The following is a 72,089-nucleotide window of genomic DNA, read 5'->3' as shown; positions in this document are numbered from 1 at the left end:
AACAATTAGAATTAGTAAGGAATTATATATGTGGCTTGACAATATAAAACAGTTCTTGAAAAAAAAATCAAAAAAAGGAGTACATCTAAGTTAATTTAAATCATTCTACTTCATATATATCAATATGGGCCAATATTTCATAGACATATTCAGGGATGTCCGCAGGGGTGGGCGTAAGGGGCTATAGCCCCTCCCAAATTAAAGAATTTTTACTTAATTTAATTTAATATTTGAAATTTTTTTCCAAAAAATTTAATTTTCTGTGAATAACTATTAATTTTTGAAATTTTTTTTCAAAAAAAATAATATTTATAAAATATATTTTTTGAATTTTTTTGCAAAAACGTTCAATTTTTTGTCAACAGTTTTTGAAATTTGTTAAAAATAGTTCTGGTTTTTGAAATTTCTCTCCAAAAAATTTAATATTTGAAAGAAACATACAATAACTTTTATATTTGAATTTTTTTTTCCGGAAAGAATTGATTTTTTGTCAACTGCTTCGAATTGTTTTTCGAAAAAATTCCATTTGTTAGATTTTTTTTAGAAAAAATTCCAAAAAACAATCCTTCACCAAAATATAATGCAAAACAGAATGAAATAGACCAATCTGGCTTAAAGTTGGTCTGTGTTCTTCCAAGAGATGTTACTAACTAAAATATACATAACCTCAATAAGCGTCAGTAATGCCTTTTTTTGATACTTTAAAGATAAAGAATGGTAAAAAATAAAGGATATTTTTTCGATATCTAAAAAATTTATATGTGATTATATATACGGATACATTGATTTAAAAGAAAAACACTCTTTTATGTGCTAAAAATGATCACTTGTATACTTTTTAACCCCAAAATATGTTCAAATCCTAGAATAAATGCAAATTATGCCACCCTTAAAAATCTGTTTTGTAATATCTGATCTGGGCTTAGTGTCAAATTGTTATAAAAAAATGACAATATTAACAATTTTGTTGTAGTTACATCCATTGGCTCTCAACCTTCGTTTGTGAGCGCAACATAAATATATCAAGTTTAAATTTAGTTAAAAGTCGTTATTTGATTAAAGAGACTTATAGTGGCTCTGATCTTTCAAGTAAAATCTGTCAATTTCATTTTTTTTTTTAAAGTGACAATCAATAATGGCTGCTTGAAGAACAATTTGCATTGCCTCCGAATGGTTCATAAGAATTATTTGTTCATAAAAATGAATAATTATTACTCGAAGAATACAAAAACATTAAAAGTCTTGCTTTTATAATTTTACATAAGAAAAAAATATTTTTTTCCCCGTAAGAAATTATTCATTTATTATCAGTTCTGGGAATAATTATAGGAGGTAGACAGTACATTTAGTGTCCTGAGATCTGTTCATGCATTTTTGAACGTCTGAGCCCATGAACGGTCAAAATCTTCGAATGACGTTAACTTGGCGATTTATTTCTTAAAACATATTTTAACTGTTCTCAAAAAATATATTTGAAAACAAGGGAAACTAAAATTGATTTTTTGATAGGCAACTAATTTTGCTCAAAAATGATCACGTGATTGTTTTTAAGCTTAAAAAATTGAGCAAAAAGGTATAACGAATTTGTGCCTTAACATAATCTTCAGCAAAGAACGTATAAAAGAATGAAGGGGAAAAGGGTGAACAGACATATTTTGCACAGGCCAGCTTTTCTAAATCCCTTTACCAAACTTATTTCCCACAATAGCAGTTAATTACCCCTGCCAATAAATTCTTAGAGATGGAAGGGGAGCTTCAGCTGTCGATCTACAAACTAGGAGACGAACAAAAAACAATAGAATGGAAATATCATATGTGGTTCCATATTTTTGTGAACTGCTTGTGGAAAGATCATTGAATATTGTCATTGTGCATTATAAATCATTGGAACTGGAATGATACATATCGATAGAAAGTCTGATGGATATCAGGTCCAGTATCTGGATGGATCTGACACGGTGATGTCGTTAGATAGATTCAATGCAATTCACTAATATTATTATTAAGCTTTCCCTCACTCGTCTTTTTCAAATCCGAATTTCATGGACCAAATGCCATTATGATTTGTCCTGGAGTCGATAATACAATATCTCTTCGCCAATTATGTATTACGAGGACTTATTATTGACCTGGTATCATGCTACTGTTGATATTATGATGACTCATCCTAGAGTCGATACTATAAAGGACTCCGTGGAGTCCTTTAGATACCACAATAACTCCTCTTCAAATGTGTGCTACGATAACTCATTAGCCTGGCGCCCTGCGGACTCTTCTGGGACTTGAGTGAGTTTATAATAACTTATCTGATACTCTATAATACAATAACTCTTCCTCAATGATGTGCTACGATAACTTATCGTTGACCTCTTGTCACGAGGACTCCTATTTGACTTGATTTTATTACAAGTCATCCTATACTCAGCAACATCATTATTCGTCCTGGTCGATGAAGAGTTTCCTATCCTTGCTGTAGTTTTTACTCAATCTAAGAATTCATTTCCCCCCTGTTAATAAAAAATTAGGTGTTATCTGACATCTGATTCACCTTTGTTACCTATTCCCACCCTCTTGTTTTCACAAATAATAATACCAGAAGTAATATAATCATTATCAATAAATGTTCCTATGGATTTTCCGAGGTTTGTTGTTGTTAAAGCAACGCCCGCTTTGCTTTAGCTTTTTCAAAGACAAATAAACGAGAGAGAAAAAGAGAATCAAAGGTGATAAATAGTGATGGGACGATAAAAAAATCCGGATGCCGATTCTTTAATATTTTAAATAATAGTGAAAAAATTCAATTTTGGTATCAGGTGGTTGATTTTGGATTTATTTTTTTAAATTCCATTATTTTTTTAAACTGAGAAATTAGATTTGTTGGAAAAAAATTCTAAAATACATGGATATTCTCAACACATTTAATTTTTTGAAAAAAAATTCAAAATCCACAGCTATATAAAAAAAATTTTTTTAGAAAAAAATTTCCAAAATCCACAGCTAGTTACTAAAAATTAATCTTTTTCCCGAAAAGTTTCAAAATCCTCAATTGTTTTCAAAAAAATTTCAAAAATCCTTAGCTGTTTTAAAAAAAAATTTTTGTAAAAAATTTTAAATATTACATTTTTTGAAAAAAAATCAAAACAAATATATAATTTTCGAGAGAAAATTTCCAAAATATATAGTTATTCACAGAAAATAAAAATTTTACAATTAAAAATTTCAAATATTAAATTTTTAGAAATTTTTATTTGGAAAATTAAATTTTCTAGTAAAAAGCAAAAATTTCTTAATTTTAAGGGTAACTTAGACATGTAATAATATACAGTAAAATACTCGTGATAAATATTATCAGAATCACAAATTAAACATTATTTTCCGATGGCGATTTGAGAAAAGAATCCAATTTTCTTATTCCAACTTATCGTCCCATCACTAGTGATAAACATTCTTCATCATCCAATTTCACCTTTCTCAATCATGGGTGGGGCTCAATGGACAAATTGTTATGACATTTTCCATCAAGTTTGTAGGGTGAGAAAAAAAACTCCACATACATGTATGTATATATATATAAGGGGATTGATAAAGACCCTATCATAGGAAATCCGGGCCTGAGTTTTTCCAATAACGATTCTGTAGACAAACATTTATCACCATATGCATGTACTCTACACCACTATTGTATAAATTAGGTACATAGAACATTGAAACAACGCCTACATTGTTCGCTCTACACAAAAAATGTCGTCACTTATTTAAAGAAGAAAAAAAACTCAACATTATGTTGAAATGAATAATTGTACCCATAATTATTGTTAAAGGTATAAATAAACTTAAAAATATATATTATCCGCAAAATGGTGTAACATTATCGAGCATTGAGAGAAAAATTGATTATACGAGGTTCGTTTGAAAAGTCCATGCAAAGTCCGAGAAATGGCACTACTGGCGTTTATCGAAGTTTTCTCTTGGAAGAACCCATACCAAACTTTAGCCAGATTGGTTAATATATTTCTCTTTAGTATTCGTTTGAATTGAGGAAGTGGAGTGATTTGAAAAAAATGGACGGAAAAGAATTTCATGTCTTTATTAAGCATTACTTTATGAAAGGCGAAACGCCTTAAGCGACTAAAAAGAAGCTTGATAAACATTACGGGGACTCTGCACCTTTGATTAAAGCAGTTTATAAGTGGTTTAAAAAAATTTCAGAGTGGACATATGGGCACAAGTGACGCTGAACATTCTGGACGCCCTGATGAGGTTATCACTTCAGAAATCAATGATAAAATACTGATGGATGACAGAAGAGTGAAGGCACGTGAGATTGATAGTGCTGCGGGCATCTCGAGTTGGAACCCTATTTCCATTAATTTTGCAACCACAGCTGCTGAGGTGTGAGCTGGTGCATTGTCGTGATGGAAAATGAATTTTTTGTGGGACCAATCGTGGTCGTTTTTCTTGCAGCTTGGTTTTCAAAAATGTCCAATAACGATGAATGATATGGACCTGCAATAGTTTTACCCTTTTCCAGATAGTCGATGAGGATCATTCCTTGCGGATCCAAAAGGCAGACACCATGATATTTCCGGCCGATTCTTCGATTCAAGCGAATTTCAAACAGAAAGACATAGACCGATCCGACAGAAATTTTGCGTGTGTTCTTATAAGAGATGCTACTAACTAAACATAACCTCGATACGCGCCAGTAATCCTGTTTCTCGGACTTTACATGGGCTTTTCAAACGACCCTCGTATATAGATCATTTCAAAAATCTTGTATCATCTGCTAAAAATGTTCTTTTGTACACTTTTTAGCCCTAAAATATGTTTGAGTCCAAGAATAAATACAAATAATGTCATGTTATAGCTGATCCGGCCTCCATACCCTTGCGCCACCGGCTCTGCACTAAAGTATATCCATAATATATATAGGTACAAATTGGGGCAAGTCCAACTTTTCGGCTTGTTTTCAAAGTAAGAGTTTGCATAGACCTAATTATACATCTAATATACCTATGACTTGTTTCTAGACAGAACATTCAATGTCTGGTCTTTCATTTTCCCCATCCTAAGACTCTACCTAATGATTTAAGAGGGAAAAAAAAAACATTTAGCCATATCTGAGTTCATATTTCATGAGTAAAAGATATTTCTTTTTCATAAGTACATACAGATATATATAATAGGTACATAATACATTTATATATATATATAACAAGGAATATATTCCAACTCATTCAAAATAAAAAGACACACATCTCCCTAATTAGATTCAAGTTATTTAAGAAAGAAGGAAAACCTATTTGTAACTATGGATGACGTATGTAGAATTGTTTAATTTATAGGTATACATTACATAGATACATATATTTACCTGGATTAGTTACTTTGCTGTACTTCATCAATACTTAAAAATTCTCACGAATTAAAATACATATTTAATGCTACATTAACTGATTATTTATTATTGCTATTTTTTTCTTTTTCTCCGTCTACCTATGTCTATATATAAAATTGCTTAAATTTAAAGCAATAGTATTATTATTAATATAATATTCATAGTGGAGTCGCACCTCTGATTGCGAGACATTTAGTTAGTGAGTGACTGATGCATCAAATTTTAGTGTTGTATCAGTCACCACTTATTCAATCTAATCCAGTCTTAGAGTTGATCCATGGTACCGTCAGACGGTCAATCCATGATTTTTCCCTAAAAATGTCCTTGATTTATTAAGCCAAAGAAGATGTATGAGATATAATTATGACGTAATTAATCCATTTATAGAACTACATGATTAATAAAGAAAAAAGAAACACCCTTAATGACATCGAATGGTATTTGCCTTTTTAAAGACCGACTAGAGGGACTGGATAGAGTCCCAATCCTTGTTCCTCCTAGATATGAACTGATACAACACTTCCAAATGTCCGTTTTCAGTTGGAATTATAATTAGTTAATTCATAAAATGATTAGTAAAATTTATGTGACCAGTTCCAGTATCAAAATTAGTATCGGTATTTGGATACATTTTTGGATAAAAATATAAGATAAAACTGTTCTTTGGCGTGTCGTCGTATTTTTGTTGAGAGTGGTGTATGGGATTGGTTCAGAAATTTGATGACGTAATAAAAGACAATTTTCATTCTTGTTTTGTTTTATAAATCACAATTTTCGCGCTCATAATTTATGTTGTTGCGTAATTCGTGGGACAATTTGTTAAAGATGGGACTGCAAAAACCGGTTCCCATATCAATATAGTATAGTACCGTTTAAATGCGTTGTTCGAATTGTACTTTACTAAATTGGTATTCAAACCAGTATTGGCGTGTCATTACATCATCAAAAAGTTACCCTATGATGGAACTCTCCAAATATTTGAACCCTTTCATTCTTTATATAAAAAGTAGAGATGTATTGGTCCTAAATATGGGGCTAAAAATCGGTCCTGTCTCTAATATTGGTCTTTGAAAAATGTCACAAATTTTAAAGTCCCCTTTACAAGGGATAATTTCCCCTAATATTGAAGTCAAATAACTTTGTTAACCAACTGTATTAGCTGAGTAAAAGTTTAAGTATCGTTCAAAAACGTGAATATTTTGCGATTGAAGAATGCATCCCTCCAAAAAATATTAAAAGGATCTTTTGTATTAATTTTTTTTATATCTCTGAGGTTGACGTAGTATGTGCATGTATATTATCAATACTTTTATCTTTGGTCGAAATATGTCTGGAAAAGTAACAAAATATTGAAATCTATTTTGGTATTGGAACCGTAATGAAAATATTTGTATTTTGACAACAGATGTAGGAAGTATCTCAGCCTTCTAAAAAGATCAAGCTATCAGTATTCACAGAGGAAATTGTTACAAGAACCAATCTTTAGTAATAGCTTATAAGACACGTAGTCCCTAGAATTGTTTTGTAAATATATATTTGTATGAAGAAAGCTGGAAGTTATTTTTGATTTATGAGCACTTCACTCAATTTGTATATTATTTGTAATTTAAGGTAAGGCCCTGAGATTTTTTGCTCTTTAAAATTGATTTTAAAATCATTACTGCATATTATTAATAAGTATGTTTTTAAATTGTGTACAAATATATATTAATATGTTAACATTTTCTCCAGGTAATGAAATGGTGCCCATCAGATTTTGCTCAATCTTCTTTTATTCTTTCTTTCTTTAAGGTCGTGATGAAATAAATATTGTAAAAAAAATGATAATAATTGTTCCGTTGAGACACAAACATAAAGAAGAAACATCCATTAGGAACAATGCCAAAAAACAGAAACAAAATAGGACGAGACAAAATGAATTTTGTAAAGGTTAATAAAGGAAAATCTTTTGCATCATTTGTGATACTTAAAGGTTTTGTATCGTCGGCTTATTTGAATGTAACAACAGGATCATATTTTTTTTTTGGTGGTGGTGGTGGTTGGGATGGTGATGTTAGGTTTTTGGGATTTTTTTTTAATATTTAAAAAAAAAATATTTTAAATATTATTTTATTTGGAAAAAAATTTCAAATATTAAATTTTTGGGAAAAAAGTTTCAAGAATCTAAAGTTATTTACAAAAAATTAATTTTTTTCGGAAAAATATTTCACAAATACATTTTTTGGAAAAAAAAAAATCAAAATTCACAGCTGTTAACAAAAAATTAATTTTTTTTTAGAAAAATATTTCACAAATACATTTTTGGAAAAAAAAAAATCAAAATTCACAGCTGTTAACAAAAAATAATTTTTTTTTAGAAAAAATCAAATTTTTTTCAAAAATATTAAAAATCCACAGATATTCACAATTCTTTTTTGAAAATCCATAGCTATTTTCAAGAAATTATTTTTTTTGGAAAACAATTTCAAAAATCCACAGTTGCTCATTAAAAAATTAAATATTTTGAAAACAATTAAAATAATCCAATTTCAAAATAAATTTTAAAGAATAAAAATTTCAAAAATTAAATTTTTGGGAGAAATAAAATTCTTTAAATCCATAACTATTTACAGAAAGTTAATTTTTTTGGAAAAAATAATTAAACTTAACATATTAAATTTTCAATTTTCTAGTAAAAAGTAAAAATTCCTTAATACGGGGGGGGGGAGGGCTACATTCCCTACACCCAACCCCCTGCAGACGCCCCTATGTGACTACTTAAAGAAATTAGGAGAGTAACTATATAAATAGATAGGACTGTTAATCTTAAGCATTTTTACTATGCGAGTTTGTTTTTTCTTTAGCAACCTGAAAAGTGTTTTTTCTATTTTCTATATCTGTTATCATTATTCTTTGATTCTTGAAGAAAGAAAATTTAAGTATACAGTGTAAACAGGAGTTTGTGTGCTCATGACAGACGCAGAGTAACACTGAAGATTTTTTATCACAGCTGTGCTTCAGTTAGTCCACATATTGAAGCTATCATTCAAAATGGAGGGGGCATTTGAATAAAAAGTCTAGGAAATTGTAGAAATGTCCAACTTTTGCCATAAAATTGGCACAAAATACAAATATGGAGAAGTGAGAACGGCTTTTAATATGTTCTAATTTTTGAATACTCACCCTTTGTTTTTGTTCAAGAAGTGTTAGTCCCTGTTGGATTCATAGTAGAGTTGAAGATAAGAAGTTATCAAATTCAATTTTAGCCTAACTTTTGGATGAAAGATAATCCTTTTTTTTAGAAAAAAAAAAAAAAAAAATCCGGCCAAATTCCTCCCTTATTCCGAAAATTACTTTTTCACCCATGAATCTGTATTTATAAAAAATCCATTTTCAAAGTAATAAGAAGTAACTCGCAAATGTCGTGATCATTCAAGCCTTTTTATCTATAAAGCAATAGGGTTATAACATTTTAAGTTTATGTAGTACAGTTTTGTGGCACTGTTTTGCCCACACCTCATACTTTCTCTTTCATTCTTAAAATTGGAGACAGTCAGAGTGGAGAGTTGAAATTCAATTATCCAAACCTTTTAATAATAAACAAATAACTTTGCTCAATGAAGTGATGCAAAAACTATACTATTGGAGTAAGAATATACAGGGGATGGGTAAAAGAGGGACTCAGAGTTGATCCATAGACTGAGGAAGGAGGCCTGAGGAGATCACATCGTAGAAATTGTACTTTACATAATGAGATGTGATCTACTCTTTTGCCTCTTCTCTGTATACTCCGTAATAGAAGAACTCATAACTTTATCCACTGATAATGAGACCTTCCATCTACTTTCATAATCCCTTAAAGGCTAATTGAACGAAGTTCTCAAAACAATTGAGGTTCCTCTCCCCCTAATGTATTGGCAATAATAAATTCTTCACATAGTAAAGTTATTTCCTTAGTATTTTAAGGTTGAAATAATTGAATTTCTACTTTCAGCTGTTTCTGTCTTCAATTTCGAGATAGAAAGAGATATTATGAGTGTGGACAAACTTGTGCAGTGCCCCCATACAGTTTAAGGTCATATGAAAGGTCAACAGTCACATAAAAGGTGTACTTAAGATAAATATTTATATTAACGTGTCTATTATGGTGTCCAATGATTAGAGGGGCATGTTAATTGGATCTTCTGTTGTATTTGAATGACAAGGTTATAAATTAGTAATGTTTCAGTCTTCAAAGGGCTCTATAGTCATTTGAAAATGACTTTTTTTTATGTCATTCTTTATTTTTGATTAAAAGAAGTTCTTGCATCCGAAAAGATGGGCCTAAATTTAATTTGTTCATTAATCATGTGTGCTGCGTGTAGATGATATAATAAAACGTCATGACAGATAAGCTACTTTCATCTCAAACTATCTTCAGATTGTCAGTGCTACCAACGTTAATTTTCCATTTTATTTATTTACATCCCCAAAATGCTGACGATTTAGAACCATTTCCATTTCGTATCATGGTAATTGCTTTCATTATCTTAAAAAGATTCTTTTCTTCCCATGACGTTATATTCATCCCTTAGAAAAGTAGAAATGAAAGATGTCTATCACCAAAGTTCCTCTTGGCACGTGTCTCTCAATAAGCGATTCCTATACTCATTGATTGTACAATCGTAATTTTTATTTTATTTTCTAAAAAGGGTTTTAGATGTGCATGCCTATCGAACTAAACCCTTGACTACTGTAAATACAATAGGGTGTACCGTAATGACAAAAGTTGGAAATTTGGTATCGCTGTATATTTTTTATTTTGCATTTTATTCATCTAAACAAAAAACAGTTGTGAACTCTCAGTAAAAACAGTAATGAAACAAAAAAATAATTAGAAGTAATTATTCATTCATAGTTTCTTTTTCAAAGGTTATCGCAAAGAAAGGAATGTTCATAATCAATGAAAAATATCAAACTTATAGAATATCCAAATAAAAATATGTTTTAATAAAACAAATCAACCCTAGAAATTAAGGAATAATATATAAATGGTCGTATGTTTAAAAGTTTAATTCACAGTTTTCGTAGTCCAAAATTATAAATGGCATAAATAAGATGTCTTACTTGCCATAAATGAACAACAAAAGTATATTTGATAATAATATATTATACACTTGGTATCAAAATACGAGATTTCAGTAGTAAAAATGAAGAGAAACGTCATAACAAATGCGCGTTAAACACGGTACGCAAACAGAATATGTATTTATTGACACAGCTTTGAAACTAATATGTTTATGCTGTGAGACAAGTTAGAGAAAGATTGTAAAATTATCGTTTCAAAATATATGTTTCAGTTATACTACTTAATAAAATAAAAATTCTCTATCTGGATTAAAATCCATAATTTTTAAGAAACAACAACATAATTTCCTTTTTTCCCCCCACATTTTACAGATTTTCAAATCAAACGAAAAAAGGACAATGCCAAAAAACTCAACTTTTGTCATTAAGTTACAGTCTATTATACAAGCATGAAACAATAACCTGCAAAGACGCTTTTTTCCATCATATAAGTCCCAATAATAGCAAGAATAACGATAATAACATTGACGACATTTCCTTCATCCATCAATCATCTTTATACATATATACTGTACACTCAAGTAGGAGGGAAAAAGACGCACCAAAGCCAGTTCTGGGTCTCCTCATTCTTCTTCATAAGAGACTTGCAGAACGCATAGTAATTTAATTCATTAACATTGCAGACAACCAGAGTATTAAGGGGATTTTCCGTCGATGTGTTCATAATACATATGTCTGTTAGATAATATATGCAATAATGCCCTTAAAACAGACTTAACAATAGAGCATTTTTTTATTTGACGTCCGCATTGTTGATGTGGGATATTTTGAAGGATGAAACAACCAAGTTTTATAACAAGAAAAACTCTTTTTTATTCATACTAGAGTATGTATGCCCCGCATTGCCCAGGAAGAAAAGAAATCAAAATTAATTAAGAACTCTTCCACTTAATATAAAACAAAAAATAAATACTATAAATTTTATGAATTATTCTTATGTTGGTTTTATGATTCTGAGTATACTAATATATAGGCACTATTCGTTCGTGCCATAAGGAAGTAATTGCTTTATTCTGGATTGGACACTGAACTTGCAGTCTCGCAGATACTTACCTCAGCATCAAGGAAACCTTCTAATCTCCCAAAATACACCCTTGTTCTCAGGCTGTACATGGGAAGTACTGGGCCAAAATACGGTTTCAACTCTACTGCTGCCGTGATTCTAGGTACCGAGAAACACTTCTAATATTCTATAGTACACCCCAGCACAATGTTTGTGCAGGTGAGCTTCTGGGCCCAAGGCAAGTTAAATTTCTCTTCCGCCGCTTCCCTGAGCATCCAGAAACCCTCATAATATCACGGGCTGTACAAGTGAAGTGCTGGGCTAAAATACTGTTTAATCACTACCGCATTTCCAGATACCAAGGAACCCTTCTAGTATTCTATAGTACACCCCAGCCCTCAGGTTGTGCAGGTGAACGGCTGGGGCCAAGTCAAGTTAAATTTCTCTGCCATCGCATCCCTGAGCATCAAGAAACCCTCATAATATAACAAAATACACCCATGGCTCTCAGGTTTTACAGGTGAAGTGCTGGGCCAAAATACACTTTAAACTCTACCGCTGCCAAGGAACCGTTATAATATTTCATGCTACACCCCAGTCCAACGGTTGTGCAGGGGAACTTCTGGGTCTAAGTACAGTTAAATTTGTACAATGTAAATTCCCTGGCACCAAGGCACCTCCTAATATCCCTAAATACACATCGGTTCTCAGGTTATACACTTGATATGGTGGGCCAAAATACAGTTTAAACTCTACATCTCCCGTTTTTCTAAGGCCACCATAGCTTTGAAGGCCAAAAAATAATTATCAGAATCGTTTCAAGAGCCTATTAAACCTAAATGAAAAATTTCATGAAAATCCATTCATTGGTTAATCTATAACCTACTGTATATTGCTTAGTTTTAGTATATATCTGAAACTAAAATATATTAAAAATGTTACTTCATTGTTATTCAATCTTATTTCCATATTGTAGATAAAAATTAACTGTTACAATGGAAAAAATAATATATTTTCCTTTAATTATCTTACTATTTTCGTTCCTTATCGATAAAAAAATCGTACAAATTTATACATTTTATTTATAAAAATTTTAAATACAGATCACTTTGATTCTATTTAGATATCACTATATTTCATAGGCATAAAGTAGTATTCAATGCAGATGTTAAGTCTTTTATTATTCTTAAATCCATTTTCCAGAGTTTATTTAAGTGTTGTTATAAATTTATCCCTTTTAGGTAGTGAAAATCTCAACTACGAGTCTTCAAAATGGCGTCTTCTTCAACTTTAACGCAATTTAAGGCGTCAGTCAAAACTCTTCTTCAAAAATGATTAAATATTATATATATTTCTAAAAAAGAGAATCGTTTTAACAAATAAATTAGTTAATTTCTTTACTCAGAACTCTTTATAAAGTTTTATGTAAATAGGAGAAACTTTCTCAAATCATCTTATACAAAAATAATTTTATATATCATATAGAAACTTATGTGTATGTAGACAGGACTCAGTAGTGGTATAAATCAATGGAAGATGTTACACAGAAGGAACCTGTCGGAAGCCCCCTAACTCATTTCTGTCTCCCTAATTGTTTTCTCTCTTCCTTCGACACTCAATCATATTACATATTATCCTTTCATCAGAGGTAGGTAGTATGTAGGTATAAGATGATTATTTATTAATACAGCTCTTGTCATTTTTAGTTATTATACAGATGTACTCAAAGATCCCATTCTTCAGCAAGTAAAGAGTTTCCATACTCAATATAATAATATGGAAATGTATTCAACTGATAAGAATAACTGAATTCCCTTGGATTTCATTTCGCGCAATCCTTTTGTAGCAATACATATAACATAATAATATGTAACTCTGAGGGAATAAAGCCCCCCCCCCTCTATCCAGCTCAACTCAATATTATGGTGGTACGTTATATGATGATGACTCATATGTTAGACAGTCTGGGTATATAAAAAAAAGAAAGAGAGAAGGAACAGCGTGGATACGTCATCTTGAAGAAGAATATGGAGTCAGAAGAAGAGGATGCTTTCTCCTATGTTTTTGTTTTTTTTTGTTAAAAAAATCCCCTTCAATCTATGTAGTTTCAAAGGAATTTTTTAGTGAAGGATGGATGAGCAGAAACAAGAATAGGGATACGTAAGTTTAAATCCATTTCCTTATCGTCGCCATCATTGATATTTGTACGCAGGGGCGTTCGCAGGATTAAATATATTATTTATTTTTTGGAAAAGAAATTCAAAAATTAAATTTCAAACATAAAATGGTTTGAAAAAAATATTGACATAATAAATTTTTTAGAGAAAAATTTCATAAATCAATAAAGATTGATAGAAAATTAAATTTTTTGGAAGAAAAATTCAAAAATTAAATTTCAAATATAAAATGATTTGAAAAAATACTCAAATATTAAAAGTTTTAAGTGAAAAATTTCAAAAATCAATAAAGATTGATAGGAAATTAAATTTTTTGAAGAAAAATTCAAAAATTAAATTTCAAATATAAAATGATTTGAAAAAAATACTCAAATATTAAAAGTTTTTAGTGGAAAATTTCAAAAATCCATAGTGATCTATAGAGAATAAAAGTTTTTAGGGAAAAAATTTCAAATGTTACTTTTTTTGAATAAAAATATTTTACTAAACCACAGCTATTCACAAAAAATTTAATTTTAAATATTAAATTAAAAAAAATATATATACATACTAAAAAACAAACCCACAGCTATTAAGAAAAATTAAATTTTTTAGAGATAAAAAATTCAAAAATCCATAGTTGTTCACCAAAAATTTAATGTTTTGAATAAAAATTCAAATATGACATTTTTTAGAGAATCATTTCAAAAAATCCATAGCGATATTCATAGAAAATTAAATTTTTTGGAAAAAAAATTGAATAAATTAAATTAAATTTCAAACATTTAATTTTCTAGTAAAAGGACCAAATTCCTAAATTATTATTATTATTAGTTGTTGTTGTTTTTTTAGGGGGAGGGGGGGTTACAGGCCCTATACCTTACCCGGTGTGGACGATCCTTGTAGGTTATATATACATATTTATTGTGCATATCTATAAAAAATGATTAATATATTCGGCAAATAATAAATTGATTTTAAAAAAAAAAAATGGGACATCACTACTTTACAAACTCCCTCCATCTTTATAAGAAAATAAATATAAAAAGCTTACAATTCAAATGTCTATGATAACTTTTCTTCTTTGTACTCCTTCCGATTTTGGTTGGTAGGATGGAGTAGCAATTAGTCTTTGATAAGTTATAACCTTTATATAAAGGAAAAAGTAGAGGAACAATAAGTTGTTACAGGGAGGGAGAGAAGGTGCCCATTAGTTACCTTAATGCATTTTGAATCTTACATTTAACTTATCAATGAACTTTTACAGAGAGGGGTCATATGGTTCTGAGAAACATTATATGTATTCTGTCTACATAAAGAATCCTGTCGATGACATCTCTTTATTTAATATATGTATATACATTGTCAAAAGCTTAAGTCTATCTTCACTTCCAAATAAGGAACCCCTCTCATTAAAAATAAGAGATTAAATTTTTTGTTTGGGTAGGTACATTCATATATAAATATCAAGATAAAGGAACCATAAATTCATTTCATTATTTAATGAGAAATTTTCTAATGAAGTCCTAGAGCTCTTAATATCATTATTTGCATAAAAAGCCAGTCCTTTATATCATAGCTCTTCGTTACTTTGAGTTCTATCGCATTCATTACTTTTTGCGGCAAGGTAATTACTTATTTATGTACGACTACAAAGCTAACAATGTTTTCCCCCATGGAAAAGTCTTATTAACGTGGAGTTGAGGAAATTAATGATGGTAGAACACGTGTGACTAATCAGTTTGTTGATTCAGAATATTCCATCACCGTTCCTGCTGGGCAATTTGTTTGATTTGAGTAAAAATGAGTTAGAGAGAAAAAATGGTATGTTGGCGTGCCTTACAAGTTTTTTAATTATGGTTTGGGTGTCATTATGGGAGAGCAAGTTCTTGATGAGATTTTAATTGATACTCTGCAATATTTTATTTATATAATGAAATGAGAAAATAATTAGTCAAGTTAGGTAGTTACTAGTCCTAGGATTCGATCTTGAATTCCTAGACCGGTCTGAGATTAATTCGGTCCTATAAAGAAATACGGTTTGGGCCGGTCTTTCAGAAAATGTTTTGATCTTGATCACGTGGATAACTTTTTTGTACTATCCAACGTTTCCCCCAAAAAGACACAGAAAAAAGGACAAACTTAGTTGGCAGTTATTCAATTCTTCCAAGGTATGGAATTATAATTCAATGATTGTCGAAATTGTTTACAGTTTAAAAAGAGTTAATTCTTATTCAACCAATCAACGTTTAATGTACTGATTAAGAAAGAATAAGCAAAAACGTGAGATCCGTCCCAAAGGAAAAATACGCCGGGATTGGTCTTACAAATTACCGGTCTTGATCCATTGCATTTAAAATTTGGTCTATACAGGGTTTTGCAGATAAATTTAGAGTATGTTTAAGGCCCTAAGATCCATAATAAATGGTTTTGGAGCATGCTTTATTTTACAAAAATGAGCATGAGATAATTTTGAATATTTTACACACTATATGTCCTACTCTTGCTTCAAGGACAGCCTCCCGAGGGACCTGAAATCTTTAACTGACTTTGAGACCTCCGCAGCGTCTACAGAGCAGAACACTGACCTGATGGACGACTTCAAGGCCTCCACAGAGTTAAGGTAGGTTGCACAGGCCTCCCCCTCCAACTTTTTGATAATACTCACAAGGATTAAGATCAGGAGAGTTGGAGGGCCAGGCCTTGAAGTCCAAAAAATGAGACACATTGTCCTTCAGCAATTCCTGCACAATCTTGGCCTGATGGGGGGAGCAGAGCCCTGCTGGAAGTTGTACCTTTTGCCTCCAGCCACTTTTGACCATCCAGGGCTTGACCACATGTTTGAGCACGTCCAAGTAGATCTCTTTGTTCACCTTCTACTTTGACTTGAAGAAATATGGTTACATGACGTCACCATCACTGCTAATGACGCCCAGGAACATCACGGCGGCTGGATTCTTCGTTCCGAACATCATTGGGACTTCAGAAGATTCTTATTCTCATCTGAGCAGAATCGTAAATTTCATCCAGTCTTCTTCAAGGAAGACTGGATCTTCTTTCAACTAGTCTCTCTGGTGAGCTTAATTGAATATGTTAACAGGTGTCTTACCCCTAAGACCTCGTTCTTGTACCCTAAATTATCATTGATGGCCCTGGAGATGGTACTACGGTACTAGGAGCAGGTTTTGGCAAGGATGAGCATTGTTTTGCCTTGGTTAGCTTTAATTGACCTCTTCAGCCCAGCCAGGAACCTAGAGGTACTATTCTGTTGCTTTTGGAACTGGGCTTGGACCTGCTGGACATACGCGTGTTTTTGTACCTCTTGATGATGGTATAGACGGTGCTTTTCGGTGGTAAATCAGGCGTCTGATGGTGTCAGGGGCAGAGTGTTCTGCGCAATGGAGTTCGATCACAGCAGATCTTTTTTGGTGCTCCATACTCATGAAGCGTGTTTTTTTTCCGGAAAGTTATATATACACGCTACATAACCTCTCAAGGTAAAAAACCTACTTGCAGATATCACTTTTTTTTGCTATTGACGGCCATAAACTAACTCCCATTTTATATGCACGGGTCTGAACATTGACACCAAAAAATCGGTTCTAGTTTGAAAAAAATTAAATTTTGGGTTACGGTTATATATCACGGTCTGTATTGAAATATGTATTCAAAAAGGGGCGTCCACAGGTGGTGGCTGGATGGGTGTAACCTACCCCAAATTAAGGAATTTTGGCTTTTTACTATAATTTTTTGTTGTTTACTAAATTTTTGTTTGGTCTGTATGAAAATTAAATGTTTCAAAAAATTTCAATATTTGAAATTTATGTTTGAATTTTTTGGGAACAGCTGGGGATTTTTGCTTTTTTTCAAAAAATTAATCTTTTTGTCAATAACTATGAATTTTTGAAATATTTTTTCCAAAAATGTAGTATTTGAACTTTAATTTTAGAAATTTTCCTGTTAATAGATTTTTTCAAAAAATTTTAATACTTAAATTTTTTCCTTAAAAAATTTTAATTTTTGAAATTTTTTTCTAAAAATTTAATACTTGAAATATTTTTCTAACAATTTAATACTTGAAATTTTTTTCAAAAAAAAAAATCCAAAACCCAGCCAACCCCAAAATATAATCCTGCGGACTCCCCTGAAATCGGATTAAACAACATCATTTAAGATCGAACCGAGAAATAAAATTTCGGACTTGGACCAAATCTCAACATTAGTACTTATTTCTAAATGGGAAATAGATTAATGTAGTTCCATTTATTTACACACATGACATTATTATACTCCCTTATTTGTGTAAAACTTTTAAAGTTACCTACATATTAAGCTATCTACTTTTTTTTCTACTTCCTTATAATTCCATTTGATTCAATTAATTATAAGAGTTGACTGACTCTGTAGGGAATACGTAAGCAATAGTCTTTGATAAGGATCTTTATATGCAAGTATAACTATAAGGATTATTATGTTTGGTCATTTAAAAGAATATGCTTTTAAATATTTTATTTAATGGTCTTTTGTCTTATAGAGGGGGAAAAAATGGAGGTGTAACTAGAGCTTAGATACTTTAAGTCCTTGACATAAGCCGTGTTCATTCAGACACATTAATCAAATAAATGCTTTAAAATGTATGTATATACAATATACCAAACATTTTTTTCTAAAAAAAATATACAAAAAGGTCTGCATATAACTTTTTATGAGAGAGGAAGAGCCGGTGCAATTTTCATTTTGATCATTATGGTTGCAATTAGTGCTTTAAAAATAGTTTATTACTCTGTTTATAGACTATTTTCCCTCTAAATGATAATAAATATATGTACATTGTACAGGGTGAGGCCTAAAAAATTAGAAAATTTTTTGGGGACCTTTTTCACTTCTAATTATTTTCAATTTATGCCATTTTTCTGAGAAAAACTTTTGAAGTAAAAGTTGGTAATTCAACAATTTCCCACACTTTTTATTCAAAATGTCCCCTTCCATTTTGAATAATGGTTTCAATAACGGGACGAACTGAAGTACAGCCGGTCTTGGTGAAGTCGGAGAAGTAGCTGTTCCACTCTTCCTTGATCACGGCCTTTAGGGCATTGACATTTGAGTGAAGAGTATTGTTCGTCTTGAACTCCAAGGTTCACTCAATAGCGAAGCCTGAAGGACGGAGGCAGGAAGTCTGCTCGCCAGAAGGCAGCCATGTTCCTCCTCCAGAAATGTTGCACCTTTTTGGATATTTGTGCCAGGGTGCCGCCTTCAGTAAACACTTAGTTGTCGCTGGAGAACATGCTCTTCAACCATGGCAAGACATGGTACCTGAGGACCTTGTAATAGACGTCCTTTTTGACCTTCTCGTTGGCCTGGAAGAAGTAGGGAGGCATCTTGCTGCTTTCAGACGCCACGACACTAAGATGGATGTTTGCTCCTGAAGGTTCCCTCGACCTGAGTTCTTGAAGCAATCATTTCTCCAGATCGTAACAGCGTCCACTGGGAAGATCTTCTTGTCGTAGATTGACTTGTGTGCAGAGGAGATCGCGCACCCTCTGCTGTTTTGCTTGTTGCTCGGACATTTTTGATTGTGCAAAAACAAAATAAACATTAAATTGTAGCTTTTTATCAGTTCTTTCGAATGCTACCAAGTACAAAACTGTCAGAATTGTATAACTGGAGATAGATGGTCTCAAAGAGGATTCTAATTTTTGAGTCCTCACCCTGTATACCATTCATGAAGTTAAAATAAACATCTATAATATTATTAAAAATGACTCTGACAGAAATGGGTGTATTATTCAATGTCCCAGCCAACAGGATTGGGGCGTTTGTTTATTTGTCTTTTCAATTGTAGCATATTGTTTTTGTTATTAGTATCATTGTTTTTTTTTTAAATTAACAAACAAAGCAATTATTTTGTGAAATGCATTAGGCTACAACAGGAAATTCTTGGTAGATGTATTTTAACAATGAAATACATACATTATATCATACAATTCCACATTTTCGTTTGAGGCCCCTCCAAAATATGGAGGCAGTCTATTTAAGTCCAAAAATATATCACAAATTATTATATTAACCCAGGCTAACCCCGGAAGATACCCTCTCAAGGTGAGTTATTCTCCTATTTAGTTAAGATTTAGTAATCATAACATATGTACGGAGTTGTAATCGTTCTCTTCAATTTTTTTCTATATTTCCGCGTTCTTTATTCAACCATTATTTCTGTTCCGTACTGCGTTCCGTTCCACGTTCGAGTCATATGGTAGTACCATAAAAGCAGGATAAATTCTGTGGTCCTCACAACACACAATAGCAGAACTTATTATTTTTAGTGTCCCATTTACTTACATTCACAATTTCTGGAAGTTTTTGTAAGTACTACTCAACGGAACGCTAATATTTGATTTTTAACCTTCAGCGTTCCGGTCATGGTTTGATGGAGATATCGCATGAAATCAATTATAAAAAGCAAGTTTCGTATCATCAAGTTTAAAAATTAAACTTTAATAATATTTAGGTAAATGAATTAAAAATTATAATGTATTTCCGGTTGACAATACAAATATAGATTAATTAATCTATAATAACTTCTGAAAATTGACTAAAGTTTTTTTTTAAAGGGATATTAGCGTTTTAAGTAATGCTACTAACAAACACCAAGAAACTTACTGCATAATTATTCAACACTAGGTTCTGGTGTCTTCTTATAAGGCAGGAAAGATTATTCTATTTTGGTAGTGAAGGTGATGTATGCTGGACATAGGGGACTCCAAGATAGAGACGTTGTAGTTTTATAAATTCATCTATGTCAGCTCGAGGATATTCATCTATTGTATTACACTCAAGTGAATAGACCACCCATTTCTTCAGTTATTCTAGGTTTCTATTTGTCCTAGAAGCCACTGTATTATAATCAATTTCTTTGTATAGCTTTTTTTTTAAAGTTTGTTTTCATTCAAATCCCGTGGTATCATAATTCCGGATATTCTTCTGCCTTTCTAACCAATTTTTCCATAGATCCTAAAAAACCTAGCGATCTTTTATCAATGTAATACGTTGATCTTGACATCCCTCTATATGATATTTGATTTTTGGAAATTTTTAATATTTTTTTTTTGAAAATTAAAATATTTTGGAAATAAATTAGAAAAACTAAATGGCAAGTATTAAATTTTTTTATAAAAAATTTCAAAACTTCAAAACTATTCCCAAAAATTAAATTTTTGTGAAAAATATCTCGAAAATCCAAAGTTTTTCTCAAAAAGTTGAATTTCTAGGAAAAAAATTCAAAATCCAGAGCTGGTCACGAAAAATTTCAAATATTAAACTTTTGGGAAAAAAATTTACGAAAAATTCACAGTTTTTTATCAAAAAATTTCATAAATTTTCAGTTTTTATCAAAAAATTTATAAATTTCCAGTTTTTATTAAAAGATTTCTGAAATTTCCAGTTTTTATCTAAAAATTTTTTTTGAAAAAAGTTTTTAAATTTTTAAAAAAAAAAATTTGAAATGAAAAATTTCAGTTTTTAATAAAAGATTTCTGAGATTTCCAGTTTTTAACTAAAAATTTCAAAAAATTAAATTTTTTGAAAAAAATTTGAAATGTTAAATTTTCTAGCAAAAAGATATAAATCCTTAATTTGGGGGGCTACAGCCCCTTCAAAAATTCCAAGTTGTTATCAAAAAAATTAAAAAAAAAAAATTAAAATATTAAATTTTCTATCAAAAAAAAAAAATGTTTAACTTGGGGGAGGGGGCCTACAGTGCCTCCAACACCCAATCCCCCTGTGGACGACCTGAAAAATTTCTCCTGTAATTGGTCTTTCAGCACGAAAATGATCAAAACATACGGCCAAAGAAACAAAGGAGTGACTCAAGAAGAAGCACATTAAGATCATGGTATAGCCTAGCCAGTCTCCAGACCTCAATCACATGATCAATCATTATCAGTGGACAAACTTACAAAATCGAAAAGGTATCAAATGTTGTTTTCCTACACTCTTGATCCCGAATTCAAATATCTGTAAATCATTGAAAATATTAATTATTCATCTGTGGTATATCAAGTAGTACCACCGTCAAGTTTTAGGACACCTTTATTGTTGTACAAATAAATTATAGAAGCTTTACAGTTATAATAAAATAATTTGTTGTTGAGCTTCAGTGATTCTATATCATTTTTATGTTTATATCAAACTATGTGGTTACTTTTTAAATATGATAAAGTGAGCAATCACCATGTAATTTGTAAGCACGTATTGTTCAAATGTCTACGAATCTATGATGGATTTAAAATAGGGGTGTTCAGCCCTTTCTGGCAATATTTATCCCATAACATGACAAAACAAACATTCCCATATATGATATGAAATCCTTAATTACTTTAATGTAACTATGGTGAACAGTTATACTTGTTATGTGGCGGAATTAATTCGCACCTTTAATGCAGTTTGGTGTGGGTCAGTCTTATTTAAATTTCATTCTAGAGCGATTTTATAGATAAATTGTTTATTACCTCATTAGACATGACATGGGCCTCCGTAGGAATATATATATGTATATATTATTATTATTATTTTTTTTTTTTTTGGGGGGGTAGATTTAAAAAAAAAAATCCAAAAACTGAAAATTTTTGAAAAAATTTCAAAAGTCTTCACCTGTTTACTAGCAATTTGTAAAATTACATTTTATGGAAAGGCAATTTGAAAATTTAAATTTTTTGTAAAGAAAATTTGAAAAATTAAATTTTTAAGCAAAAAATTCCCAAAAGAAATTTGAACTATTAAAATTTAAAAAAAATTAATTTCAAGTAATGAATTCTTATAAAAAATTTAATGTTTTGGAAAAAAATTTCAAAAATTCAATTTTTTGAAAAAATATTCATTTATTGAAGTTTTATGAATTTTTTTTTTTTAAAAATCAGTAAATATTCAAAGAAAATTGAATATTTTGAAAAATTTTTTTAAATATTCAAGTCATAGGAATTTTTTTGTTCAAAAATCCAAAAAATCAAGAATTAAATTTGTTGCAAATTTGGATATTTGGAGGTGGGGGATACAGCGCCTACAGCCCATCCCTTTAGTTGCTCCTGCATGGGATCGAACAAAAATATTTTCATATCCAATAATAATTTATATCAACATATTATTGATATTCACCCTATGGAGGTGCCGTAAATTGTACTTGAAGTATCCAAAAAAGATTGTAACAATAAAGGAATTTTAAATTGATAGATTTTCTTTGAAAGAAATGCTCTCGGGGATAATATAAGTCTCTTAAATTAAATAAAAATTCTAGGGTATAACATCAATTTTGAGGATATCCATTAAGCTACAAATTTGAAGAGAAATTTTGTAGTTAACTTAAAAATTATGTCTATGAATTATTGGCCTGTATGTATTTATAAAGTAAAATAGAAAATTGGGATTTTCACCTTTTCTTGATTTTTTTTATTCACCGTTCTTTTATATGTACAAAGCAATTACGTAATTCCATGATATACCTCATTCTATACAGAGCTTGTGTAATTTAATACGGCCACATGGTAAAAAAACTCCCGCCTTTTTAGTCTTTAAATTTTTTCATGATAAAATAATCAATATTTTTCATTGAATACATTTTATAATTCGGTTCATTTCCACGTCTTTTAAGGAAAAAAAGGCCTCTCAGTTTGAGTTAATGATTGAAAACTCAAATAAAATATATTAATATATATTTTGGGATGTTAATTACTTTTCCATTAATAATAATCTTTTTTATGCCAGGACCTGAGGTTTTTTGTCTGGCCAAATTTTCAAGTCTTCTATTTGAATCACTCTCATCCATAACTTTGCAATTCATTTTTCTTCAAGATTCTTTACTTGTTGACGTACCAAAATTATGAAATAAAACAAATACTTATAAAAATATTTAAAGTCAAAAATTCCCTTTTGTAATGAGTTTTTTTGGGTATGAGTAAATTTTTGCTGTTTTTTTAAGTTTTTAAGCAGAAAAGGCATTGGCAAACGATTATTCGTATTCAAGCTAATTTATTTGACCTGTAAAAAATGCTTCAAATACTACATTAAGTCAAGTAAAGAACCATCAAACCATTTTTATTGTTGAATTATACTTAACTCAGATATTTTTGAATACTCTTTAATTATTTTTCTACACAAAATATGTCAAGATTTATAACTCAAAACAAGATCCATTAAGTTATTTGTCATAAATATCTATGTATCCATCATGTTTTCCCTTGAGTTAGTGAATAAGATGAAATACTTACTTTAAGAATGAAATGATAACAAAAAGACGATGCATAAATCAGACCCTTCAATTATAACAAAATTTAATTAACTATGCAATTATGGTCATGCATACGTAGTATAATTGTACAGGGTGGACACTAAGAATATACAAACTAAGTCAATTCAAAATTCTGTGGTTGTAAGTAACAGATTTTAAACATTTCGATACGTCATATCATCTACGAAATATTTGCTGTGAGCAAACATCATTATTTTTTAACTGAGCTAAGAATGGCATCAAGGCAGGACACAAGACTCAAGGTCATAGATTTAATTCGTGCGGGTCATACTAAAAAAAATCCAAAAATTTATAGCTAAAAAAAGATTCAAAAGTGCAATTTCTAGTATTAAATTTTTTGAAAAAAAATTCAAATCTTTTATTTTTTCGAAAAAAATTCCAGGAGTTATTTTTTTAATTTCCACCCGGTATGTTGATATATAGGATCGTATCTTGTTGTAGGTGTGTATGTATACCTAATAAAAAGTTGCAGTCTATGTCAGTTAAATGCATGCACCCTCTGTTCAGTTGTTTTGTTAGTACATGACATATTGTTATGTAAAGAGGAACGAACAAAAAATATGTACATTTTAAGTATAAAGTGTGTAAAGTGATAAATCTTTTACGTACTATGGGTGTGTGACTTATATGTGAGTGTTCCATTCTTTTTATTTCTAAGAAATTTGAATAAGTAAATTTTTCATATAAAGAAAAATCATTAGAAAATGCAAATTATTTTTTGTCAAAATGTATTTTGTAATGTACTTAAAATGCTGTATACACGCTAGAGATTCGTCCTACATACATATACTATATAAACATGCATATATTATTCAAAGGAAAGTTTATAGATGCAGTTAGAAGAGACATGGCACCCTTGCTTATACATAAGTTATAGCTAGAGTTGTATAAAATATGACCTTAGTGAGTATGAGTTTTTTTTCTTCTAGCTTCTATCTGAAAAGTGTTTTTTTTTTAAATTTCCAAGGCTGTTATAATTATTCTTTAATTCTTGAAGACAGAACTTCTAAGTATAAAGTAATAACCAGTACGTGAGTTAGTGAGAGATGGAGTGTAATATTAAGGGTTTACTCTGGATTTATGAGTGTAACAGGACTCCGAGTGGAATTGACAATCTACATACACCAGAGAAATTTACATCTATATCACTGTTACAACATGACAAGAAAAACTGTACCGCGAACTAGTCGAGAAACTCCAGGAACGACTTTTAACTTACCTATGCAGTCGATATGGTTCCACTCATCAACCAGACTAAGTTCCCAGCCTCCGCGATGGATGGGAACCCTTTTCCGCCTCGGATACAAGGTCAGGACCACACAGCAACAGTTCAAGGAGGTTTTTTCGGATTTCTGGAAATAAAATTTGTCGAAATAAATCAAAAGTAAGGCCTGTATCGTACCCTATCCTAGCGTGGACGTGCCTAAGACCTCCTCCGAGGACAAGGTATGCCTCCTCCCCCCCTATGCCAATGCCACACAATAGATCTCCCAAGTGTTCGTCTTTGCTTATCAATCCTTTAAATCATATTTTAAAAAGTAAAAACAAAAATACACTTTTATTTTTTTGTAAGAAAAATCACATTTTTAGCGTTCAGCGATTTAAAAAAATCACGCTCCGTTATGCATTCCGTTCATTGAACGCACGTTCCCTGGAACGCCGTTCAATTTTGTATTCCATTCACTAGCCTGTATAAAATCGTACACTTTTTATCTGTACAATTAATATTTATATTGTTATTTTGCAAATAAGAAAAGAATATATCGAATTTTACTTAATTGTTGTGAAGAAAAAAAACAAGTTAAATGCAAAATGGGATCAATATGTATACTTTTAGGTATTGTCTTTCATGCTCTATTTCTTGAAAATTGAATTTTATATGTTGACTTCATAAATATTGGACTACGCAAATTGAAATAAAAGTTTATTCAATCCCATTTGTTAGTATGGAAATATATTGTCACCCTTGGTGAAATTTGATACGTCAATAAGTTAGTTTGTTAGCATGGCCAGTCCAATTTTGGTGTCTTATCAAGTGAGTATAATAATCATGTCTTGGTTAATGATGGGGGCTCTTTATAGTTTTCAGGGACGTCCATAGAATTATATATATATATATATATCCAAAGAATTCTAGAATTAAAAAAATAATTTTTTGGAAAAAAAATCCATAAATATTCTCAAAAAATTTCAAGTATTCAATTTTTGGGAGAAAAAATTCAAAATCTACAGTTTTTCACAAATAAATTATAGATAATTTGTTCTTTAATTTCAAATATTACAAAAATTTGCAAAATTTAAATCAATTTGTTTGGAATTTTTTTTTGTAAAATTTAATTAAATTTCAAATAGTAAATTTTCTATTAAAAATGAGAAATTCCTAAATGTGGAGGGGGTTGAAGCCCTTCCAGCCCACTCCCTACGGATGCCTCGAGTTTGAGAAAGTTATCCTCTGATTGGAGGATATATGTGCCTTCAGAAACAATTTTTGAAACTTTTAAATCATTTATGACATTCAGTGATTTGATAATTTAAATTATACACTTATTGTCTTATGTATACTGTATACTAAACGTGAGATAATATATTAGATCGAAGTCGAAGTACAGATATATTAGTATCAGAAAAACAGGTGCACCCGTAGGGGGTGGGCTGGAGTAGACAAAAAATTTAAGGAATTTATGCAAAATGCTAGACATATTTTGCTCAGGATGAAATCAGTGATTAGGAAAAATTATGCAGCAGAGCAAAACATTTAATATTTGAATTTTTTTTCCACAAAATATAATATTAAATATAGAACTTTTGAAATTTTTTTTTGAAAAAATTTAATTTCTCCAGAATAGCTAGGATTTTTGGAGAATAGCTTGGATTTTTTGAAACTTTTTTCGAAAAAAATTAATATTTGGAATGTTATTTGTAATTATTTTTTCCAACAAATGAAAATAATTTTGCAAAAAATTTAATATTTGAATTTTTTTTTTTCAAAAAATATAAGATTTCGAGAGTAGCAACGTATGTTGCAATTATTTTCTATCACATTTATTATTTTGTAATTTTTATCCAAAAAATTTAATATTTAAAAAAAAAAAACATTCTAAAAATTTAATATTTTAAATTTTTTTTTCAAAAAATTTGATTTTCAATAAAATTAAATTGGTCTTATTTTGTTCCGAAAATTTTTAATTTTTGGTTTAAAAAAAAAATCCAAGAACCAAACCCCCTTCAAAATATAATCCTGCGTATGCCCCTGATATCGGTCTAGAAAAAATCTTGTAAGACCAAACTTTAACACAAAATAGATCTGAGATCAAATCTCATGACTAATGCATACCATACCCAAACATTTTTTTTTTTTTTTTGAAGGAACAATGGAGCTTGAAGAATTTCCTGTCGTGCCCTTACAATTTGAGAGAGAAAAGTGTATCTGGGTGGCCTCATATATATATATACACTTTATGTTTTTTAGCGACACCTTGCAGTTCCATCTCATATTCTTTTCTTCATACATTTAACAATGACCCATAAATCTTCTCATTTATCAGTCACGGATGTTTATTTTTTGCAACTTGGTAGACATTTTTTATAACTATGCTTTCAAGATCATTTAGGATCTAATATATCACATTAAGAGTTGATCTACGCTAAATTCAAATATAATGGGTCTTTTATTTATAACAAAAACCAGTTTACCAATTAAAATGGTCGTTTAACATGGAGGAACGAATTTAATTTTATTCCATAGTTTGGCAAAAAAATAAAGAACTTATTTTATTTTGAATTCTTCCAATATTAAATTATAATTCAATTTTTTTTCCCCCTGATTGAAAACAAAAAGAAAACGGAAAATTCTTCACCTATATGTTTCCTTGTTGGATTTATTTATTTGTAAGGCATTCATTTCATCTGAATTAGATACATGTGTGTTATGTTATCGTTGATTAATTTTATGAATTTTTTATGCAAAAACAATTACCATAGAGGGCCATGGTACAAGAAAATATTGTTTTCCCCAAGAAACTTCCCTTTGTCACTTGAATGAGAGAATATGCAAGTTAAATTGTTACATTAGGAAGTCTTCCACACCCTTTTTTTCGAGCCAGTTATTAGCCAAGTATATAAAAGATAATTTGTAAGATAATAAAGCGTTTGGACCCGATGGATTTGGAGAGGCTCCCCAAGTCATTTACAAAAGGTAAGATAGTTCTGATGCCGAAAAAGTTTGACGGCACTGACGTAAGTCATTGGCAGCCAATAACGATATTGAATGAAACATGCAGAATTCTTTCAGGAGGGGTTGCCAATGAAGTAGAACCAACCCTTAATAAGAAAATTGGTATGCATCAAAAATACTTTCTGAAAGGCAGATGAGTATTGCAAAAAATATTCGCTGTGCAATGCATTATATTGAAAAAAGAAAATGTCTTGCTATTATTGCAGTGGACTTTAGAAAACCGTTTGACTCCATTTCCCATAGCCACAAATTGCAAACAACAAGAAAGTATTTACCAAGACGACTTTATAACCTAATTAGAGCACTTTAAATCAATGGTACTTCAAGAATCATATAAGACGGAAAAGAAATGATCCAATTTTCCTCAGAAAATGCTGTCGTCAAGGTTGTCCAGCTGTTCTCTACTTTTTGTTATTGCAATTGAGGAGTTGCCTTTAGCAATTAAAAGTAAATATAGTGGATTTGGCGTTTTATTCAAACATTAGAACCCCATTATAGATCTTTATGCGGATGATATTAACTATAAGTAGAAGTCAACTCTGAGACCCAACTTATCAAGAGAATTGAAGTCATTCTGTCTTTTTTGGGGTAAATTTAGAGCGAGATCTGGCCTGGAAATGAATGAAAGGAAAATAAGTACTTTACCAGTGGAGTCCGATATACGCTGAAAAAGTTGCAGGATGTTATGTTAAAGAACGAGTCCTTATGTTGGGTATAGAGTACCGAAAATATGGCGAGTCTAGTAGCAATTAGTGTTCACTGCGGGCTATTGTATATGAAAAAATTGAACATTAGAGGCGACATTGAACGTTGAATCTTCAGACACGGGTTGACTGTTATAATAACTTCATTAATCCCTTGGTATTATATAAGGCTTCAGCTTTGCCTAACCTAGCAATCTTTGCAATTAAAGAGGAAGAGAGGTGATTTCTGTATCTTTTCCATGAACGTTTTATTCCCCCTCTCAAAAGGTCGAGAAAGTATCTAGGCGGAGGGTTAGTTCTTCTGTCTAAAGTCTTACCTAAAATTTATAACAAGGTTTCTATTGACCTATCGACTAGACCTAAACTAGAATGGAAATCAGTAGTCTGTAACTCACGTATATATCATTGGTTAATGCTCAGCTCAGACCTCTCCAACGAGTACTTGCGCTTCTTCCCCTCTCATGGGCTGCGGGTCAAAGGATTATAAGCCTTTAAGACTTTGGGAAGTTTTTAATAGGATTCTTCATTCATTCGTGGAGTGATCTTTTGTGGCAAAACTTCAAGAGTTCTTGTCTATGAACATTAATATATCAGCGCATGATAATGGAGAAATTAAAGCCATAATTTAATTTAATTTGTCCAGAAAACGATCACAGGAAAGTCAAGCAATTCATTTTGCACTATTAAGTGATAAAGCTTTCATCGCTGCAAAGCTTACTAATAATGAACCAGTTTGCATGCAAGATCTGAGGGTAATAATTATATCTGCATCTGCGAGATATGCTGCTTTTATCTCTCAAAATTCCTAACATGGTAGGTAGCTCCTGGGACTATCCCCTGGATCTAATACAATATTGGATATCCGATTCCCTTCGTTACCATTCAACGTTGAGGAGGATCGTCCGCAAATATAAACTTTTCAAAAAGAAAGTGAAGTCTTAGATTGGGGTTGTATTTTTATTTTACTGTGATGTTGTTAAATTGTTTTATCCGCGTTGAATTTTATTTAGTTAATTGTATTTATATATTTTAGTTGTTGTTAGGTCTTTGGCTAGGTGGTCTAATTTTAAACTATAATGTTTATTTATGTTTTTAGCAACGCAATTCTTCCTAACTTTTTGCATTTATTTTGTATCAACAATATAAATAAAGACCTTTTAAAAAAAATGTTACATATGGGTATTTAGTAATGTTGAGTCTTTGTACGGTACCATACAAAAAAATATCATTGCAGTCTTAAAAAATATTTCACCTTGACCTTAAACCAAAATTTCCTTCTTTTTTTTTTCAATTACATTATTTTAAATTTCACAAAAATACCTATCCAAACCAATGTTCGTCCGAATTAGTTAAATTTAGACGGGTCTAGTCTTGGATTTGCAGATCAAAACCCAACACTATGTAGTATTGAGTCTCGGTCCGAGATCTAATTTTCCCCTGGGCCACTCTTCATTCTTTTTTCTAACCTAATATTTCAGTCCAGTCCTTTTTTTGATTATTATAAAAACTATGAAAAAAAAATCCTAATCAATGTTTATATTAAATGTGAACGTCTTTGTGCATGTGACCTTCAATCACGTCTAAACCAATTAATGGATTTTCCTAAAAAAATTCATGTAGGGTTTTCAGGCTCCAGAAAAGGTTCTAGTCACAATTTTTTTAGTCTTCAAGGCCTTGGTGGCCTTAAAATAGCACTTTTAGCACTTCACCTGTACAATCTGATGATTGGAGTGTATTTTTGATATTAGAAGGGTTTTTTGATGCTCAGGGAAGTGGCAGTGCAAGAATTTAAGCTGCCTCAGGACCAGCGTCGCATATACACAACCCGTGGGCGGAGCGTATTCTAGAATATTAGAAGGGGCTCTTGGTGCTTGGGAATGTTGCAGTGGTGCAATTTAGACTGCCTTGAGGCTTATTACTTCACCTTTACAACCTGATAGCCGGGTGTATTTTGGGATATTAGGAGGGTTTCTTGATGCTTAGGGAAGCGGAGGCAGAGAAATGTAACTTGACTTAGGCCCAGATGTTCACTCTCACAACCCCTGGGCTGAGGGGTGTATTATAGCATATTAGAAGGGCTTCTTGGTGCCTATAAAAGCGGTGGCGGTCGAGTTTCAACTGTATCTTGGCCCAATACTTATCCTGTACAACCTGAGATGTATTTTGAGATGTTAGGGGGTTTCTTTTCTGCTCAGGGAAGCAGCTGCCGGAACGGCAAGTTCGGCGTCTGACCCAGAGTAAAGCAATTATTTCTTCATTATGAAATAAAATTTACGGTTATTAATTTTTTGTTTTATATTAAGCGGAAGAGTTCTAAATTAATTTTAATATCTTAATATCTCGTGCAACGACAAGCAAACGTACTCTAGTAATTATTAAAGTCCCCCCTAGAGCAGAGCTTAGTCCTAATCTATTTCATCCAAAAATTAGCTGAACATTTCTTCTATAAGTCAGTATGAATATTATCGGAATAAGTAATGGTTCCAAAATTATAAAGCGAGTAAAATATTTTTCCACTTCTATGTATCTGAAAGAATAAATTTAAACCCTACATCTGATTATTATGACAACTCCTCTAAATGAAACAAAATAAAATTTTCTTATTCTTACCTCAATCATTACTCTCAAGATACTTAAAAATCGAAAAATCCAAAACGCAGATCGAAATAACCATGTACCCATCAATTTTTTTTCTATTTTCTAAAAAAACTGTCTTTAAAAATAAAGATTGATTTTTGTATAAAGACTGAATTTTACTACTACACCTGTCCAAACCGTAGTTGGACCGCATTACTAAAAATGTGAACAGTTTTAGATCAGTCTGAGAATTCCAGACCAAAAACCAAGACTATTATTTATGTACGAACTTTACTCTGACCATAAAATCAATCTTCAAAAAAATCTTTACTTTTAATCTTCATGGACTAACAACGTCATCAAACATTGATATGAGAGTCAAAATTTGCATATCTATATATAAATGAAATCAGACACGTTTGTTGATGTTTGGATGTCTACATATTTACATTGTACAAGGCATATACAAGTATGAAAAATAGTAGGTTGCACAGTTATTCACATGAAATAAAGGTCACACATATAATCTACCGTGCGTGAAGGATTGTCTGTAAATAAATTGCATTCCGGAATATTGCTATCAGCAGAAAGTTACCCTCAATTATACTATACTAGAAGGGGGGGGGGCAGGTAATGCTCGGAGTTATTAGGAGTTAATTAACTGTGTTTTTTAATATATAATTAGTGTGGGATCGGTCTAAAAAAAACTAAAAAGACTACAGTTCCGTCAGTCTACAACAGCTGAAATCGCGTAATTATCACTTACTACGTCCTTAGAATATCTAAAATTACATTAAAATTCATTACCTCTTTCAAAGAGACAAGATACCTGTATCAGATGTGTGATTAGAACATTATTATTATAGGTTTTAGGTATCATTCATTATTTTCTTGGCTCTTATGTTCTTCAATCATATCTATGATGGTAATCTTCCAAGAACCATAATCTACAAACATAATAAATAAACTCTAAAAAAGTATCTGTAATTCAAAAGGTATCAAAAAAGAAAAATAATGTCATCAAAAGAATGAATTCACTTCACGTCATTGATTTTACATGTCAGCATTTGTTATTTGAAGATTTGACAGAATCAAAACAGCAGACGTAAATGTGTACTTATTGAAAATAAATAATACAAGTTATAGGTATGACCTTGAGAGTGTGAGTATTTTTCTTCTTCTTTCTTACAAATTTGCTAAGTAAACATCCCTATTGATTGGTGTAGATTACTTTGTGAGTATAATCCATCAGTATTGTGATAGTTTCATCGATATTTGATAAATACTAGACAGTGATGGCATAGAAAATTGATAAATATACATTATTGTGTAGATATTTCAAATGAAAAACAAATGAAAATGACATATACTACAATTGAGACTTGGTTCGAGACCGATTTTTTTTTCAGTTTGGATATAAGTGATTTTTTTTCTAGACCGATTTGGACCGATATTTTAGTTCAGACCGAAATTTAATCGTGTTCTAATCGTGGTCAAATTTTTCGGTTTCAATCCATGGACCAATTTTCTCCTTATTCTGATTTAATTTCATTTGACTTTATTGTAGGTCGATGTCTACAATTTTCAAACACACATGAGGTCAACAACAATTCATCTATAAAACCAATCTAAAGTGAATTTCAAATAAGACCGTTCCAAATAGAGCTTTCTCTTTGGTATTGATCAAGACTGAACTCTGTTAAGGCACCGAATTAGTTTGGTGTAATAAAAATACTGGTATAGGATTTTCAGACCGTAACCCAGCACTTGTATGTACCTATATGTAGTGTTGAGTCGCTGAAGTTACATGATAAAGAGACGCGTAGGAGATGTGTGACTAGAACGTATTATTTTCTTAGTTCAAATATTCTTCAATCCTAGCTATGAGTGAAGAAAATAAAATAATACCAAGAACTGTAGGACTGAAGGACGAATCTATCAGTCCTTACTTAATTTAAAAAAATATTGCTACACATCATATAAAAACGTACAAATAGTACGGCCACATCAGAACTCATTAAGAAACTTGAGAGGCTGGTGACGGAATGTTCTTGAAAAAGTCGAATATTGTCTAAAATCTGTGTCTCCTCAATAATAAATTTAAGAAATTCATAAACTAGATGAAGTGGGTCTTCATCCCTTAAACCACGCCCTCGGCAAAGTGCATAAAGCGAGAGTATCGGAGTAGGAGACAATGCCGAGTGGTGAATTGAACCAAGGAGTTCAATTTTCCTTTTGAAAAATCCAAGAGATGCTTCACCCTCCCAATGTATCAGTCTATAGCGGTCTCAGAGCGATCTCAGATTTCCAGAGCGAAACTTAACACGAGTATTAGCAAAATAACTGATTAGTTATTTAGTAGGCATTTCTTTAATTTGAAAAATATAGCAAACTCATTTCAATCAGAGTTTTCGAGAATTTAGAGCCATTGCTTGTCAAGCAACGTTGTTTATAATCATATGTATGAGATTAAAAATATGCACTGTTATTCCCTACTTATAAAGATACATATCTAAAAAGGGGGTAGGCCCATAATTTTATAATAATGCATGACAGATTGCCTAGAGATTAATGAACAAGTCATTCATTATGAGAAAAATAATGCATCAAAAATTATCTTTAAGTGTTTTTTTTTTTTTGTATTGTACAATGATATTATGAAAAAATACATAGCATTACTCTAACAATATGGTTTTGACCATTCAATTACTTGTTTTAAGCCAATATTCTTCTCACTCACATACATATAAAACCATAAATAAATAAAACCGAATCTGTTTTTAATGGAATTCTTAGTAAATAATACGAAGGTATATTTTGTGATTTGTAATGTTATGTCAAATACAGGATTTCTTTGGTTTTTTGTTTTTTTCCTCCATCCTTTTTTTCCTAAATCTCCCTTATTTGATAACATGGCCTTATTTCTTATACCATTAGTAGGAAAAAATAAATAAATCCAAAGCTTGGTCTACAGTGCGTTAAAAAAAACACGGCAAATTTACTTACCCACGAAAATTGCCCGTTCCTTTTAAAACCTAAGACCTACAAGAACAATTTAAACTTCATTAAACGAACCGAAACAGATCTTCCAACTGATACCACATTAATTGGGATCAGACTTCTAGTTGGGCCTTGAGATGAGGATGAAGTTGATTTTGTACTTTTAAAAGAATCAAAATTTAATTACATGGTCAGAGGCGTCCACAGGATTATATTGGGGCGGGCTACAGCCCCTCCAGCCCACCCCTGCGGACGCCATTGATGCTATGACCATATAATAGAATATATTGAGCTGAAACTTTTGTCGAAAGGGGAAAATGTCAGATGCAACCAATTGCAACATTGTTGGCCTCCAAAGTCTAACACAGATGTTTCAGGAGACGCTAAAGTGACTTTATCTAATAACATATATCTAAAATGCAATATATTAAATTGGACGGTTGGCCAGAGCCAGACAAGCAACTGACTCCTTCTCATAACTCCACATGTTTCTTCACATTTGTACACAAGGATCTTTCCAACGTGTCTATAGCCTTACAAATGGCTTTGAATTTGTGCACATTAGTTTTTTGTTTTATTTCCATTTTTGTTCGTAACTTATAATCTCGGAGCCTGCCATAGAAGATTTCCCCCCATGAGGTACAGAAGTTTGGACTCCCTGAAGTTACGTATGTCACCAAAAATAACGATTTTTTTGTCAGCTTGACACCCCACCCCTGCTGAGGCTGAACTCCAGATCCCCCTGATAAAGCATTATCAACATATTGTTTTAATTTAGGGGTGCGGAGTGGTACTTTTTGGGCCTCTCACATAATTTTCCCGGATGGTAATTTCGTTGTCAGTCTTGGTTTTTTATGATGCCCTAAGATAGCACTTTACATTAATGCAAGTTTTGTCCATGTACTTTGATGGGTGAAATAAACCGTAAATTCAACGCTTTTATTCAGACTGACCCCCCCAAAAAAATCAATGTACTATGCGACATAAGTCATTTCATGGGGTCAAACCTTCTTTACCTTATGGGGTGAAATCTCCCGTGGTGGGCTATCGGACTAGTAGCTGTGGGTACACTGATTTCAACACAAAGTACTCTCGTTTGAAAGCCTTTTTATTTATTTTCCTCTGAGAGTTCAACAGTTATATTGTACACAAATTTTCATAAATTGCATACATTAACGCACTATTACCTCTTGTTCAATGGTAGGTAAAATAAAGAAGTCCATAGCTTGGTCTAAAAATGATTGTGAGGAAAATATTTCCTACCCCCCCCTATTTTTTTTTTTTCCAAACGTTGTGTGTTGATGTTGTTGTACATGATGGCCACCCATACACATTCACGTTGTCAGAATGAGGTTTTTTTACATGGTTATACATACATCCCCCCCCTTCCTACATCGGATGTTTCAGTCTTTATTGTAGTATACTTACTTAAATAAGTGAATTTCCCTTAATTATATACCTTCAAGATAGATTAACCTTTGATATACTCTTGTAGCTGCATATATTAGACAACGCATGATATGTCGAGAAGGTTTTAAGCACCAATTAGGGGGAAAATATCATTAAAAAAAATTCAAAGAAATCTTTGGTCATGAACCTAGAGGGAAAGGTCACAATATTTATTCCCAATGGTCGAGTCTAGACGTGGACTATTACAGTGATTCTCAAATGGGGGTACGCATACCCCTTGGGTTACTTGGAAGCACACCAGGGGTACTTGAGATTTTGAAAGAATATTCTATAAATGGTAGATAAAATTATTTATTTTTTTCTTTTTACTAAAAATTTAATATTTGATTTTTTTCTTCAAAAATTTAATATTTGATTTAATGATATAGCTATTTTGAAATTTTTTTCGAAAACATTTAATATTATTTTTTCAAAAATTTAATTTTTAATTTTTTTTTAGATTTTGAAACTTTCTTTCGAAAACATTTAATATTCTGAATTTTTTTTTAACAAAAAAACACAAAAAAATATATAATCCTACTGACGACCCTATCACTTAAGCTAAAAAAGAAAGTTTTGTGCTGGTACGTGGTACTTAGATTAAATCAATATTTTACAAGTTGTACAGCACTAAAAAAGGTTGAAAATCCCTTGGATTAATATATGAAGCAAAATATTAAATAACTATATTGTATCGATATCGTAGAAAATTCTTTTCAATTTTGATATTTGTTCCAATTTTTTATAAAAAAATTAAAAATACAACTATTTACAACAACTTAGCTTACATGTTCTCATCCTGTAAAATGAAACAAATGTCTAGGAGAACCAAAGTAGACGTAAATGCACGCCCAAAGTTTTTGTTTTGACCAAAAAGTGGCGTGATTCTCTAATGCAACACTAACAGAAAACGAAGGCAACGTAAATATGATGATTATGTTGACTTTTTGCTAGTAAAGCAACCCTCCAAAAAAAAATTGGGTTTTTTAATGGCAAATGCCTTTTTACCAAAAAAATTCACTTCATATCAACTAGATTAAATCTCAGTATTAATTACTAATCTTTACTGTTCCATATTCAACAAATAAAAAACATTTTATATATTTTTATATTTCAATAATTGTTGAGAAGTGTTTAGAGCTAAACAAGAGATATTTCTAATTTGCCCAATCATCGTTCATGAGGTCACACCATCATATGGAATGAAAGTTTTTTTTTGAATGATAGTACTAATTTTTAGTGGAACTCCGAGTTTTGCAATTGTACACAAACCGACTTGGGGTCCCTTGGGCTGAAATTCAACCTTCACTGATGAACATCGATCCCAGATTTGAGATTTCCCTCTTGACAGAAATTGACTTTGAGATTTTTTTGTGTATTTCCATCTCCTTATTCTCTGTCTATATTGCTTCCATTTTTTCAACTTTAAACAAAGATAATTTTAGTTTTAGACGTGATGAATACATTATTTAAAATAGTTTCAACATTAGGCTATAAAATATATTTAAAAAAATAAAAACCCCTTTAAACTAAGGCTATATTTAGAATCAAGGGATAAAAATCTACTAAAATAAATATATTTAGTTCTTTTGCAACATAAAATTGCGATTTTATTCGATAGGGTTATTAGTATTACATTACCTTCTTTTGTTTTGTAATAAAAAAAATATTTATTCTTAAAAATTACTTAGCCCCTTAAGAAAGATGTTTATAAATTAAAATCATTTTAAATTTCTTCTTTTGTTTTATTCCTTTATAAACATTAAAATAAATGTATCAAGTCATTTTCAAATACAGTTTTTTAAGTGTATTTTAATCTGCAACATATTATTTAAATGAAAATATTTGCAAAATGTATATCAATTGAATGATCTTAAAAGGTGCAATGATTGACAAAATTCCCTTTTAATCGATTTTTTTTAAAGCGGTGTGTAGGTACAATTAAGAAGACCAAAATATCTACGAAAAAAGTGCAATAAAAACTGAACACAAATATTAAAACTAACGAAGGCTAAGCCACTTTGTATCAATTATTATATCCGTACGAGGGATGGAACTATGGGTCCTTGAATTTATAATGTGCCATAAAATACTTAGCATTTAATAGGTGCCATTAAATAAGCAATAAATATTAAAAATTTGAAGATGACCAATTTAGTTTTTTTTTAACACACGTAGATTTTTAGGGCGAAAAAGAATCGATGAATCGACTAATGTATTTTAAATTTACTCTCTATGGCTTATTGCATATATGTAACAAATGATATGTACTAAGATATACTAATCTTAATAATTTTTTAAAGATTCTGATGATCAGGTTTGAATTTGAATTTTTTTCAAAAATCCACAGCTATCAGTAAAAAATTGTTTTTTTTTGCATGAAATTCAAAAATCTATAACTATGCTGAAGAAATAAATTTTTTGGAAAAAAAATTGAAAAATCTACAGCTCTTTAGAAAAAATTAAATTTTTTTGAAAAAAAATTACAAAATTAAATTTCAAATATTAAATTTCCTAGTAAAAAGCAAAAATTGCCCTTTGGCCGCCCCAGGATATTTACGTGAAAATCCTGTACAACATGTAGGCTAAGGGGTATCACGGGAGCCCAAAATTGAGCTATCACGCATTCTGACCCCTCAAAATTTGCGAATGGTAAAGAAAAATCCGTTTTACAAAAAAAAAATCCCGAAGAAAAAAATTTTTTTTGTCCGGAAAGGTTTTTGTATGAAGAAAAAAAAAAATCTGCATTATTATATAATAACTTATTTAGAATATAAAAAAAAAAGAAATTGGCAGAATGTTCTTCTTTTCATAAGTAATTTTTATCCTTTTCGTCTATTATCGCACTAAATCCAGGAGCGTGCAACGTTTATTTCCCTGTAGAAGTAAGGGATTTAACTTTAGCAAAAAACTAAATATCGTGCAAAATCATTTTTTAAAGCAGTTTTTTTCATAATTGTTTTTTTTACTTCATACAGAAACCTTTCCGGACAGAAAAGGGGGAGGGGAAATTTTTCTCCAGGATTTTTTTTCTAGTAAAACGGATTTATATTTACCATTCGCAACTTTTGATAGGTCAGAATGCGTTATAGCTCCATTTTGGGCTCCTATGATACCCCCTAATGTAGGCTGAGGTGTATATAAGGGGTTCTTGATGCTCTAAGAAGCAACTTTGTTAAGGTTTCACGTGCCATGGGGCTCTTTGCAAATCATGCACAACCCATGAGCCTTGGTTGATATATAACAAAGAGGGTTATTTTAGTGTTGTCCATCTGAAGATAGTGAGAGTTCCGAAATAATTATATTTTTTAACTCATTAAAATAGAAAAAAGACCATTAAAACCTTCAACAGACATAGGTTAGGGCTTTTGAGCCTTTTACAGCTTAAATAAAAATTATTTATTTGGTTTTCAGACCATGGACATAAATTTCTGATACATGATGAAAATAACTGGTGTTAAAAATATAGAAATCAATACGAGATGTACAAATCACAACCTGTAATAATTGGCTTGTACCTACATACATCCTGTGTCTTGCACACAACACACATATATACTAACCTTAAACTACTTAAAATATGGTTTAAAGCAATGCTTAATCATCTTTTTATGGCTTTATGGATTCATTACTGAATACTCAAAAGATATGATCAATTTATTATCTAAGTTAATATTTTTTTGCTCAATTATTAAACTATATATGTACACTTGCAATACATACTACTATACAAATTATAGTAATTAAATTTACAAATGTTCTAAATGGTAGCCTTGAGTCTTTAAAAGTGTGTATGTATGAATGATAATAACAGAAGGTAGGCAGTATAGCTTACCTCTCGGGATCCTTTTTCCCCGAGGATTTAAACATACAGAAATCCGGCATTTATTTATTAAATAATATAAGTTTTGTTTTAGCAGATCATCTTTATTAGGGATTCTCAAATTTTTGTTAGTGATATACCACATGTAAAATATTCATTTAACCCAAGTAACCCCTTACTAACACAACGTATTTTTAGCTTCAGTGGAAGGGCGTCCGCAGGATTAAATTTTGGAGGGAGTTTGGTTTTTTGAAAAGAAATCCAAAAAATTTTAATTTTTGGCATTTTTTTTTCAAAATTACACTTTTCTAAACAAAATTCTAAAAAATTCAAATTTAAAGATCCAGAGCTATTCACGAAAAAAAAAATTCAAAAATTCATAGTTATTCACAAAAAATTTCAAAAATCTATATTTGTTCTCAAACAGTTAAGTTCTTTTGGAAAAATACATTCAAAATCCATATTTGGTCACAAAAAATGAAATTTTTTGAAAAGAAAATTTAAAAAATTACATTTTGAGAGAAAAATTTAAAAATCCATACATAACTATTCAGAGAAAGTTGAATTACGTTTTAAATATTAAATTTTTTGAAAACAAAATTCAAACATTAGATTTTCTAGTAAAAACAAAAATTCCTTAATTTTTTTGTGGGGGGAGAGGGCTACAGCCCTCAAACCTACCTCCCTGAGTTATGAACCACTTGTACAATATACTTTCAAAATCTCAAGTACTCCTTGGAGTGCCTCCAAGTACCCCAAGGAGTAGCCCCATTTTTTTGATCCATATCAATAAGCAAAGTTTGCCTGTTGTATTTATTTATTTCTCTGAATAGGTGTCATTTTTGATAACGAGCGTGTGAAGCTAAAGCCCAACGTCTCATATAGAAAAAGAAAAGTGAAGTACTTTAATATTTAAAAAAAAATACTTAATGAGAATTAGCAACAAGCGTGTGTATGCGATGCGTAGCTCGTCATATAAAAAAATTGTGTTTTAAATTCTCCACATTTTTTAGCTTACTAAGCTGACAGGAATTATTCTTTCATTCTTGAAAATAGACCATCCAAGTATTGAGTAACTACATTTGATTGTGCTCATGAAAAAAGTGGATTAACACTGATTTTTTTTGGAAATTAATTTTCCTGTTCATCGATGCCTCATAACTCTGAGGAATCCTTGTTACTATCATTAGTAATTGTATATTTCCCTAGATTTAATATTGAATACATATTGTAGAATAACTTTTTTTCAAGTAGCTCAATGGGCAACATACTTGAAAAAAATTCTTCCATTGAAGTCAAAATACGACGATTTGATACTACCTTGCCCGTAGAGAAGAAAATATACATTATAGATATATACTTTAAAGATAATTGTCAGAGGGAGTAATTGTAACATTATAAATATTACTTATACTTTATACTTAATCAGTACAATTCCATCTAACCAATTAAATGAACATAAAAATAAAAAAATCAGTTAAACTTTTGTACTATTCTGATATATGCAGCGTAAGCTGACTTTTAGCCTGAGGGTCGTGTTGAGCATTTTATAATTATACAACCCTCTTTCCGAGCACCGTCAAAAATTACCTCATTCATCATTTAATATACGGACCCGTACAAATGAATTGAGACTCAAATTTAATGACTTATAACTCGTAGTTGGGTAAGTGTAGAGAAAAATTCTGAGAATTTAAGATACTATCAACTTTTATTTTTGATAAAGACTTTTTTTAATCAAGTCAACAGAGGAGCAGAAGAGGATTGAGGTAGCTTCACAACTGTGCGACAGGACTCCCCTTCGCTGATGTCATAAAGGCTTCTAGAGCGTCCTGGTCTAGTGTTTTTTGAGTCCAAAAGCGCCTACATGATGACCACGATATGACCAAAAAGCCTGAGAGTGTTAGAACAAAAGAAAAAGCCTTCAAATGGAGCAAAAATTGACCCCATCTGGTTCCCAGCTGACTACACGCTCACTGCAAAGGACTATTTGGGCATCTTAAAGGGAATGTACTGTCATAGGCCTTGGAGATAGCGAAAGGATCCAAATTCGTGTTCCAGCAAGGTAGTGCGCCGGCACGCACTGCAAACTTGATCCCAAAAGTGATTGGCAACAACATACAATTCTGGGGCAAGATCTTATGGGCACTACAGAGCATAGATCTCAATCCTCTTGATTATTCTATATAGTGGTATATCGAAAGTCAGGCATGTTAAGTGCACCATCCAAATATTGAGGACCTTAAGGCCTTTGTCGACCAGGCCCGGGAAGCAATACCCAAGGAATACTTCATCAATGTATGTCAGGACTTCCAGAACGTCCACGATAAATTGGAACTATCTTAAAATTCAACCTGCTTGATAAAAATGGAATTTGGAGTGTATTTGTTAATATGAAAAAGTTAGACATGATATTAAACAATAAATTAATTCCACATATCCTCCCTCAGCAGCCACCATCTTCTCCATCCTGCCCCTTAAGGATTTGCATGCCCTGATGACTTCCGCGGAATCGACAGCATTCAACTCCCTCGTAATGGAGCCCTTCAGGGCCGCGATGCTCTTGTGGCTGACCTTGCACACCTCCCTACTCCAACTTCCCCTACCAGTAGTAATCACACAGATTGAGGTCGGGTGAGTTGGAGAGCCAGGTGTTGCGATCCCAGAAAGTGATGTCGTGGGAGTTGAAGAGGTTAGTGGTCCTCATGGCGATGTCTGCGGGCGCGGAGTCTTGTTGGAATATGAACTCCCTCCCAGCGGCCGTATCCTTCATCCAGGGGATGACAAACTCCTCCATGACTTTGCAGTACCTTATCGCGTTAACCCTTTCCATGGGATTGAAGAAGAAATGAGGCATCACCTCACCGGTGCTGCAGATGACACCCAGGGACATCACGGAGGCCGAGAACTTTGTGGTGAAGACCGCAGTGACCTCTTCTCTCTCCTTGGCAAGCCACCTGTCATTCTGGACGTTGTATGTAGCTTCTGTCGACAGTCCAGTTCTTCTCGTCGGAGAAGAAGATGATTCTTCCTCCATGGCTCTTCAGGTCATTGAGGAGACGCTTACAGTTGGTGAGCCTGATGGCCTTCATGGATGCCGTGAGGATGTGTTGTTTGGCCATTCGGTATGACCTGTACCCGAGGTCTTCATTCACAGGCTTGGAGACCAGCTGCTTGCTCACTCCACGGTTCTTGGCTAACCTGGACAAGGAAGTCCCCGGCGAAGCCTTGATTGATTTCCGGAGGCCTTCAAGGAAGCAGGGAGTGTGGATTCGGTCACTTCTCATGTTGTAGGCCTTGCGGCAGACCTTCCCTCAACCTCCCAGGCATTGAAGACCCGGTACACCGTGGTCTTGGGGTAGTTAAGAAGCTTGTAGATAGCAGAGGGCTTGTGTCCCGCGCGAGCCAATTCGAGGATGGCGTCTCTCCTTGCTTGTTCCATGATGACTATTGTTTGTTGTCAAAACAATTGTGTTGGAAGTTTAGTGTATTGTTCACGCAACCTTTTATATTAGTATGATTTAACCCCGAATATCCACATTATGGATCTGGATGAAGTTTAAAGTAGTTCCAATTTATCGTGGACACCCTGTATTGGAAGCTGATGGCGGTCATATTCGATAATTATATAGAAAATCAAATGTTAAGCCACTTTTGTTTCAATAGAATACAGCAAATAATGCCTTTAAAATAAATTATATGTACTGATTATTTGTCCCCAAAGAGTCCCAATTCTTTCGGACCGATATATTTTTTTATTGTGGATAAAATAACCCGCATATTATTAGTGATTTTGATAGAAATAAAAAAATTTATAAAAAAAGGAGTGAGCCTATCTTAAAATTCATTATTATAATAAGAAAAATAATACTTAATTATCAGTGTTGATTATCCCGTAATATGAAACTTTGTATCCCGGGAAACAAGAACCCCTGTTATATGCTTACCTTATGCCCTCTTTTCAAAATCACCATCAATACCACTGCAAAGCCATTATTATTAATAATTGTCATAACAATAAAATTTCTATTATAATATTTCATTTAATATAAAATGCATTTTATAAATGGTTTTTGAAAAAGTCCTTGTTTTTCAATTAAATTTTTAACTACCATTGAATACAAGCAGGGATATTTGTGCAAAAGACAGATGATTTGTGGAGGAAAGGAGGTTGACAACTGCTATTTGAAAAAAAAAAAAATGTTAAGTCAGGGAATATTTTATATTTTTATTTTTTCCTTTTTTGTATATTTATTAATGCTGAGAATATGTCCAAGACTATTTTTTTTTTTCGATTGAGTCTTAAGTGATTTTTTCTAGACTGATATTTCAGTCCAGATCCTGATCTCATACTGTAATTGAATTGTTTGCAAAACGTGGACCGATTATTTTGGTCTCCATATATTTATTTGTGTTACAATCTATGGACCGATTTTTCACCTATCCAGAATTATGATTAGAATGAATATCACTTTTGGAGCACATTTAAACTTTTTTGTAGGCCAATTTTCCAATTTTTTCAACAACAATTCATTTATGGACATAGACTTGAGCAAATTTCAAATGAGACCGATCCAGACGGATTTATTTGTAGGACAGATCGAGACCAAATTTTTATTTTGGACGGATCTACACTGAATTTTTCTTTGAGACTGGTTCAGGCCGAATTTTATGAAAGGATCAAATTAGTTCGGTCTACTAAAAATTAGAATGATCTTAGACCTGTCTAGGACTTTTAACACTAATATTTATAGGTTGGAGATTTTAAATTCGCAGAATTTATTTCCAAAATTAATTCAAACATGACAAAGAAGAAGTGAACGTCCATAGTGAAGTCAATCACTCCAACCAATCCCCTCCTGCTTAAACCACAGACTCCGACCAGTCCTTGAACCTGGTAGAAGCCATTATGAGAAACTTATTGTCCATATATGTGCCACTTCCTCGAGAATGGAAGCACGTAAGGAGTAAACAAATTTATGTTCACATTTATTGTACTCTCTCCACAAGACACCTCACGCATAGTAGCCTAAAGGGTTTATATCTGGCGACTTAGAGGCCACATTTCCACACAGTTATTAAAAATCTTGATTTCAATTATCTGATTTGGACAAGCTACAACCACTTAAACTTCCATCATGACACCAGATCTTTTAACATCAATTTCAGCTCTTTGAACATAACTATTTACGGGATTATTTGCATTCTTGGCCGTGTATCCGGCACGGACACACACAATAATTACTGCACAGAGTTTGTTTTCGAAGGACATCACAAGGTTTTTGTATTTTCTTATTTAATTTTGTCAGTTGAATTATTAACATTGATTTTTGGGTTGTCAAGATATTGAGGTCATAATTTGATCCGGATTTCAAATCCGTACCTTGTATATATGTAAACTTATAGATATATGATTTTTTCAATTAACCAACTTTTGATATTTAAAAAATATATATAAAAGTATGAAGGTATTTTGAGTTCTAAGCTATGTTAAAATAAATAAGATTTTTGATTTGATAGCCAATAAAATATCAAAATCATACCAAGTTATACTTTGTTATTTATAAATTAATAAAGTATTTGATACGTCATATACATAATTATCTGATTTAAAACTATGTATATGTGATAGGCATTGAAAAGTAAATCTATCAAATCAATTAAGAAACAACAATTTACATAAGTATATATATATATATCAAAGTGTTTTCGTACCAATGTACATGTAAAGGTTAATCAAAATGAAAGGAATTCGAATAAATCAAAAAAAAAATCTAATAATGAATACATTTCTTATGAAATGTTTTAATCATATATAAAAAAAAAAATAGAAGAGACAAGGTATGCAAAAGGCCAAGCCATTGACTTCACCTGACACAAAGGAATTGCGTCATGTTTTAAATAAATAAAAAATTATCATTTCCACTTCAATGTACAGAAATATTTCGTTTATTCCCCGAGTTTTACCATAATACGAGTTTACATATCAAGACTATTTTAATTCAAACCTGAGTTGTGACTCATTTTCATAATTTGTAAGTTTAAAAAAATAATTTTTTCATATGTAGGCATATTTTTGTTTTGTTTAATTCAAGTATGGACATTGTAGCTGGGGGCAAATTGGCACATATGCCTAGTATTACTCGGAAGATGTGCAGTTTAGCTGTCATGTTACTTGGAGAGGAAGGAAATGAACACAAATCCCACTCCATACCCAAGGGCACCTGCAGGGTTATATATAAATATATTTTATTTTTGTGAAGGGGGGCTTGGAAAAAGGAAGAATATTGTCTTTTTTAATTTCTTGTGAGTAAAAAAGAGTATCTTAAATGTTGATATGGTAGGAATTAAATTATACCCATATATATAAATGTTTGCTAATATTATACATTGATAATCACGAGCTGGAATATAATTGGCTATATTACATTAATACATTAAAGCTAGATCACCATTAAAAATTGAAATGGGTGCCACAAGTCGTTTGTTGTTTTGAACTTTACCAGAAAATCGCTTCTACAAGCCGAGTAAGTCGTTGAAAAGTGAATAGTCTCCTTTTTTCATTTATCTTTACAATTCTGTCAAGATGTTCTCTGTAGAACTGAAGAAGCCATTGTCCATACTTTTATAAAAAAAATATATCTTCATACAAAATTATCATCAGCTCTAAAAAAATTGAAATGCAAAATTTAAAAAAATATTATTATTGTCTTGTCTAAAGCAAAATTGGTTCAAATTTAGTTTTTTTCAATTTCTTTTAATTCGATAATAGTTTTGTGTCTCTTAAAAAAGGTTATTTACCATTTTTAAACAAGCAAAGACACAATTTGTAAAAATTGTTTTATAAGACTCTAAAAAAAATAAAAAAATCATGCCTTTGATTACGTCACCATTATACAATTTCCCCACACTCGTAAATACATTCCAGCACCGCTGGCTGTATCCTTTGTTCTAATATATGTAGTTATCATTGTCATATTTTTAAACTAATCTATGAATAAAAAAGACACAATAAATTGTAAAATGTGAAATGGTAAAAAACAATTCATCCCCATACTAATAATCATTACTCAATTTAATTACTCTAAAAACAAACAGTTAGACTCTTTCACTTAATTAAAGCATTTTTTCATTTTACCTCTCGTATTGATATATCTTCTATCTAGGTATACATTTAAGATATCTATAAATATGTATATATACTTTTTTCCAATTAGTTAAAGGCTTTCATAAAACGTAATATGATCAAGCATAAATTAATTAAACAATTCTTTAATGGAGCTTCGGAAAATAAATAGTTAACTTTTTTTCTATCTCACTTTGCTTCTAAATGAATAAAGTTGATTCTTTCTCTTAATTGAACATACTAAATATATAGGATGCGTCAATATAAAAGCAATTTTGAATACATATCAAGAAAAGAAAAAATCCCAATCTCTTTTTTTAAGTCGTAGATACATACCTACATTCTAATACTTTTTTTACATATAAGTCCATTATAGGCTTTGCAGACTTTCCTCAGGAATGAAATAGTTATAGAAACTTGATAATCTTAGATAGTATTAAAATAATTTATGTGTATGACTGATGTTCGGTCCCGCTTTGAAAAAAATGATAAAATTGCATTTATTTCAAACACAGAGACAGATACATACTTTAGACATAGAATAAAAGTGTTTATAATTCTTAGTCACGTACGTATGACTATGTTTCATTTTGATCAGAGAAGATTCCAGAGCTCTGGAGGGCAAGTTTTTTTACGCTAATAAGTTGATTTTTTTTATAAAACAAGATTTATTCCTGTGTATCAAAGTTTTTTTCTAGTTATAGGTTGTCGATTCGAAAATGCATCAAAAAAATCCAAAAAATGAATTATTCCACCAACGGAAAAAGGAAGAACGTATATTCAATACGAATTAAAAAAGGGGGAAGAAAGGAAGAAGATGATTAGCAAGTTAGTCTTAGTATGTATCTTTATTATGGTAGAAGAAGGATCCTCTTATATAATAATTGTATTGATTCAGGGTGGTGATAAATTTCAATTTTCATTTATATGAAAAAAGTTCCCAATTAAGTTAGCAATGGCAATGGCAAAAAATAAATCACAAGGTCAAACTTAAAAAAAAATTGCTTTATATTGACTAAAATCAGTATTTTCACATGGTCAATAATTATATGTTGCATGTTCAAGAGTACCAAAAGGGTCGTGGATTTGACAGAAAATAGCCAAAAATGTTGTATACAAGAAGGTTTTACAATATGAATTTATCTATTATATATTAATAGTTTATAGGATATCGTTTTAGTTTAGAATTTTAACATAAGCAAACTAAATATAGGTAAATAAAATAGTTTTAATTTTTCATTGGCTATCTATAAGATAGCGTGTTCGTGCTAGGTGTTTTTCATAAATATATTGTATTCAGCCACGAAGCACTTTAGTCTATAAAGCATTACCTGCCTTAGCTTGAGCTCAACATGCTTGTTGCATAGCCTCATGCAGAGTGACATTCATTATTTTTTTATTTTATAGAATGTGTTTTTCTCTTTGAATATGAAGTGTACGTTTGATCCTATATGCAAAAAGCCTGCAAAATTAGATTCATATGAGTTATCTTAATGAAATTTAAAGGTTGTATTATATGATTACATCTTTGAAGAATGAGAAGATCCTATAACTGAAAAAGAAATCATTTAATACATACGCAATTATAAAAACAAATTAAAAACTCCAAGTTAAATTTTACAATAAGTTCGATACGGAAATGATAACTTTCCTTGGGGCTTCTTTTCATGAAATTAGGACTTTTGGGTTTATGCCCAAATTCATAAATGAAGGAATCCTGTCCTCAATCCCGAAAAAGAACAAAGATAGGTTTGATATATCAAATTACATACCTATCACCGTCAATATTTCATATAACATTTTAAAAGGACAACTTAACATGAAAATACTGGGAGTTTTTTCACTCATAATCTCAGATTCACAATTATGGTTAACGACAAATAAGCAGCAGAAGATTTTCAAGGGGCGTCGGCAAGGAGTGGGATGGAGGGGCTGTAGCCCCTACCAGAAAAAAAATTGTAATAGGGTGTGTCAATAAAATAAAAGTAACTAATATGACGTCATGGCTACCCTAATTATCGATGTAGACCCCCCCCTTGGCAGCAATGATGGCTTCCAGACGGCCAAGAAAGGCCTTTCACCCATAAAGGATGTCGTCCTAAGACATGGCATCCTAGCGTTAATTGACGATGTCCTTGAGATTGTTGATATTTGGTTGAAGGACAGTGCTGGCCTTGGACTGAACATGCACCCAAAAAGTAAAATCCAATATATTGGCATCTGGGGGACCAAATTTTCTTTGGCCAGAAAGGCACTTCTGGGCATATTTGGACGTGTGTGCAGGCGCACCAACCTGCTCGAACAACACGTTCATGTTAGAGATCCCCAACTGATTTACAATCTCCGTTGGTTTCCTACCAGCGTCCAAAAGTGCACGTACCGAAATTCGTTTGTCACGTTCAGATGGCATTTTCTCGGCTTCTAATACACTTAGGAAGATCTAGTTATTTTGTTTATTTTTAGTATTTGACTGGAACCATTTTACCTCATTCACAAAAATCTTGATTGATGTAGCAAAAACGAAGTGAAAATATTTTTTTGCCGCACCCGGTAATGAAATTCAGATTAAATCACTTCATTGATATTTCTTAATCACAAATAATTATAAAGATAACATAGAAAAAGGCAGCATGATTTTTTTTTTTGATGGGATTTAAATTTATAAATGCGATTTTTAAAGACTTTTTTACAACAATATTTGTTTTTAAAAAAAACCAGATTTCTCACTCAACTCAGACAAATCATATCAACTTACTGAATACTGAAATTGTATATCATCGTGACATAATGAAAATGACGTAATTTCCTTGAAGGAACATCCTTTTAGATTGAGAGAAACAAAAGGTGATTTTATTAAAAAATACCCAGGAGTGAAGCTTTCTTTTATAAATTAAGATATCATAGAATTTGTAGTCCCCTATTCAAAAATAAATACAAATCACTTGCTATTTACACTGAACACTATTCCATTTCTTTATATAAAAACAAACATATTAAGATACATAACCAGGGACGCCCACAGGGCTAGACTGGAGGGGCTTAGCCCTTTCAAATTAAGAAATATTTGAAATTTAAATTTTCAAACTTTTGTCCAACAAATATAATTTTTGTATATATTGTTTTTATTCCAAAAACCAATCCCCCCTCAATATAATCCTGCAGACGTCCCTGATCTCTCAAATGAATGTTAATTTAAAGGCAAATGATTTTAGCTGAAGGTTTGCTCTCCACTGAATGTCCATTTTACTTTTTAAATGCATCTATAGCCGTAAAACTTTGTACAAAATAAAGCCGCGGCAAATGAAATGCAGGTGGTTATTTGCAAGATACATAAATACAAGACAGATATATGTTACAGAAACGGAATTTGCGTTGTATAGAGATGTTTAAATACTAAACTATCTATATAGGAAGGAAGACAATTGAATGACACAATTTTTGAATAATGTTATCTTTGTAGTATGTAAATTTGATGTCAGCTTTTTTGTATATGTACATAAAAAATGAGTGTTATATATGATATCATTATCTTTTGTTTTGACTTTATATCATAACAGAGACGGAAGTTATTATGATCCTTATCCAATTTTAATTAATTAATGTATTCACCATTTTCAAAACTAATTATGCACATACATATACACGACATCATGAATACTTTGTGATAATGTCCTTGCTCTTTTTATATAGTCCATTCATCAACTCTCATCCTGTTTAAAATTATTTGGAAATATAATCATGAGTACCTAATGTGCAACTCCAAGTCAAAACAATAAGGAAGTAAATAGAGACGAAATGTCCGTCAATATTTGCATTTTTTAGACATTTTTTTTTCTTTCTTGAATGTTCCTTTAATTGGTACGATGGAGTTGCATAGATTAAACATTAAAAAAATACTCCAAATGACCTAGGAATTGTCTTTGAAGTCCATTTACATAAAGTATATTTATTTCTCTAGGAATGACCGGGGCCCGAATCCACTCTTCCAAGTGCATTCATTGTCCATTAATGTCTCTCAATGTTTGTATTTTTTGACGTAATTTCAAACTATTGGGTATGATTTTTTTGCCCTTACTTTAACAAGTAACTACCTTTATTCTATAATGCAGTTTTTCCACCCAAAAGAAAAAAAATAATAAAAATACCATAATCAGTTGGTAGTTGGCCAATTCTTTACAACTACTGAACTATTAAAAAAAAATTGGGAATTGGCGAAAAACCCTTGGAAAAATATATTTTTAAATAGATTTTTATTTTAGATTATACATTGAATATTTTCTATAATATATCCTCATCATTTTTTAATATGAATAAGTTATAAGGGTCTACAGAAGAATGTTGTTTTTCATCATTTTTCAGCCTAAAAATGGAAATATATCAAGTTCAGAACAAGATACAGAATCAATAAAAACCCTTTTACATAAGTTTTTATTAATCCTACTTTTAATTTGGGGATTTTTTAAGTGTACAAAATGACTCTGAACGATTATAGTCCCGAATTATTTATAAAAAACGAAATCAATTTTGGATTTTGCGCTCTTAGATTAATTCGATTATTGTCTTCCATTCATTTGTACTAAATTTCCCATGCTAATTGTTCCTCTGTATTATGAGAAAATATGCAGAAACATAGACAGCTTTATTTTTGTTTTAGGGAGGTAACTTACTTAGAATGTAACAAGTAGACCTGATGTCATTTTCAATATCTAAATGAAAAGGGATTTACTAATTTGTAAAATAAACGTTAGGGTTAACTGCTTTTTTTCTTTTCCGGATCAACATTTTAAATATCAAAACTGTTTTTATAAGCATATAATGACTTAACAATAACGATTTATTATATACTAAATAGTTATAGCTAAACGAAACAGATGTGTTTCTTTATAATAATGAGATTCATTAGCTGGTTAGAAATTTGGAATTTAAATTATTGAGTTAGTATGGCAGGTATTCTTCAAGATTATAAAATTATGTTTTATCCACAATATGACTACTCTACATGCAATTGCCCATGTTTAAAGCAGGCTTGTGAAAGGAAAGAAAAATTGAACGACATTCTATGGAACGTGTGTTCAATGAACAGAACTCTTTTTTTCTTTTTTTGAAACGTTGAACTCTAAAAATGAGATTTAAACGTTCTGTTCTAATAGTACTTACAAAAAATTCAAAAAATCAAAGTTGATACTTTTTTTTACTTTTTTCAATACGATTTAAAGGGCTGATAAAGAAAAGACGAACGCTTGGGAGACCTATTTTGTGGCTGGTCCTAAAGGGTACCTTGACTCGTGACCCTTGAACATGTCCACCCATTGTCTAACAGGGGTGGTCTTTAGCTTGTCCACTCTGGGATTGGGGGCTATCAACATAGTCCCAGATATCATATTTAAGGGGTAGGCCACAAATCGTGTCCTCTTCCTGTCTGGTACAACGATTTCTAAAACCATCGTGGAGGCTGATAACTTTGTCTGGTTGACCACTGGAACTTCATCAGCATCGAAGGCGAGATAGCGAGTGTTCTTGGGGTTTTTTTCGACTAGTCAACTAATCATTTTTTCTTGTCTTGTTCCTGTGTGGTGTGCAAATCAAATTGGTAATACTAAGCCTTTGGGTTTTCATCTCGACAATGAGTGAACCAATTTTAGTCAGTTGTGCCTCATTTGAAGGCTAATATTCACCAAATTGCTGTGTTAAATTTTTTTGTAATTTGCTGTCTTTCAGTGGATGTGGTACTACATTATGATTTGTAACACAGAACGGAATGGAATTTCTTTTCAAAAAATTTAGAATGTCAAAATTTGTTCCAAAAATTTTAATTTTTCAAAAAAAAAACACCTAATTTTTCATTTATTTTCCTAAATTAATCCTCGCAAAATGGTATTTTTTAACTATTATTTGAAATATTAAAGAATCGGAATCTGGAATTTTCAATAGAATCGCATCGGGATCTGGATAATGAGTTTTTTGGGATCGTACAATCACTAATTTGAATACTTTTCAAACATCAAATAATAATAATTTGGAGTTGATCATAAAAAGTGTTTGAAGACAAAGGAATTTAATTTGAAGAAGTCTTATATAGTTGTTCTTTATTAATCGGAATTTCATAAAAAAACTCAAGGCATTTTTAAAGCCTATTAGTAAAGTCGATCATTAATTGTTATCATCATTACATATAAATAACAGCTTTTTTAGAAAAATAACAAGAAAATGATGTCAAATTGGCTAATGTGTTTTGGTTTGAAAAATGAAATTAATTATTTATTGGCTTTTTATAAGCATAATAGCGGAAATTCAATGTTCTTACACCCGGTGCTTTTGTTTGATTGCAAAAAATGTATATTGAACATAATCATTATTTTGTATACAGCAAACTGACCCAAATGAAACATATAGAAAATGATAAATAAAGTAGCCATCTTATTTATTTTGTCATCAATTTTTGTATGGTTCAAACATAAAATGCCTTACTAGACAAAATGAAATTGCATAATAAAAGTTAATTTTTCCTGTACAATGTTTTGTTTTATTTTGCCCGAACAATATTTTATTATTTATATTCAAATTATAGAATAATGTTAAACGTACTACATACATCTTAGTTCAGTGGTTCTCAAATGGGGGTATGCGCACCCCTTGGGATACTTGGAGGCACTCCAGGGGGTTGAAAGAATATTTTAGTAATGGTACATAACTCAGGGGCGTCCACAAGGCTGTAGTCCCTCCAAATTAAGGAATTTTTATTTTTTTAGAAGAAAATGGAATATTTGATTTTTTTTTTACAAAAAAATTAAATATTTAGAAAAAATTTCAAAAATTTTATAATTGAACTTTTTTTGAAAATAATTGATTTTTTTGTGTATTGCTTAGATTTATTTGTTAAATTATAATATAAAGTTATTTAACGCCTTTGTTAACCACGTTCATTGTATAGTCAATTTAAAAAACTCAACTTTTATATACATATATATAAATAATTATACAAAATTTAAATGAATATATTTATTTCAGAATTAAAATTATTTTAAATAAAATTAAAAAGATATTATCTATAAAATTCTTAAAAAATATTCAAAATTCCAAGCACATTTTTTTAAGTATTTATTTATAAACAATATTTATAGTACTTCCGTCTTGAGTTAAGATGTAAAACTTTTTTACTATTAACTAAACATTCAGTGTAAAACAGACCATATTTTTTTTTCTTTTTGAAAGTTATCCTTTTGATTTGTTTAATATGACACACTGATTTTCAACACACACTTGTTGCTACATTGTCATTTTTTTAATCAAGTAGTCACAAAGTTCTAATATATAAAGCTCAAAAAGTTATGTTCCTAAAGTTTCAGTCTTCAAAGGGTGTTGTTGAATTTCATACATTTGAAAGTTATGCTGTTGAATTTCAAAAGCTTCAATATAGTTCCTTTTCTCAAGTGATACATAAGAATATAATCCTTATTTTTCATTTAGAAAAAAAAACAAATTGTAGCCCAATATAATACGTAAAGGTATAAGTTGTACATTTTTTTTTAGAAGGAGCTCCCCATCACTAAATAACGGATAAGTAAGACATTTACATCTCTACATGAAAATATTTTTTTAAAGATGTTTTATAAGATTGTATTGTCATACTGGTTTATTCATTGTATAGGAACATATTGTGCATATAAAAAAATATAAGACCCGTTAAATTTATTTGGACTCACGAAATCGTGAAGAAGAAAAAAATCTATACTTAAATATAAATTTCTCTAATCTAGACTATATAGGTACATATATGACAGAAACTGATTATATCTTTTAAGTATAAGTACATAAAATGTATGTATATTAAATCAGGTATTAAAGTGTATTGAGAACGAATGCAATTATAACTTTTAATGGAATATATAGATAGGGGCAGGATCTTTGACTGATGATGTTTTATCAATTTTCATGAATGTTGAGTGCAAGTGAAGAATATTTCTAAAAAAAAAAAAAAAAAAAAAAAAAAAATTGTCAATAACTAGTCATGGGACGATTAATCAAAATCAGGAATTTTTCAGGGAAATATTGTTTAATTTGAAATTTTGATTTTTATTTAATTTTAGTATTTAACTAATTATAACTTTTCTAAGTTATGAAAAATAAAAAGCCCCCCCCTCACCATTTTGGCTTTTTAATAAAAATTTAATGTTTGATAATTCATTTAATTTTTCAAATTTTTTCAAAAAAAGTTAATTTCTGTGAATAAACATGCATTTTTGCAAATATTTTTAAATAAATTAATATTTGATTTTTTTGTACAAAAAATTTTGTATTAGAAACTGAAGTGTTTTTCCAAACAAAATTTTTTTTTTGAGGAAAAATGGGATTTTTGAAAAAAAATTTCCATCAATATTATTTTTTGTAAATTGCTGTGGATTTAGAAAAAATTTCAAAAAAAATTAATTTTTTATAAATTAATGTGGATTTTGGAAATTTTTTTCCAAAAATTTAATTTTTCGTGAATATTTGGACATTTTTGAAAATTATTAATGAAGTAGTATATTAGAAATTTAAAAAAAAAAAAAACTTTTGGATTTTTTTTCACAAAAATTCCAAAAACCAAGCCCCTTATTAAATATAATCCTATCCCTTGATAGCAAAATTATATTTTTTAACTAATATTTGAAATATTATATACCCATCGAAATTTTTAAATGAACTGCATTAAAATCACATTTTTTAATGGTTCCATTACTATCAATAACCATTAAAAAAGGTTTCTTTACATGGCTTAAATAAACCAATATTTGGAAACTGGGTAAATACTTTTATGTTCTGTATATAAGTACTATGTGTATGTACTTTTTATATGTATAATATTGAATGAAAATATCTTATGGCTGTTTTTTCCTGCTTTCTGAAAGATTTTCTCGGATATAAACCCTTTTTTTTATACCTATATAGAATGAAAGAAAAAGCCGTTTTAATGTCTAAAATGTATGTGAGTGTACTTTAATCTTATTTCTACTCTTCATTCAAATAACCAACTTTTTATATCATTAAGTATGTTTATGTTGTATACTTAATAGCTATTATGGCTATGAGTTAATTGTAAGTCCTTGTTAGACTCAGATTGATTGGTGATCGACTTTGGAGTAATTTTAGCAAATGTCATTGTTTCTATCCTTTTCGCCATCCTCCCTTGTCACAGGTGATTGTAGCTGATCTATGGAACGCCATAAGCATGATTCTTTCTCTCCTTCAAAACATTCTTCAAATTGTCAATGTTACCATATTGATTTTCCGTTTCTTTTTTTAACATCTCCATTCTACACTGGATTTTCATCAATGATGTTCTCTTGCTGTCATATTTTTCTTGAGGAAAGTGTTTCTTTGCAAATCATAATGAAACTGTGTTGTCAAAATGGGATATTTTTCTCACAATTTGGTATACACAATATTTATAATGTATTTTTTTTTTCTCTTTTCTAAATCTAAGATAATTTGATGAGTTTATATAAAATAGTGCACGGTACTTTTGCCTTACACTATTTTGTCTCAAAGATATTTCCCCTTAAAATATAATTGAATGCAGTTTATACATTCTTATTGTTTATTTTTTATTTGAAATTGATGTTCCCTTCAATGTTCCCTGAGACAAATATGCAGGAGACGAAGCAAATTTATTGTAAATGTTACCCTTTGTTGTATCACCCTGTATACCTGTATTTGAAGGCAAATATACGTTTTCCTTCTCCAACTTTTAATTATATTTTTTGGAAAAAAAATATAGGAGATATCCTTTTATACATTTTCAGGTAGTATGTATCTTATATGTATATATATAGAGAGAGATAGATAATCCCAAAGCTTCCGTTTATAGAGCAAAAAGATCAAAACATGAAAGAGGATATCAACTGACTTTTTGACTCTGAGTCTATGATATATAATTCGTAAGACAAGTTTCTTGACTTTTGCAAAAGATGAGGATGTATCTACCGTGCGTGCATCTAAGTTAGGGACAGGAGGAGACATGTCTTCTCAATATTTTACATAAATTATGTAGTAAACTCTTGAATGGTCAGTAGAAAAATTACTTCTGCATATATATATGAGTGCTGTCTGAAGAGTGTTTGACCTCAACGTGAAGATGGGAGCACTCGTAAATAAAAGCTAGTTACATCTATCTAGCATCTATTGACAGATACTCACTAAAGTTTCAGCCATTTTGAAGGGGCAGTTGTTATATGATGGTTGTTTGAGTGAGTTAATTAAGTGTTTTTGTGAAAATAGACAAAATTGGGTCATTAAACATTTTTTAGTTTATGATTATTTTCTAAAGCAGTGAGATTTTTTCTCTTTGCGAATGCAAGAATAAGTATGAATTGTAACCAATTATCTGTTTGCTCATAAATAAGGGAGAGTTACCTGTTAGCTGTGACAAGAGAGGAAGAAAAAAAGGATATAAACAAGGACATTTGGTAAAATTACTCCGATATCGATCCCCAATTATACTTTGAGTCCAACAAGGACTTGCAACTAAACTCCGTAACAAATGCTCAGGGTTTAACGAATGTTAAATAAGGTTTTGAAATTAATAATATAATCTATTTAGGAAAGGAAGTTAACTACTCAGGAATTCAATAATAATGACAACTGTGAAGGAAAAGAAAATTTCCAAAAAAACGGTCCAGCTAAACAATAAACCGAATTTGCATCACTGGTTATAATAGCAAGCCCTTGATAGAATCAGAGTGAATTGTCTATCTTGTCCTTGTTTGATAGGGAGTGGGACTTGCTTGTATTTCCTTCATCTAACAGCTGCTCATAGCTAGTTTAATGATATATCATGACAGCTAAGCTGTTGTTCTTTCAAACAAATTGTCAGGGTTACCATTTTCATTTTTGTTTTGTTAGTAATTTACATACTAAAAATGCTTAGGACTTGCATCCCTGGATAACTAGGTCATTTGCTAAACATATAACATGGATTTTTAAATTAAATATGATTATATAAAAATGTGATGTTATATAAAGTACACATAATTTGATTGCCCCTCAAAAGAAGAGTATTCTTTCGCTTACGTCACTCCAAAATTAAAAATGTGTTGCATAAAAGTGTTTTCATGCTAAAATTAATATAAGAGATAATTATTTAATTATTTCTGTCAAATCAAGTTTGGATATTGAGCCAAAAATGAGTGTCGTTCATGCTTACCAGTAATTTTTGAACGCCTGAGCGCCTGAACTGGAAAAATAGTTTAGATGATAATATGTGCCTAGGTAAAGTAAATTTCTGAATATTTATGCTAAATATTATACTTGAGTTTTTATAATATATATGCTTGGGTTTTGGCTTGTATGTAGTAATTAAGTGGAATCGAATGCATCTCTAAAAACTTATAATATATGTTGATGATATATTAAAAGTGAACATATACATTTTTTTGTTAAATTGAAAATGGACAGGTTTCAAATATTGACCTCATGACCTTATGGCTAAAACCTCATTTTGTTGGCATAAAAAATAAAATAAACCAATTATCTATTAAAAGTAGATCTATATCTTGAAATACATTCAAAATACAGCAATTTAAAAATAGGATAGGTGGTGTCGAGGCCAAAACTTTAGAAACCTCTAAATTCTGAACAGGAAGACAAAAAAGGCTGAAATTATAGACTTTTGAGTTTTAACTAAGAATGTTCTTTTTTGATTGATTTATGATTTTTGTAGGTTTCTAAATTCTTGGTAGATGTTTCGTTTAAGAAAAAATTACGAAAAAAAGGAATACTGGAACGGACATTTTTCAGAAATGAACGAAAAAAGTGTTGGCGGGCCCATTCAGTGAAAATATGTAACATTTGTGTGTCAACATAAAAATAATCTGGAACTCTAATAAAGAAATGAAGAAAATCCTCATTTGTTAATTTATTTCATTTATAAACACAGCCCAATATTTCATAAATATATTTGAGTCATTTATATTCTTAGTATTCAAGTTTCTGGGATAATTTAAGATACCTACGAATTTTAATTATAGTTTAGACCCTTTATTTGGTCCCGATATGGGTACTTTCAAAACAAATAGATCAATTTCTCATGTTTTTACAGTGACGATCTATTGAGGCTACTTTAAGTGGTGCCATTTGTGACAACCCCAAGGGGTTAATATGAATAATTCGCTGATATAAAGTGACGCAAAATAATTTATGTATATCTACTTCACGGTACTAGGAAACTGCCTTGAGGAAAATTGCCGGTGGAAGATTGCCTGGGAGTTTATTGCCGTATTTTGTTCAAACTTCATTATGAATAATAAAACATTATAAATTCACTTAATATTATTTTTGACAAATATATAAACATATTTGTTTGTTCCTTAAAGTGTGAGTAATATTATTGCAATATTGGAGGAGGGGGGATAAATAGCTTAGAGCCTCTTAAAGTATGGTTGCATACTCTCTGCCCTAGGGATTAGTCCGGGGTAAAGTGGGGTTGCTAAAAACCAACGCAATTTCATCCAATACATCCGTGGAACCCCTTTAATGCCAAAAAATAGTTCCAAACCCTCGTGTTCCGTTTGGTGTTGGGGTAACCCTGGTTCCTTGGATGTATTGTATAAATTGCAGTGATTTTCTGCCATCTCACACTACCCCCGGCCAATTTATAATATGTTATTATTCATCATGAAGTTTGAAGAAAATACGGATAATTTTTTCTGGGTCGATTTTCCTAACTGGCAATTTTCCTCCATGGCAATCTTCCACCGGTAATTTTCCGCCCACGCTAATCAACATTCAATTTTGAGAAAAATAATTCTACCTTGCTTTAAGTTGACGACTCACATATGTAATCATATAGGCACATTTGATTTATAAATATCTATGAGTAATGCAAAAAACACCAAAACCATTTTGTATTTCAATGCATACCCACATTGTGGTACGTTCTTGATATATAACGATAATTTGTCAAACAATGAATCTTGATGATAGTATAGATTTTATCCAGTGCCATTGTCAAGGAACTACCACCTGTAAATTACGTATTTATACCTAGATGTATGTGTACCTATGTTCTTAGCTACAGATTTTAAAAGCTACATACATACACTTTCCTATCTATGAAGTGAATCTCTTTGTGGGTTAGACTACAACAACAACAACGTATAGAAACAAAGAATAGACTACTTGTTTTTGGTCTCACACTATGTACATTCTGAAGAAGAAGTAAACAATGTGACATAAATCAATTTAGGTGTATAACTTCTTACCTACATAATTCTTGACCTCTCCTCTTTTGAGCTCTTAAATTCCTATTTCCTACGTTAGTAGATATAGGTAATTATACAGATTCTAACCGCATTTATTTATGATCGCTATCATTACTGGAATAAAATGCATCTTTTTTTCTGTCTGAAATAAAACCTAATCGAATAATGATTACAGGGTTGCTTGTTGAATAAAAGGTGAAGTTTATAATCTAATAGGGGTTGTACTCGTCCTTGCGTGGAGTTTTTAGACAGCATCGAACAGACAAACTTTGCCTAAAAGATATAGGAGATATCTACCCAAGAAATCCTTATTGTTGCTCTCTGTTTTTCACTCACACGGTAATACTCAATACATCCATGTTTCTCTTCAGGAACGAATCGATGATGATGACATCTTGAAAACAGTATGACCTCCTCATCTACCAACGAGTATTTTAGTCTCTATCTGGGTTACTTTAAACTAACCCACTCGATGCTACATGTAAAGAAACTGTGAAATTTCATTAATATGGCAACATTGTTGTTTCTTACATCAAAAATGTCTACTTTTCACTCAAGCATATATTTGAACAAACAAATTAGTTTTATTAATAAAGCGAACTTCTTAATAATGAAATTGTACCGGCAGTTTTGCATGTAGCATCAAGCGTGTGCATCATATTAAGAAAGAAAATTGGATATATTAGTAATGGGACGATTCCCAAAAAAAATCACCATTCCAATTCTTTAATAATAATTAAAAAATACCATTTTGCTATCGGGGCGTCCACAGATACATATATTTTATTGGGTGCGGGGTTTTTTGGATTTATTTTCAAAAAGAATCTAAAAATCGGATGTCTTGCAATGGTGGAAGAACACGTTTCACAGGGCCTACTATGTGTTTAACCAAGACGGTGCTCCGGCAAACACGTCCGAGAAGGTGCAACATTTCTGTAGGGAGAACATGGCTGTCTTCTGGCCTTTGTCCTTACTCCACCTGAACCCCTTGGACTTTGCTGTTTAGTCTGTCTTGGAGGGCAAGATGAACAAGACTTCTCGCCCGAATGTCGATGCCCTGAAGGCTGTGATCAAGGAGAAGTGGAACAACTTATCCTCAATCTTCATCTAGACCGACTGTGCTTTTGTTCGACCCATTATTGAAGCCATCATGAAAATGGAGGGGGACATATTGATTAAAAGTGTAGAAAATAGTTGAATTTCCAATTTGCTTCAAAAGTTTGACATAAAAGTATCACAAAATAAAAATATGTAGAAGTGAATACGGCTTTTATAATTTTTGTTTCCTCACACTATATATATTGAGTAGCTCATGAAAAACAAGGAGGATTTATGTGGTAGTTATCAACTATACATTGAAAGGAAAGTGTGTCTGTTTGAAAATGCCAAATGACTCCGGCAATTCTATGTACTACAATATTAGTATATACAATGTGGGGAATAAGTATATATACCCTCCCAAATTTTGTGAGTTTGTCCACTGACTCCGTCACAAAAACTCTTTACAACAAAATGTTGACTAGAATTTAATTCCTTATTTTTATAATATATAAAAGAATATATTTTATATAAAGGGAGCGGGGATCAAATTGTCGCCAAAATATTTTTCTACAAAAAACAACACAAAATATACATTTTTTAACCTTTTTATTGAAAATCAAAACTATGACGAGCATATAGGTATAGAGTAGCTATTCATTTGATATAATTCCCGTAAGCGTCAATCACAGCCTCAATACGGCCTCTGAACCGGCCGCAGGCTCGTCTGACCATCTCATTGTCCATGTTGCCGAATACCTCCTTGATGGAGTCCATCAGGCTGGCCTTGGTGCTATGGGGGTGTCTGCTGGTATGTTTCTCGACATAGCCCCAGACAAAATAGTCCAAAGGATTAAGGTCAGGAGAGTTAGGAGGCCACAAATCCTTGGTTACGACGTCATAACAGTTCTCGGTTAACCACTGCATGGAGATTTTGGACACATTTAAGACATTTGGGCACCTTAAATCCTCAGATACACAGTCCCTTATTGTTTTCTCATGGCAGCCCAGATACCTCGCCATGGCCTTCATGGACCTGGTAGGGTCATCCTCAACCATCTTCTTCACCTTGTCGACAAAGACGGTGTCCCTGACCTTCCTGTCGGCGCCCTCCTCCTTGGGTGCCCTCTTTATGGTGACATCAACATCCCAAATGTCCTCTAGTTCTTACAGATACGCTGAACAGTCCGTAAATTCACTCCTAAGGTTGAAGCAATCGTTGAATTGGAGATTTTACCTCCATTATTAACCAATGTCATGACTACGGCGGACCTCGAAAGCTCCTCGTTCCACTTATAGCTCTTTATCTCCTCATATGATGACAGCATTATGCTAACTGAACTATTTATTGTCAGCTGACGAGAATAGCTTTCCTATTTGGTAACCGGTTTTTTATTTGATAATGTCGTCTTCAAATTATCAAGGTTGAAAGTAGGCGACAATTTGATCCCCACTCCCTGTATGAACTAAATAACTTTGTATTATTTTCTCAAAATTGAGCATCACGAACATATTAATTGAATAATACAAAGTTCGAGATACAAATCTTCTAAGTCACGATAAAATAAATATGTACCTAACAACGTTTTAATAAAGTAGATGTTAGTTTTCTAACAATTTCTAAGGAATGAATAAATGACATTTTAAATCCCTTAAATGCATTTTTCTAAACTTACCAAAAGACCTCGGCCCTTGCATTGCAGTGAAAAATGCAAAAATCTTATTTTTATCTTCTTCAGTATCTTTAAATGCCAGAAGGGAAAATGAATACGAAATATTTCTAAACACATATTAAGTACGATTTAAGAGAGAGAGAGGCGCATGCATAATTGATTGAACAATTAAAAAAACTATTTAAACACAATTAAATTATTTAACATTAAAGTAACGGGTATTAACTGTGAATCTTTTCTTTATTCTATGCAAATTAGAATAAAATGATAGAAAGGTTGTTTTGTAGAGTATAATAATTTTTTGCGCAATTTTACGAGGATCGTTTGAAAAGGTCGTGCAAAGTCTGTGCGATGGCACTACTGGTGCATATTGAAGTTTTGTTTAGTTAGTAGCATCTCTTGGAAGAACACACACCAACTTTCAGCCATAACGGTCTATTTCTTGCTGTTTAGGAGTAGTTTGAATCGAGGAAAACAAGGGATTTAAAAAAAAAAATGGACGAAACAGAATTTCGTGCGTTGATTAAACATTACTTTAAGTAAGGCAAAATAACTCAAGACACTAAAAAGAAGCTTGATAAACATTATAAGGTATCTGCACCTTTTATTAAAACAGTTAATAAATGGTTTCAAGAATTTGGGACTGGCATATGGGTACAAGTGACGCCGAACGTTATGGACTCCCTGTTGTGAATACTACTCCAGAAATCATTGATAAAATCCATGATATGGTGATAGATGGCAGAAGAGTGAAAATGCATAAGATTGCAATTGCTATGGGCATCTCCAGTTGGAATCCTATTTCCATTAATTTTGCAACCACAACTGCTGAAGTGTGAGTTAGTGCATTGTCGTGATGAAAAAGGACTTTTTTGTGGACAATCGGGCGTTTTTCTTACAGCTCGATTTTCAAACAGTCCAATCACAATAAATAATATGTACCTGCAATAGGTATACGCTTTTTCAGATAGTCGATGAGGATTAATCCTTGCAAATCCAAAAGACAGTCGTCAGAATCTTTCCGGCCCATTTCCTAGATTCAAACGAATGTCAAACAGAAAAAAATTGACCGATCTGGTTGAAAGTTGGTGTGTGCTCTTCCAAGAGATGCTACTAACAAAATATAACATAGATACACGCCAGTAGTACAATCACTCGGACATTACACGGACTTTTCAAACGCCCCTCGTAGAACAACTTTGATGGGAGGCAAAGTTCTTCTCAATATTATTTTTTCTAAATGTAAATTTATCAAGCAAAATTTATATGTTTGCATGTTTGTCTGTGAGGGGCTGATTTTTAACAACGAGCATGTGTATTTAAAACTCAGTGTCATATAAAACAATGAATATGATTTAGATAGGGTTTAGCAATAAGCTTGTCTAGCTTAAGCTGAGCGCGTCATATTAAAAATGATAAGAAGAGTACATATGTATGTTTAGGATCGGAAATCCTGTAAAATGTCTAGCTAGTGATACTTTTTTTAGCAATCTGAACAATGTTTATTTGTATTTCCTCCTATTGTTATCACTATTTTTTTTCCTTTTTCAAGAGGAGACATCTGGATATTGAGTAACTATGTGTGAGTTTCCTCATGAAAAATGAAGAGAAACACTTGGGATTTGTTTGGGAGTTATCTTACATATTTTAATAGCCAATTTTGTCTGTTCGTCGAGGCCTAATAACTGTTTGCAATCGTGGGTAGTGTTGTGCTCCTCTTTACTTATTTGTTCCAGCCTAGTCCGGTCTTAAGATCGGTCATATCAGCCCTTAGGAGTGTCGATCATTGGGAATGTTGGTCCGCGGCTCCTTGGTACCAGTCCTTGGAATTTTTCATAAAAATATTAATATTTATTAAGCCAAATAAGATATATGAAATATGTATTGCTCATGTCTAGCATAAGAATATTTTTTGTTCTTCATTATAATACAATAAAATACGCACATATTATATTGTTACTTAGTTACATAATTTATTTTATTATATCAGGAAATAATTAGAAAAAGTAACAACATTTCATTGATGTCACGAGGGATCGATTTTACCTTCTTTAAGGACCGACAAATAGGGCTGGATTGGACTACTTCTTGGCATGGGGCTGAACTCTGGTCCTTTCTCCTATAGAAGAGCAGACACAACATTAATGGCGGGCACTGCCGCTTGTAATAAATAAGAAAAGGAATCTATATTATGGCCGCAAAGTTTGTCTGTTTAACGACCTATAATAACTACGAGCAATGCCAAAAAAATTCCTGCTAGTTAATTAATAAGGATGAAGAAACAATTAATATGATAAAGAGCTAACAAGTTACATCAAATTAAGCATAAGTACATAGTTAAACTTCCTACAATGATGGACCAGGATAAATTATTAATAGTTTTCCGTTTTTATTATTATTTTATAGAAAAAAGACTTGAGAATAAATTGAACATGTTATTAATTAATCAATAAAGAAGTTATGTAAAATATTTGGTCTAATGACTTTAGAGAATCCGTATCATGGCCATTTATGGTCTTTTTTATTACCCTCTCTTTCAATGCAATAACAGAAGCAAAAATTGCAAAAAAAAAAAAAAAAAAAATGGATAAACAAAATATCAAAGTCTAATAGTAAAAATAAATTTATTACATACCTATTTGATGCTGGACTATAACCAACTATTATGATGAATTGCAACATTTCTATGACTATTATTATCTAATTATAAAAACTGCAAAACAAAATAATAGGTCCTTTTGAAAGAAAAAGTGTTAAAAAAGTAATATAACTCTCAAAACTCTACAGCTCAAACAAATTTAAAGTTTTTAGAAGTACAAATTCATTGCCCTTCAAAAGTTACTCACTCTTTTATAATGGATTTAAAAATATACGTATATAAAATTCTCATAATATATTTTCAGGTCGGAGTAAATTAAAAAAAAATTTATTTCATAGTGGTTGTTTGTAGAACGATTGGTTAGAAACTCATTTAAATGCAATGATTTTTACATAAGAGGCTCCTCTTCACAAATGCAAAGCAAGACTGTTTTTTTGTTTTTTAAATTGACTCTGGATTACATTTGTATTCTTTGACGAATTATCCTCAATTTCTATCAACAAATTATTCTAATTAACGATTTGGGTGTGTCGCAAATGGCACTACTTAAAATTCCAAAGTTGATCATCACAATAAAAGAATGATAAATTGATAGGTTTGATTTGAAACGGGGCATATTTGGGTCATTATATGTATGTAAGTATCTCAAATCAAATATGTAATTTCTAAGCAGTAGCTAAAATTCTTTGGTATAAGATAAAAAATGAATAAGAAACCTATAATTATCTCAAATATGTCAATGAAAAACTCGGCAGAAGGTAAATATGAAGTAAATAAATACGACGTAGCTCAATGGACAACGCACTCGAGAGAAATTATACACTGGATTTTCATCACTGGACAGGGTCCACGGAAATTTCTGTTAAATGTTTATTTAAGTACTAATGATACAACTAATTACATAATTTGTATATGATTTTAGACATAGGTCGACACAAGTTCCTAAAACATGGGGCATAACTTTCATTCGAAATAGTCACCCTTAGCCTTGACCAGAGCCCGAAGTCTCTCTGCAAAGGACTTGCATGCTGTACGCACCATGTTCACGGCCACGGAGTCCAAGGCAGCCACCAGTTTGGCCTTCAGGTTGTCCAAATTGTTTTTGGGGATTGTGCAGGGTCTGCTCTCAAGAATGAAACACATGTAGTAAGCCATGCCGTTTAGGTTGAGGCTGGAGGACTGTTTTGTCCCCCAGAAGCCACACAAATTGGCCTCACAACTGTTGTGTCTCTCTTGATGTATGGGAGGGGGTACCTCCCTTTTGGAAGGTCCATGGCTCATTCTGGAAGTTCTTTTGGGTCCAGAGAACAGAATGTGGCTTCTGGACATTGTTGACTCCATTGTGACCCAGCTCACCTTTCTTTCGGCCAAAATCTGATCCTTTTGATGGTAAAAAGGCTGTTCCACAGTGAAAATCTCACAATATTGGGAGACCTGCCAGTCGTCAGCTTTTGAAGAATGACATTACTTCTCTCAAGTCTTTCAGCCTTGACCTTGCTTGGGAAGTGTTGTTTCCTCATCAATTTGTAGGGATACATCCCTAGGTCATCTTGGATAAGATATCTCATTGTTATTACACCCATAATGAAATCCTTGCCCATCTTTGTGAGATTCCTCCAGGTATTTCTTACAATCCTTTCCTCGACTGCATTTACGACTCCGGGCGTCCTTTATGACCTTGATCTGCCTGATCTGGGTCTGTCCTTGATAGATTGAGTCTCATGTACCTCTTAATGGTTCTCTTGATGAGTATGGGATTGACTTCTAGGCTCTTCAGGTTCCTAAAGATGGCAGGTCGAGATTTGTCCTTCAGGTACTCCTTGATTATAGCCTCTTTCTTGGCTTCCATTGTGCTTAACAAAACTGCTATTTTATTCAAAAAAGTTTGCATTGATTTAATTTCGACCCAACTCGAGTTTAAATATAATATCTTGCAACCTTACATATAATTATATTATATAAAGTTAATTAAATAGGACTTTCAGTGCCCCCTGTATATTATATATACGTCTCTTATCTAACCATAGACAGGAGATTTAATAAACAGGGTCGTTTGTTTATATCCTTCTATCAAGATTTATAGACTTTTAATATAAATTTATGTAGAAAAAAAAGATGGTACCTCAAAATAAAAACAATCTTGAAAACAAATTAAGAAAAGGGCATCATCTCAATTAATTTTTTTAATTCATCTATTCATAAAAAAACCCAATTTTCCATAAATATATTTGATCCATTTATATGCTATGTTGAATGGTTTAAGATACTTAAGAATTTTATGTTATTTTTTTGACCTTTAAAGTTATATAAGATATTTATATTGACTCCCTTTCAAATAACATATATCAATTTCTCATTATTTTACTTTGTCGATCAATTTCTGCTACTTTGGTCTAATTTGCGACACACCCAAAGGGTTCATAAGAATATTTTGTTTATTCGAAAATGGAGGATAATGTGTTGAAGAATACATATGTGGTGTATCAACTCAAAAACAATCTAAGAAATTTATGGAATCGGCGTATCTAATAGGGCATGAGTGTTGTTAACTTATATTCGTTTGTAAACACATCACCAGTGATGCGGAAAATTAATAAACCTCCTTGCATAATAATTATGACTATCTGGCCAAAGAATACTAGCTACTAGCTAGAGAAAGACTTCAAACGAAGTTGAGTCACCTAAAAGCCCTTTAATTTTATTACTCATTATTAATTGAGACTTTATAAAAGTGATTTCATTAAGTGATAGTTAAATCAAAAGTATTCACTCGAGAGAAAATTGCAAACGTTAAAAAGAACGACCCTTTACATAATAGGCAAAAATAAAATTATTACCTAAAACAAAGGTGATTGACACTGCACACTAACGAATTCCTTTTTATATATCCTTGAAGAGACAAAGTTTCCTTGCTATATATCTACATAAATAATTATAACCCAGAAACTTATTCTTAAACGAAATGAAAAAAAAAAAAAAAGATTTATAACTCAAATATATATTTCTAATTTCTTGGCTTGTCCTACAGTTTAAGACCTCCACTTCAATACTTTTTTATGGCCAGTTTCTACTAAAAACAATACATAAATATTATTATTTAAAAAAAAAAAAAAAAAGGGCTATATGTATGTAGGTAGGTAGACTTGAAGTCATTAAAATTCAAAACCTTTTAAAATAAAGAGGAGTGTTACTTTTTTTTCCACTCTTTCTTCTATACGTAGGTACTATTGCTTTTTACGATTGCCTTTTAGAACAGTCAAAAGTTAATGAGAACATTGATTGGTCAACTGTACAAATGAAGTGATTGAATTGGAACACAACAAAAAACCATTTTAGCCATAAACATTACTCAATACACGTGTATATATATATATTCGTGCGCGGAAGATTGCACGCAGGTGAAATTACCCTCAAGATTACTTCCAACAGAACATTGCCCAGCAAAAATTTGCCATTTGCACAAAATTTCCTCCAATTACAGGGTGAGGAAACAAAAAATTAAAAAGCCATTTTCACTTCTACATATATTTTTAGTGAAAACTTTTGAGGCAAAAGTTGGGAATACAATAATTTTCTACACATTTTATTCAATATGTCCCCCTCCATTCTGAATGATGGCTTCAATATGGGGACTAAGAGAATCACAGGGGGCCTTGATGAAGTCCAAAGACAAGTTGTTCCACTCCTCCGTGATCACGACCTTCAGTGCATCGATATTCGTGTGAGAATTATTTTCGTCTTGCCCTTCAAGATGCGCCAAACAGTAGGTTCACGTCGGAAGACGACCAGAAGTCTGCCGGCCAGAGGGCAGCCATGTTCTCCCTGCAGAAATGCCGTACCTTCTTGCACGTTCATCACATGGTAGTTGTCCCTGGCGAACGTGATCTTCAACCATGACAAGATATGGTACCTGAGGACCTTGTAGTAGATGTCTGTGTTGACTTTCCCACTTGTCAACATAAGAAGTACGGAGGTATCTTGCTGCCGTCGGATGCAACGACGCCGAGGAACATGACCTAAGCTGGATGTTTTTTACTGAAGGCTCTTTTAATCTGATTTCTTGATTCAGCCAAGAAGCAATTATTTCTACTGTTCAGAACAGTGTCCAATGTGAAGATCTTCTTGTAAGAGTTAATTTTTTGCACAGAGGAGATTGCACACCCTTTCCCGTTTTGCTTGTTGGTCGGACATTTTTGATCGTACAAAAACAAAACAAACATCAAATTGTAGCTTTTGTCAATCTTTCGAATGGCACTAAATACAAAATTAGCGTCAGACTTTTAAAACTGAGGCTAAACGTCCACCAAGAGGATTCTAATTTGTGAGTCCTCACCCTGGATATATTCGTGTGAGGAAGACTTCTCGCAGGAAAATGACTCTAAAAGATACTGTCAGGAGAACATTGCCCAACGCCAAATTACCTGCAATTATACTATATTTGTAATGATTCATCTACTGTTCCGTCCCATGAACAATTGGGTCCGACCCATCTAATTATCCATTGATAGTTTTCCCATGATTTGTGTAGGATATCAGTGGGACTCCGAGAGAGGTTTAAAATAAACCTCCATTACTTCATAGAATCCCTTATAGAATCGCGCATGCTCTTGGTCAACGGGCTGTGGATTATAAACTTGGGGCCTCAATCCAGATTAAACCCCACCAGCGCCACTTTAAGAACCATATAGAATTCCTCCAAATTTCCCAAATCCTTCTGGATTATTCAATTCATCAAAATCCTTGACCCACCATTCTCCTTAGTGATTTTTGCATCGATCTATAGGGTATGGGTTTCTGTAAATTTAAAAATTAGCTTTCCGGACGTTCCTTAGTATACAAACCGGCCTTGGATGCCCACTTCTCGACTTATCACCAATGCTTTCAATCTCTTGAACCTTTTTGATATTATATTTGACGAAATATTATCACAGAATCATGAATATTTATAGGGGGGATGAAAAGTATGAAATAGATAATCAGCTGCTAATCTTAGGTAGTAGATTTCTTCTGATAAATTTGAATTGAATGATTTTCTTTTTATATCAAATGTTGGACCCAGATTGCTTTACAACTAAAACATTGCAGATCAGCGCAAAATATTACGGGTCAAAACATGCAGGTGTATTACTTTTGGACAACCCTGTATATATTCTGTATATCCAATAGTTATTATATATATATTTTTTTATTTTTTTTTGCAACATTGGAAATCAATACTTATTCTGTGAGTATATGCATATTAAATTTTTTGATAGAATATATATATATAGGTAGGTAGGTACCTATTAGTATTTTTATTTTCGAACTAATATATGACTATTTAAAAGTCTCTATTTCCAAACGATTTCAATCATTTTTAAATAAATAACAAATAATATGTCTTTAAAGATATTTGAGTACTAATCAAATTAATCAAGAATGTATTTGCAGATTCCTTGTAGGCACATATATATATCTAATAGAGAAATTCTATCTCTAAAGCTATGTCAGGTATTTCCAATTTAAGTATAATATTAATCATATTAAAGTTCCGGGTATATAAGTTAATATAAATTTTGAAAAATAAATTCATCTTCTTAGATTTGCAAGTTTATTTTACAAACGTCAGATACTTGCGTCTCTTGTAGAAATGTATTTGTGTTGAGCTTTACTGTGGAAGTACTTTACCGGCACGAGAGTGCTATGTTATAATTTTTATAAGAACAAAATCATTTTTGTTTGTCGGTTTGGGTCGGTCTTGTAGGAAGATAAAATAAACACATATCAAAAGAGAGAAAAGATCTGATCAGAAAAAAACGACGTTGTTTTAAAGAAAATATAAATTAATGTATTTTTTTTTACACTTTTTAAGAAAAAATACCTTAAAACTACGCCAAAGTATATTTGACTTGTCACAAACATTTATTTTCGTATTTGTACATATGGCCTCACATCATTATATTATTTGAATGTACGACTATGTAATTTTTATTTATTTTTGCAAAAAATAAATGATGCAATCCTTGACCTTACGGGGGGTTATTTTCCTAAGCAAACAAATCATGCAATAATTATACATGACTACGTGAGAATAACGGATAGTTATTTTTCATTCTTATTTATGCTATAAATATTAAAAATGAGTCTCTCACGACACCTTTTCTAATCCTTGTTACATATGCTATATATGGATATAAAGTAGTGAGGGAACAATTTAAAAAAAATGCCATTTCGAATCCCATGCAATTTTATTAAAAGTTCCCAATGTCAATTCTAATTCTTAAATATTTTAAATAATAATTTAAAAATACCATTTTACTATCAGGGACATCCAAAAGTTTATAGAAATATTATTTTTTTGGGGGAAGGGAGGCTTGGTTTTTGGAATTTTTTTGAAAAAAAATTCAAGAGTTAAATTACAGATATTAATTTAAAAAAGAAAATACATGTATACAATTTGATATCTAAATTTTTTGTCAAAAATCCACAACTATTTACAAAAATTAAATTTTTTGTAAAAAAATTTCAAAAACCCACGGATATTCTCTAAACATTAAATTATTTGAAAACAATTTCAAAAAACTACAGGTTTTCATATCAAAATTAATTTTTTGGAAAATAAATTTAGAAATTAAATTTATAATATAAAGTTTTTTGAGAAAGGAAAAAAAACTATTTTAATTTAA

Source organism: Lepeophtheirus salmonis, chromosome 5 (genome assembly GCF_016086655.4).
Source record: "Lepeophtheirus salmonis chromosome 5, UVic_Lsal_1.4, whole genome shotgun sequence".
Classification (NCBI taxonomy): Eukaryota; Metazoa; Arthropoda; class Copepoda; order Siphonostomatoida; family Caligidae; genus Lepeophtheirus; species Lepeophtheirus salmonis.
This window is presented reverse-complemented; position numbering follows the sequence as displayed.